General features: G+C 47.1%; 1 protein-coding gene across 1 annotated transcript; it reads left to right on the top strand.

Moving 5' to 3' along the window:
- Positions 1-17190: 17190 nt before the first annotated feature.
- EMP1 (epithelial membrane protein 1) lies at positions 17191-35255 on the top strand. Its single transcript, XM_037514311.2, has 5 exons — positions 17191-17499; positions 29914-30025; positions 31858-31954; positions 32099-32239; positions 33125-35255. The coding sequence occupies exons 2-5, from the start codon at positions 29948-29950 to the stop codon at positions 33286-33288; spliced, it is 480 nt and encodes a 159-aa protein (XP_037370208.1). The 5' UTR covers positions 17191-17499; positions 29914-29947; the 3' UTR covers positions 33289-35255.
- Positions 35256-71331: the final 36076 nt, after the last annotated feature.

Below are 71331 nucleotides of genomic sequence, written 5' to 3'. Positions count from 1 at the left end.
AAAGATTTATTTTTATTTAAATAAGAACTGGAATACAGGACAGAGGTGCAGGAGGGTGCGAGGATTCACCAGAGAAAGAGTGGGGAGTAGAACAGGCAGATGGACTGAAGACATTGCTGAGGGGAGCAGCGGGCGAGACAGGCGAGGTCTGCCGTGCCACGTGGGTATCTTCCTGGCCAGCTGGGAATCAAACCCCTGCTGCAGAGGCTGCAGACAGCTCCACAGCACTGCGCTCAACCCGCTGCGCCACTGGGGAGGCCCCTCACCATCATCTTTGCTATGGACTCTGAGTTCCTTTTGTTTTTACCTCATTGGAGTTGAATTCTTAAATTAGTCTTTGTTCCAATTTGAGTCAAAGCATATTTGATATCCATATTTGACATTTGATATTCAGTTTTATAAAACTGATCTGGTCCTGCCTCAAAAGGAGGTACATCTTTATATATTTTTTATAACTAAACCCACTTAGAGCTGTTTTCGGGATCAAGGAAAGAAATAAACGGCTCCATTCAGTATGTGGTGTGGGGAGAGTATGTCCTTCGTTATAGATTTTAATGACACCCCTGGTGTATTTTATGCCTCTGAATTGGATGGGTTTCTGCTTGGCACCTTAAGGAACAACTGCTCTCAGTCACCAGAGGACAAGCCAGGTGTAGAGAGTGGAAGCATGGTCCAATACAGACATAGCCTCGTCCTACCTCCTGTCATAGAGCAGCACAAACGGTAATGAGGCGACAGAGTGCCATTTTCCACAATGGTGACAATGGAGATAATTCTAGGATTCTCTTTTTGGACATTTTTGCTAATGATGGAAATATGAGTCAGCACTGTGGAATCCTTATCATTAGCTATGAATTGTCCTACTGGTTCACTCTCCAGATGATTGTATTCACCAAAATAAAATGATCCCTCAGCAGAGAGTCTTTCATCATAGGACTTCTTGGCCTACTCATCTCACCCTTAATTTGCAGAGTGGGAATAAAAACAGGGAGGTCACTGGTTGAAGAGCAAGTCATCAGCAGAAGAGTAGAGAACTCAACCTCTGTTAACCTGACCTGTGCCTCCAGGCACGGGCTCAGCCCAGCACCTGTCTGCACCCTCATTGCCTGGGGCACATGGATGTAGTGAGATGGAGCAAGTCCAGTGCTGTTGAATTAGTTGCTAATCGGAGGTCACTTAAGTTTCTTAAAGATTAAAACAACAGTCTTGAGCATTTATATGCCAAGTAGGGCACTGGACACCAAGGAGAGAAAGCAGAGTCTCTGACAGTTCAGCATTTAACTTGTACGTTTAAGAGAAACAACAGGCATCATTTTGTGCTTTTCCTTAGAGAGAGGGGTCAATAAATAAACATGAAGCCACTGAAGAATATGGAGCATGTTATGAATATGGCAGAGAAAGAGTATGAGGACTGGTGAGAATGCATGGCTGTCTCCTGGCTGTGTGGCCAGACTGAGGTTTGAAGGAAGTTGGAAAAGGCTGGTTCGGAGAGCTGGAGAAGCCATATGGAAATGTTCTGAAGGCAAGAGGGTAGGGATCTTGGAGGAGACCAGAGAGCAGACAAGAAAGGGGCAAGAATGGAGCCAGAGGGCCATGTGAGGCTGTCCAGGTGACAATGGAGCTTGGGGTGGCAGATGAAGAGCCATCTCCAGTCCTGAACTGGATATGAAATGGCATTTGAAGCTAGTTATTCTGAGCAGCTACATGTGGTATCTCTTAACATAAAAATAACCGAAGCCCAAGAAATCCCCAAGATGACAACTCTGATCAGCTAACATTGAGAAGCTTAAAAAAATGAACGAGTCCTGAATGACATCTTTGGAATGGAGAAAAAGACCCCACACAGGAAGGAGACAGAAGAACAAGTAGTAGGACTTAGAAAAAAAAAAAATGACCTGGGGACTGGAGGGGGTGATAATGAAGGTATTTTTGTTGAATCTTGAATTTTTGAGTTGGAAGGGCCCTCTGTTCACTGCATTTATCTGAGAAATGAGGAAACCAAGGCCCGGTCAGGCCAGTAAAGAAGTTGTACATATAGACATTCAGGAGGGCCAGTGTAGTTTGATTAGGCCCTATTTTATCCTAAAAATAACAAATATATGGTAAAGCTCAGATGCAGACACTTCAGAGGACACATGGTTTGGGGTGACAGCATCTGTGTTCTGATTCCAGAAAACTTGGCCCCTGATGCTCAAGGCCAGGTTCTCTGACATCTTGGGCTGTTAGAAAATTACTTTGTGCCAAGGTAAAAATTACTTTGTTCCAGCTATTACTGGAAAGGGGGCAGGCCGAGGCCAGGTGGGATCCTGCAGTTCCTGAGGGTCCTAAGACCTGGGGACAATCATTTAGCTCATATTGCTCTGGTCACCCAGACTTACGCTTGCTTGGCATACTTTGTGATCACCCGTGATGCTTTAGCCAGCACCATCTCCCCATACTATATTTTATCCAAAAGAAAAAAAAAAAGAGCTTTTCCCAGGAACAAGGCACGCATTTCATTTAACTTCATTTAAAAGACATTGTTAGAGCTGCGTTCGCAAATCTGCCAAGTACTATAAATATGGATGAAGTCTCAGTGGCCTCCTACACCCATGGAGAGGCCAGTTTTTGGATGGATCACAGGGAGAAATTTAAGTACATCCTGTTCCACTAAAGTTCCTTTTTTTTTTTTTTTTTTCATTCTGCTCTCCCTCCTTCTTTTGCTTCTTTCTCCTTCCCTTTCCCCCAAACTGAGAAAATAATTGCTATGAGGGCTGAGCCTGGGCAGAGCTGAAGATTTCTTCTTCCTTAAAGTGTTGCAAAACCTTAAATCTCTAAGGGAATGACAACCCCTGCCCCCCCAACACACACACATACACACAAGCACTCGAGTCTCCCCTGGCAAACAGGAAGCTATGTGGGCCTGTGGGGCTCCGCAGCCAGGAAACTGGTCTTTGCTGCTCTGCTACCTTCCCCTCAGAGTCTTCCTGGCCATTCAACATGTTATAAATAGTAACCCCCAAAACCAGCAGAAAAGATGATTGCATTGTCTAACCACTGCAACTGCAGCTGGTGCCCTGACTTGGGTGGTGGCAGAGGGAGCTAATCCTCTGACTCGGCACCTTGAGAATTCTCTGAGGGTCAAGGCCGGGTGTTCCCGCCAGATTTCAACATCCCAGTGCTCCCGGGAAGCCACCTTCTGGGGAGGGCAGTGAATCCAGCAGAGGTGGCTGGGCACACGTGCTTGTGCACACATGTGTGCATACACACAGACAGCAGGTGAGATGGCTGTGGAAAACCATCTTTCCCCCCTGGACTCAACTGGCACCAGGACTGGCTGATGAAGCAAGGCTGGCGCAGGCCCTCTCTGCATCCAAGCCGGCCATCACACCTACCAGTGCCTGGACTGTGCACTCACTCAGACCTAGCAAGCGTGAGAAAGTGGACAACACGCAGAATCCACTGTCAGTGTTGGCTAGCTACCGGAGTACTGAATGGACCCACGGGTCCCTTCCAAACCTAGGAGAAGTAGTTTGAGGAAGGACAAAGAGTTAATCTTGGGGCAATGGAGAAATCAGCTTTTACTACAAAGCCCCCCACTTCCATGTCTGCCACACAGATTAAATTCCTCCAAACAGGTAAAATCACACTGATGAAAAGAGATCATAGCCTTCGATTCAGTTTGTGGCTCTCACTTTTACTGAATTTGCTACTCAATATAGCAGGCAAATGAATTTTAAATAACTTCTTTGTGCCTGTGACATCCCAAAGTGTGGTGGGGATATAGACGATATTTAAGATCTGTTTACAGTCTTTGAGGACTTGGTAGTTATTTCAAGAGAAAGAACTAACTCACTTGAAATTAACAAGGAACAAAACTTGCCAAGCATGCTTGGGCTGGGGGATGCAGAGGTGAAAAGCAGTAATAGAAAAATGCTCGCCCTGGGGGGGACTTGGTCTTTGGAAAGCTTTCAAAGTTGAAAATGCCCTTTTCTGTGAGCAAAGGGACTGAGACCTCTGACATCACCCTGCGGAGAAACTGTGCCTTGCAATAAATGTGTTCTCTTATCTATGTCCGATATGTTACACATTTTAAAGAAAAGCAACCACATTGCCTAATTCTACCCTTTGGGTAGATAGATCAGCGTCTAGAAATTTACCTGTGATGATCCCTGGGAGTTCCCATCACTGCCTTGGGGCCTGGGAGGCAGCATGTGTGGGTGAGTCCCTCGCTCTAGCAATGTTTGCTGGGGAGGTGTGAGGGGTCGCAGGGCGGGTCTCTGTCCTTACCTGGAGGAACATGGGTTTGACTCATGCTTGGCACTTCCTAACCTGGGGACCCCGCCTTCTCTGAGTCTTCCTTCTGAGTCTCAGTCTCTTCATCCCATAGTATGTCTTTAAACACCCCCCCCCCAAAAAAAAACCCAAAAACCAGGGCTATTGTGAGCTACACATAAAGTGCTCAGCAAGTCACACCCATTATTACCATGATCATGGTTATCGTCTAACTATGTGGACTAAAATGCTGGGCACCCCATGGTTGTTGTGAAATCTTGTCATAAGTTCAAGGGATCCCAGCGGCAGTCAAACTCATATTTCACTCTAGGGCTGTCAGCCTGGAGTAAGTGACTAAACATGGGCCACACTTGGGTGTGGTCAACTGGCACACAGCCCTGGCAGAGAGCACTTGGAGGGCCCTGGGGCCCTGGGAAAGGGGAGTGGACAAGAGGCAGAGAGAGGTAGAAGTGAGCAAGGAGCAGGTTAAATCAGGTATTGGCCAAGGGGCCCAAGGCTCCTGAGACCTTTCCAACCTGAAGGTCCTGGCTCTGCAGCACCACAGGGTTGCCGACTGCCTGTCAGTCCTCTGGGATCCTGACAAAGGAGGGCCTGGGGGACGGCTGGCACTGGGGCTTTACCCTTCCCGTGCACCACCTCTGCCCCTCTGTTGCTGATGTTGCAAGCTCACCCATACGGGTGCTCAAAAGCCACGTAATAAAACCCCTGCTCTGCCACTATGAGAAGATTCAAGCATTAAAATTGGCCTGGGTAAAGCCTGAGGGAATCGATAGTAAATCAAGTAAGCCAGAAGGTACTTGACAGGTTGGGGAAAAAGGATGGGACCAGGAAAGAAGAGCATTTCAAAAAAACCGAAAAGTCGCTGGAATCTCACAGAAGCTCCAAGCTGGGTGGCAGGAGGACCAGGATCTGCTGCAAAAACTACATCCAGTTTCTTGAGTATTTAGGCTGCTTTGCCAACAGGCCTGCTCGCTACACAGCTCACGTGTCTCTTTCAGCATGGGGGCAAGCATGTCTGCAGCTGTCTGCCTGGTCCCTCCATGTGTCCTTTAGGTCCAGGGCACCACCTGGGATCCTTACTTTACGATGAGAATTAGAGGACAAAAATGAATTTCTTGAAGAACCCATATTGCTAACATACAGTTGTAAAGTGTGGGTGTGGGTGGGAAAGGGAAGGAGTAACCCTCCCAAATCAAACACCTGAACCATGATGGGACCTCACTGCGCATGCTGACCCAGCCTCTTTTTTGCCTCCCATGATGGGTCTGATAGGCACTCAAATACTTGGTGATTCACTGATCAGCCAGGCAGTTACTGAGACTTCTTAACTCTTCATTTATTTTTAATGTTTATTGAGCACCTATTACATGCTAGATTGTGTCTTACCTGTATCATCTTGTCTTATTCTCATAAAAACTTTATGAAGCATGTACTCTTATTATCTTTGTTTTGCAGAGAAGGAAATTGAGCCTTAGAGAAGTTGCATTATTATGCCGAGGCCTCACAGTTAGTGAGTAGTAGAGCCAAAATTTAGACTTGGCCTCTGTCTAACAAATGTTTATGTGCTTGAACACAGTGCTCTAGGGCCTCACCATCCATCGCCACTTAATTTTTAATTTCTTAATGTCTGTAAAAGTGAACTCCTGAAGATAGGAAATGAGTGATATTTTTTTAGAGGGGTCAGGGAGATTAACTTATTTGTTGCATATGAATATTGTAACCAATACATCTTCACAGTCTCTGCGTCCTTATATATTTCATTCAATTAAAATAATAGAGCACCACTTATTTTTAGGCATGGTTAGCAATGGGTGAGATTGCAGAGAGAGAGGATCATCCTTGCCTTCCAGGACTTGGAAAAGTTAAGAAATTTGCCCAGAGTCTTTCAAAATGACAGAGCCACTATTCCACCCAGCGCAGCATGCGCAGAGAAGTCCCATCGTGGAGTTTTGGTGTTTGATTTGGAAGGGTTAGTCCTTCCTTTCACCACCCACACCCACACTTTACAACTGTATGTTAGTAATATGGGTCCTTCAAGAAATTCATTTTTGTCCTCTAGTTTTCATAGTAAAGTAAGGGTCCCAGGTTGTGCAAGGCATTTGAATGAAGGTTTTGTGGTTTCCAGAATGTTCACCTATGTTATCCTTGCTACATCCCCAGATAGTCTAGTGAGGTGGGAAGGATGTTATTATCTCCATCTCCCAGATGAGGAAAAACAAGATGTAGAGAAGAAAAAGTCATACAATTAAGTAGTGTTAAGTGGTAAAGTTGCTCTTAATGCTCTGAATTGATTCTCTTCCTTCTTGCTGTCTTTTCTTGACTGCATTGATTGACATCACATTTCAATCATGACATTTAGAACTCTGGGGAAAAATCATTTGATTCTCTGACTGATTCTCTGTTTACATCTAACCCGACTCATTCAACAGACAATTGTGTAGCAATGGTGTCCAGGAACTGGGTGTTCAGACTGGTCTCTTAGGGTTCAAGGATGCACAGAGTGGAGGGCACAGTGCAGTTGAAGGTGAGACAGTACAGTCGATGCCATCCAGAGGGCTGCCACAGCCCTGGGGCTCAGGGGAGGGATTACCCATCCTGCTTGGGGTGGGGTGGAGGAACACGGAAGGCTTCACTAAGAAGGTGACATTTGAACTGGCTGTGGAGGTGGAACAGCATTTCTTCAGGGAGAGGACAGGAGAACAATAACAATGGCACTGCAATCACTTGTTAAGCCCTCTCTTTGCAACAGGCCCTGTGTGAAGAACTTTACAAATATTATTTATTTGCTCCTCCCAATAACCCCATGAGGTATTAACTAGAATTATCCCCATTTTCGAGATGAGGAAATGAAGACTTAAAAAAGATTTGCAGTCTGACTCTAGCACATTCTCTGGACCAGTACAGTGCAGGGCCAGGCACTCAAGCTAGAGAACAGAGCTTGAGCAAAGTCGCAGAGATGGCAGGAGGCCCAGCAGGCTCAGGGTGCAGGGTGAGGAGGTGAATGGGGCCAGTGTGTGATGGGCCTTTCACACCGTGATTGAATTTTGTTAGCAGTCAGATGGCGTCACATGGTCTGGTGTGATCAGATCTGAATTTCATAAAGATAACTCCGGTGTCAGCACAGAGACAGAGCCACACACAGAAATGCTTACAGAAATCCAGGCCCCAAAAGCCTAGGGAAGTAAGCCTAGTGGGGAGGAGGTGGATGTCCCAGCTGAAGGTGGCAGCTTCCACGACCTGCAGCTCTTCCCGGTGCATTGCAGCCACGTGGGAAACAATCCTGTTGTCATTGCCTCTGGTTTTAAAAGAAACTTTGGAAAACTGAAACATTTTATTTGCCATTTCCTGAGTTTTAATTGTTGGAGATCAATTCAGATGACTTCTTGAACATTTTTAAGGCCAAAAAATGATGTGCATGGACTGCTGATTTGCCACGTCTTTTCCAGAGGATGGCTTGGCATGAGGGCATCCAAAAGCAAGAACAATGTTTGGAAGCCATGGTTGTAGTCTAGACAAAAAGGAAGACCTGAGCTAGACCATGGCAGTGATCTAGAACTGAAATACCTTTTAAAGTAGATTCATTAGGACTCAGTGACTTTGGACATGGAAGAGGGAAGAGTCAAAGTTGACCGGGAGGATGGTGGCGGGATTCATTCATGTAAGTTTTGGGTCAATTTGAGTGTCTACCAAATGCAAGCTACTGTGTTAGGAGCTGAGGTGCAGGAAGGTATAAGACACTGTGCGTCACTGGCAAGAGCTCAGACTTTAGTGAGGAGGTCTGCTGGAGGGAAAGCACAGAGGGATTTGGGGGAGGGAAATCTGGGAAATGCACCTCTCCCTGTCCTGGGAAGTGAGGTGCCCAGGAAGGCAGATGTGGGAGAAGTGCATGTAGGAGAGAGAAGCTCATGGACCTGATCTGGGTTTTGTGAGCTGGACCGTATCTCCTGCCCGGCCAGTTCTGTGATCTGACACTCTCTGTGATGCTTTTTGGTGACAGTTAAAAGTCCAGACAGCTTGCTCACTCATATGACACATTCCTTTGTCCCCTATTAAAAGGGTCAGCATAAGTGAATACATAGCTGACCGTGTAGCAGATACTGGTGTTACCACCTTCGTCCACGTCTCCCCTGGTCCCTCCCCAATAGCTGTTCGTCTCGGGTGTTGCAACATCTGTGAAATGAATCTGGGCTTGTTATTTTGGTTTACTCATTGCTGTTGTGGTGAAGGATCTGCCTTCTTTCAGGTATTATTATCTTTATTGTATGGTGCATTAATTAAGGGGGAAGCACAAAGTGTTGTTAATCACTCTACTGGCTTCCTGATAGAACCCCACATTCTTTTTTCAAACATAGGTTAAGGTTTTGTTTCACTCATTCAACAAATATTTATTGGGTGCCTGCCATGCATGTGCCAGGAATTGTTCTAGGTACTTGGGATGCATGCCTGAATCAAGAAGGACCCTTGTACAACCTTGCTCTCCTGCAGCCTGAATGATTTAGTTTTTATTTATGTCAGTGTTGGTCTCTTGGGATATACATAGATGGAGACCCCCTCTCAATCAGGACAATGTCACCTCCAGCTCTGGTGCAAGTGGGGCTGTGCCCTCGACCCCCTTCTGCCCCTGGTATGGATCATCTCTGGCGTGGAAGCTCCTGACCCTGGCCTCCAGGCCACACCATCCCAAATAGGACCATCAGTGCTTTGCCCGAGTTCCACCTATCCCTGCCACTGCCTTCTTTCTGATCATAACTTCTTCTTAAATCCCAATTCTGCCACATACTCAGGAAACAATTTATGCTCTCTTTTGAGAAGATAGTTTAACCTGTGCCTTTAAATCCTTCCACGTCTTGTTCATCGGAGGGAAACCTTCTGTAGACTTTAATTCTTTGTCCTTTTTGAAGATTTTTTTTTTTTGAGGGGAAAGTCCCCACATGTTGCCAAGTATGCCTGGAACCCAAGCTTGAGCTGATGTATAGATGTGAGTGAGGTAGAGCAAGCTCCTCAGGCCAACTTCCCTGGGAGGCTGCTTCTCACAAGATCATCAGGCATGCAAGGCCACCCTGGGGTGAGGAGCCACTGTATAGACCACTGCAGGGGTCATTTGGTCATTTGACCCCAGAGGCCACTGCAGGGCTCATTTGGGTGCAAGTTTCCCATTCAAAGAAAGGGTGCAGGGGCCTCTTGGAGTCATAAACTGCGCGGTGAGAGTCTAGGAAGCTCTGATTTGGACAGCACCCACCTGGAGTCATTCAACCCTGTCAAATATCTGGAAGTCCTCCACTTTTCCTGGATCATCCTCGATCTGCAGCAGAAACTTCCTAGCTTCCTTGAGACCCCCTTCCAAAAGACACCACTCCCCCTTCAAGTTAAGCAATGTAGAGGAAGGAAAAGAGTTGCAGCAGAGAGAGAGTTTAAAAAAAAAAAACAACCAAAAACCTAAGAAATCTAAATGCTGTTTCTTCATAGTTCAGTGGTCTCAGAAAGGTAAATAGGCCTCACTGAGTCTTGTTTCTACTGTTCCAATCAGGTTTTTTTTTTTTTTTTAACGCTAAAATACAAAGAGTGTATTCTATAACGTACTATACAAACGTGAGCTTTTGCTGTTTTAGTTTTAGCAGGCCTCCCTCCTCAAGTCCGCACTCTCCTGCCCATGAGTTTTCAGAGCTGCTTCAAGGGCTCCCTCTTAATGGGCCCAGGGCAGCCCTACAGCCTGTCCTAGTGAGACACTCCTGCCCAACCACAGCCAGCCGTGGGCCAAGACATCTGTACAGCTCTGGCCCTACCACCAGCTGGTCCGGACCTCTCATTACCTTACATCTGAGCCAAGGCTGGAGATTCCTTAGCTGGGGTTCTACTCATCTGTGACAGGTGGATGCTCCCTACTGCTTCTCTGAGTTCTGTGTGTGCTCTAGTCTTTGGAACTCACTAGGGTCATGTCCTGAGCCATAGAAGTAATGCATAAAATTAGGGTGAAATGACATCATGAGCCTGAATTTTGGGAAGTGGAGGTACTTGAGCTGACAACACTCATGGAACAATCCTTACAGATTTAGCCAGAATTTTTTTTTAAAGATTTATTTATTATTTATACAAGCACTGGGTAGAGTCAGAAGCGCGGGAGGGTGAGAGAATTCACCAGAGCCAGAGCAGGGAGCAGAACAGGCAGACTGATGAAACACACTGCTGAGGGGAGCAGCGGGCGGCAGGGGAGGTCTGTGTGCCATGTGGGAACCTTACCTGGTGGCTGGGGATCGAACGGCGCTGCAGGGGCTGAGGGCAGCTTCGCAGCCCAGTGCTCAACTGCTGCGCCATGGGGGGAGGCCAGATTTAGCCAGATTTAAAGACTCTTTTAAATCTCAGATCCATGGCAATCACCCTGCCCTACGTCTTTAGAATCAGCAGTTCCATTGGGGCCCATGTTCTCAGGTGAGAGAGCAGGACAGCGATATACAATGTCAGTCATTGTTTATGAGCTAAAAGAGAGAGAAAAGGCCAGAGGGAGCTGCTATACGTGGGGTCTTAGAGCTGGGAAGGTGACCAAAACAGGTGAATCCTAGGAGGGCCCTCAGGATCATGAGAATAGGATCCAGGTGACTTACAGAGAGTTTTGAAGGTTGCCCATCATTGAGTGGTGAAACCAGTAGTATATGCCAGTCCAGTGAATGCGGAAGAGAATATTTAATAAGGTGATAAATATGTACAGATCTGTTATGTACAAGAAGTTTCACCACAGGATAGTTTATAGTGACAAAGTTCAAGGGAACATAAATATCCATTATCCTTTAATAGGGAATTGTTTAATTACTTTGTGGTAGGTGCACATAGTGGAATACTATACAGCTGTGGCAACTAATGATGTTGGTTTACATCAATTTAACTGGGAAGCTATGGGGCTTGGCTAGAGGGGCAGACTGAACTTCTTTGCATGCTGGTAGCAGATGTCCGTGCTGCATGTCCATTATCTTGGGTAAAATTTGTTATATGTACAGGTGTACCTATCTATGAAAGAATGTTTATAACTATTCTCTCAGAGGTGAGGTTTTGGATGATTTTAACTTCATTTATTTTTTTCTGGCATTGTTGGAATTTTGTGCAAAGATCATGCATAATTGTTTATAATCAGAAACCAAACCCCGAGAAGACATCCTCTTTTTTGTTATGGATACCTGTCTGTGGTTTCAGAGGATTGAAGGCTGGTGGGAGTTAGTCCCTTGCAGCCAGTGCTTTGTGTTGCTCCCCCAGAAATAGGCAAGTGCTGTCTAGCACACAGTCGAGAAGGAGGGGTGTTGTAGGAGACATTGTGCCTCGGAGCTTCAAATGGAAGTGGCTAGTATAGGAAGTGGGTTAAGACACCCCCAGAACATCAAGCTGAAGTCTCCATGTAAGAATAAAAATTTAGAAGAACAGGGAGGTTTTAGCCTCTGTGATTGTGACCACGCTAAAAATAGTCACTAGAGCATGAATAGTCACTAATAGCACCTCCAACTCTATTTAAGATGCTTGGGTGTAGTCACAAGCAAGTGTGACCATTGTGAAATTATAATAAGAAAGATGAAATGGAATCTATCACATTGATGACCCTGAATTTGCCTGTTAACCAAAGGGGCTGATCTTTCCAGGGTCTGGAAGAGGAGCTTGTGTGTCAATTACACAAACTCTGCCAGATACCTGGATCTTGAGATGCTTCCCGACACACCACCCACAAAGAGCATGTGTGTGTGTTTGAAATGGCAAATACCACCTTATGTGTGCACTTGTGTATGAGTCTTAGGGATTTGAAAGAGGTCACTTGAGTCCTGTAAGACTTGAAAAACAGGGGCCTCCCTGGTGGCGCAGGTGGTTGAGCGCCGTGCTGTGAAGCTGTTGGTCGCCTCTGCAGCGCGAGTTCGATCCCGGCCTGCCAGCAAGAATCCCACATGGAGCAGTAGACCTCTCCTGTCTTGCCCGCTGCTCCCCTCAGCAGTGTGCTTTGGTCCTTCTGCCTGTTCTGTTCCCGCTCTATCTCTGGTGAATCCTCTTACCCTCCCGTGCATCTGGCCTGTACCCTGGTTCTTGTATAATAAAATAAATCTTAAAAAAAAAAAGACTTAAAAAACATTCATGCAATTATCGTAAAATTTAATCAGGAGGAATGAGGCTGAATTATTGCGTCACTCTACTTGATGTCTGCTTGTTTTAGCCCAGAGACAATTTGCATCCCTGAAAGTGTAACTTGGTCTCCGAGATGACTTCTAGAGTTTTCCTGGAGCTGACCACACAGCTCCAGTGGGAAATATGTTTTAAGACCCCTGGGTGGAGCTGCCCAGCTGTGTATCTCCTTCGCTGATTTTTTTCTTCAGGGAAATTTAAGTAGAATGTGCTGTTTTTCTCACGGCTTCACTGACGGCTGAAGAGGAGAACATGAGATTCTTATATTTGGGGAATGGCTACTTCATTGATGAACTGCACTAGATCTTACCTGCTACGTCACCCCATTCACTGACTGGACCTACTGCCACTCTGCAAAGGACAGATAGCCCCTCTTTACTTACTAGTGAGTATTCAGTTCTTTACCTGAAGTGGCCCATGAAGCAATAGGAATGATGCGGGAAAGTGAAGGGTCAGGCGAAGAAAGCCATATTCCTTTAACATCTGCCTTCTAGAGTTGCAGTGAACATTAGTCAGAGAAAGACAGGACCTCTTCACTTTTTACTCAGGTCACAACCACTTATGTGTTTGCTTGTTATTTCCTGTCATGAGGCTGTAGCCAAGTGGACATAGCTCAGGACATCTGTTCTTTCATCCATGCACACATATCCCAGACGGCTGAGGTAGTAGATGACAGCAGTTAGTACCAAGCTGGTCATGGTGCAAGGTGGCAGGCTGGCTCTCCTCTGCCAAAGCCAGATGTCACTGCCAGCACAGCCGGTCCTCTCCTACAGCCACCAGCCACCGCTTGGCTGGGGAGACGGTTCACTGAGCCGGGAGTGTGGGGCCACGTGCCTTGTTCTTGGAACATCCTTGGAGTGTCCTCCCTGTCACCTTCCCAAAGCAGGGACCAGCTTGCTAGGAGACAAGCAGGGGGGTGCCTAAGGGGAACTTTGCAATTTTTCATTTTGCGAAATTATGCTAAAATTACTTCTCGTGGAGAGGAATTTCAGTACGGAAACAATAAAGGCTGGAAGAAAACAGCCTGAGGGAGAAGTAAAGACAAGAGCACAGTAGAAAGAAATGACAGGAAGGAAAGAGGGAGCAAGTTCTCTCATTTCAAACGGGAGTGGCAAGGAACAAATGTTCATTTGACTTCGGAAGATACTAGATAACTCTATCTACCTTCCAGGCAATGCTAGCCAGCATCAACACCGATGTCCTCTGCACCTGTCACAGCTTTGGGGCACATGTTTGAGATTCTCTTTGGCTGAGCTTGAGCAAAAGCAAGTTCCAGCTAATATTAGTTGTCTTTTCTGGGGGCTGTGGAGAGATTGGGAGAGCAGATCTACTCTCAGAGAGTTCTCTTTGTATCTCATCATTAAAAGCCCTTGATTCACACATTCATTAAAAGTGTTTATGCCAGTTCAAACCTGAAAATCTGCCCCCAGTGGCATGAGGCCAGAAGGTGATTCTCGTAGCTTTGGAAGGAGGGAAACTAGTCTGTGTCTGAGATTAACACTGATCCTGGGCGAGAGGGGGCATTCCTGCCCAAGAATAAGTGATTCCTTCGCTGAGGTCCAGTGAAACTCTGCCCAGTTCTTTACCCAAGTGGAAAATGAGTGTGTCTAATTTACCTGCCAAATGAGAAAAACGGGAGCTCAAAGCAGAAAGACAGATTACCCCAAATTGTTGGGAGAGATGGTAGCTGCCCCAGAGAGCTGAGTTCTGCAGCCCTGTGTGGTTTTAGTTTCCCGAACCAACTACAATTCTAAGTCCCAATGTGGTCCAGCTCCCTGCCAAGGAACGAATCAGGCTTAACATTTTAGTTCCACACAGAGGCACTTTGAGTGGAAACACCAGCCAGAACAGATCCCATTTCCTTCCAGACTTGATAACTTTGTTTTATAAATTGAACACAGGGACATCGCATGGGTTAATTACACACCTTTAGAAATCCTGGAGTGGCGTTTATCTTTTAAAAATATTTGCACAACTTAGCTTTCTGTGGCACCACTCTATGTGGGTGTGGGTGTTTTAATAGCTTACAGCATTTAACATTTTCTCTCCAAACTTTGAACATCTCCAAGAGTGCAGAGGGAGGTGAGATTTATTAGGCCCGGTGGGAAGGCTGAGGTGCAGGAGGCCAGGCATAGCAGGGCTCACCCCACACCAGGCCTTGGGAGGGGAAGACAAAAACGGCTGCCTCAGGGGCCTCCCTGGTGGTGCAGCGGGTTGAGCACCGTGTTGTGAAGCTGTCAGGAGTCTCTGCAGCGCGGGTTCGATTCCCGGCCGGCCAGGGCGATTCCCACAAGGCATGGCAGACCTCTCCTGTTGCTCCTGCTGCTCCCCTCAGCAGTGCTTTCATTATGTCTGCCTGTTCTGCTCCCCACTCTGTCTCTGGTGAATCCTCTTACCCTCACACCTTTGGCCTGTACCCCAGCTTCTGTATAAATAAAAAATAAATCTTAAAAACAAAACAGACGCCTCAGTCCACTGCCCCTCCCTGGCAGTCCAGCAGAAATTCGATGGGGACTACATCTGAGGGGGGGGTGGTGGTGGGAAGCAAACATATATATCAATAAAAAAGAAAATTAAAAAAAAAAAAAGACTGCTGGTCCTCACTTTACACTAGCTCCTTACAAGAAACTTTTTTTTAAAGATTTATTTATGCATACAAGAACTGGGGTGTAGGCCAGGGATGCAGGGGCTGAAAGGATTCACCAGAGACAGAGTGGGGAACAGAACAGGCAGATCTACTGAAATACACTGCTGAAGGGAGCAGCAGGTGAGAGAGGAGAGGTCTGCCTCGCCATGTGGGTTGCTCAGGGGATAGAACTTGAGCTGCAGTGGCTGCGGACAGCTTGATAGGGCTGTCTTTAACTCATGCACCACCAGGAAAAGCTTCTGCTGCTTTCCTTCGTTCACCCCTAGGGGGGCCATAGGGGAGAATGCTTCCCTTCCCTGCTCCAGATTTCTCTTTAAAAAATGTGGCCAGACTACATACTGCTTAGCATCCTGGGACTCCACCTCTGAGCACAGGTCTCCACTACTGGCCCCTGGGGGACGAGAGAACTCGGAGGTGGAAGAAGGGAGAGGAATGCCTGGGAGAGTGGAGATTGTGAAAAGGGTCGAGATGAGGGTGTGCTAAGCCTTTCTACCTCACAGCCTGGAGGGTTCTGGGCGAGGGTTCACTGCTTAGCTGTCAGGTTCTCTTAACCCATTGTGGGGAGTGGTTCCTGTCAAACAGACACTTTTATTATCAGATGAGTGATGGGAGGAAGGTGAAGAAAGATAGGAGAATCTGAGGCAATCTGCGGTCACATCATCAACATTTTAATAAAAAATGTCCTTAAAGGGACAGAATTCCATTCTCAGAGACTTGTGAAGGTGTAGCAGCCAGTCAGCTGTGTGTGTGTACACGTGTGTGCCCATGCAAGTGCATGTGTGTTCAGAAAATATTTTCCCAAACCGAAATAAGATAGGTTCATTGCAAAAGATTTGGAAAATATAGAAGTGTGAGCAGAAGAGGTTAAAATTCATTTATTTCACCACCTAATTTGATCAACCTTTTGGTGAATAGTGATCATTCTTTCTTTATTCTTTTTTGGACACTAAGTTCCAAGAACCCAGGAATCCACTCGCTTCTGGGACCCGGGGGGCCGGAGAGTGCCGAGTCCACGAGATACATAGACTGGTTGGTGGAATGAGGAGATAACTAGAAGGCAGAATTTGAATTGAAATAGCTTGTCGTGATGCGGCAGCAGATGGCGGTGAGAGAGCCTGTGTGGACGTGCTGACTTGGATCCTGGCTGTCTCTGCCGACGTACTGTTGTCTCTCCTTGAATCAGTCACTTCACCTCAGTTTCTTTTTCGGTGAAATATTCATCCTAGTTAACATTGCTGGAGGCTTCCTACCTGCCAGGCAGTGTTGTGAGCTCTCTAGGTGTATTTCTCACTATAGCTCTATGAGATTGGTTCCTCCTAGCCCCACTTTCTGCGCTAGGAAACTAAGCTACAGAGAGGTTGATTTGCGGAAAGTCGCGCAGTGTGTAAGTGGAGAGCTGCACCTGATCTCAGGCAGCTGTGCTCCATCTGTGGGACAGCCTTGGCAGGCTGGGGGCCTGGGGGGCTTCAGGGCCCTCTTGGAGGACTCCTGTGCAGTATGGTACAGAGGGACAGAGAAATGGGGCAGGGAGGTGACGGTGATGATTATGGCTTCAGCTCAGCACAAGAAACTGCATGTGGAGCAAGGTCCAAAGGAACGTGGCATAGGGAATCGGAGAGCAAAGTTCTGCCCTAGAGAATTTCCTTCGGGGCGTGTGGGGGCCACATGTGTATTAACTGAATGCAAAGAGCAGGGGCTATCTGATCCGCACCCCGTGGCTCAGAGGCAGGGTGCCAAAAGGTCCCTGTGTGTCCCCGTCCGCTTTCAGCACCTCATCTGATGTCCACCGCAGGGCCCGGCACCTGGGTCAGACAGGGAAGTGTGAGAAACAAATCTGATAATTCCTGACCGTGAGTAGCAGCTGATGCATTTTGTGGGGCAGGGGTAGAGGCCAGATATCTCCTTCGATGCGGGATTAGTTCGGTTTCCAATAGCAGGCATGCTCCCTTTTCCTCCTGGTCTCCCTCTGGAGATGAGAGTTGAGGCAGATAACTTGTATTTTGCCTCGTGTCCATGGCAACTACGGCTCCTTTTTGGTGAGGAGGAATGGACTTCGGTAAACAGATCTATTTGTGTGACTCTTATTACTCATTGGAAGCAGTGTCACTCCTTTTTCCACTGCGGTCTGAGTCAGAGGGAGCCTACAACAGGCTTCTTTGAATTGATGGCTCACTCCTGGCCCTTTTGACTGACTGCCAACCGAGCAGGGCGTAGCTTACCAACATTTTTTTTTTTTTTTAAAGCCAGACTGATTCATAGAAACTCCTTTAAAACACAGTGCAAAGAATCCGCCCATCCCACACCCCGGCACACCAGCTCAGGAAACTTATAACCTCGGGAGGCAGGTCCCTCCCTCACTGCGGTCACATACCTCCACCAGAGCGGACAGCAGCCGCCAGCTCCTGCCACTCGGTCTCCGGGCCCCTCAGGTAGGTCAGCTCAGACGGTGGAGCAGTTCAGCCAACTTTCTTGCCTGCCTACCGCTTCTCCTTCTTCTAACTTCACCTCAGTTTTGCTTTTGCTTTTTTTTCTGCATGGTTTTTCAAGAATGGAGTTCTTGAAACTTTGGGGAAAAGTAGAGACTGAGACAAGTTTTTCCAAAAGCTTCCGAAAAGCATATGTGGATGGGGCTGGAGTGGGCAGCCGGGGCATCAGCAGGTCTGGGCTGTAGTTATGTCTTGCAATAACTCCATTCTTGCTGTGAATATGTGGACTGTGCTGGACTTTGGAACCTATGGAGGAAACGCTACATACCTTTGAAATGACACACTGCTCTCACCAGATGTTTTCTATGCTCCGTTTTGATTCAGATGGCCGCGGGAAGGGCTTGTGTCTTTGCTTGTTGGCTGTTTTCTGGTCTTTGCGGGGAGGTGGTGATGGAGACATACCTGCTTTTCAGTCTATTTTTACCATCAGCTGTTACAGGCTCTGCATGTTCATTCACTTCTGTTTAAATCGAAGTGGTTTTTCTCCCCATGGGCTAGGAGGAGAGGGGGTTGGTTTGTTTAAAGAAAACCGTTAGAGAGACAGGGAGAGAGTGAGAGACAGAAGCGTGGGGGGCAGTGCTTCAGAGGAAACTTGGGAGGGGTTCATTTGCAAACTGCTCCTGCAGGAGGAGAGGTGGGTTTGGAGGAGAGGGTGGAAGAGGGGTATTTCATCTGCTCCTCCAGAAAGTGACTTTGAGCTTCCACCCCGGACACAGCTGAATTGTAGTGTTGAGTGAAAAGTTGGTATATCAGCGATGATACAGATGTTTTTTTATGTGGATGTGGAGGAAAGAGGGATTGTTTCTGCATGGAAAGTGGGGATCGTTCTGAAACAGGCATCTTCTGTTTTCTAAACTGTGGTTGAACAAATGCTGAGGACTTAGGACTTAGGGACAAATGACGAGGGGCATTTGGAGAAAGGAGGAAGAGTGATCTTGATTTGCTTTGTTTTCAGGTTAACATTTTGGCTGAGGTGTGGCCCATTTCAACATAGATAGTGTGTATTTTTCCCTTCACAAAACAAGATGAGGAAAATGACAGGATTCAACTTGTCTGGTGAAATTAGGCTTTTCCTTCAGAAATGCTGTTGGAAGAGATTTAAATGCAATCAGCGTGTGTGCTTTGTATGGGCAACGCTCCCAGTAAAACTGCCCTCAAGGGGATGATTAAGTAAATGCAAAGGCACCTTTTTAAGATGCAAGGAACTCCTACCTTTGCTTAAAATGTTTATTATTTCAAGATTACATGCATGTGGATTAGGGAAGCCATTATTAAGTCGATGGCGGTGGCATTCTATGAAGCTAGTACAAATCTTTTAGTTCTGTGCGAGTTAAAACTAATAAGCACAATTTAACCAGCCAGTAAATTGAAAATCCTCACACTTCTGGGGGCCCTCAGGATTTGTGTTGTTTGTGTAGCATTTCACGTTATGCTGTGGTTTTATATTGAGAAAATATACTGCCTGTTATCTGGTAGCTTTTGAGGGCAATTTGAAAATGCTGTTCTGATTTCTGCTTTTCATTCTTCCTCTAAGGAGTGGGAGAGTTCCTGAGCTGGAAGTTGCTCTGGATTTCAGAGGGTAATCTTTGACAAGACTGGGCTGGGAAGGTTATATTTTCCCTCTGTTGCCTCCCATCCTCATAAGCTGATGGTCTCCACCCTAGACTCTGAAGAATGGGGCGGGGGCGGAGAACTGTCTGAAGAGCTACAGGGCATTCAGTCTGGCGTCCTGCTCAGGAGGCCCCCCCAGATTTTGCATTCTTTGTGGCCACCAAGCTGTCCTGGGAGCTGGCAGCAGGCCATCGAGGACCAGCCCAGAGCAGATCACATCCTAGAACAGAGGCTGGCTTCCTCCCAGGAGTTAGGGGCAGATCTCTGAGGAAAGGAAAGACATCCCTTCTACACTGCTGAAAAGGCTTATTGCGGTTTTCCCAATTTGTCCTGTTTCCTTCCGGATACCAGTGCTGGCCCATCCCATTACCAGGGGGATGCCCAGACTCTAGTGTCTAGTGAGGGGGCTCCAGAGAGACCACCAGGGGGTGAAGACCCTCTTGGCTGGTCCGGGTGGCTCTGGGAGTTTCTGTTCATGATGGACCCGCTGGCACCAATGGAGAGGAAGCAGTCAGAGGCCTAGAAAAGTTCACAGATGCAGCAGAATGCTTTTTCATTAGACTGCGCAGAGCCTGAGGGGTACATAGCTGGAAAATGGCCTCCCCAAAGGACACAAGGAGAATTTAGTTATGTGCCATCCTGGAATTGGTTCATCGAGCTTTCAGCTTGAGAGGGATCTTAGAGAGCAATGTGTTCATTCTTCTTCTCTGTGCAAACATCTTATTTTTACCTCACCTCAGGCAGATGGATGGCCATTTTACATTTCCTTAACATGTCCAGTGAGGGGGCTCAGTACCTTAGAACATACCTCCCTGCTCACCCCCTTTTGCTAGACAGCAATACTTATTAGTATTGCTGGTAGATTTATTCTTAAGTTAGTATCACTAATAGATTTATTCTCAAATCCAGCCATTTTGGCTTCCCTATAACTTCTACCCTTTGTCCCTGGCTCTGTGGTCCTGAAACAACCTCAAAAAGATCAATTTCATTTTATTGCATTTGTTCTGCCCAATGCTCCTTATCCTCCAAACATTTAACCTCTGTTTGCTACGTAATTGATAGAACTTGGTGCAACTGCATCATATTATTATTTTTAAAAATAATTGTATCATCATTATTATTTTTTTGCCTAAGACTCAGAAAGAATAGGGGGCATTTTGGAAGCTTTGGGAGACGATGCACTCAACCATAACTTGCATGGTCTGATTCTGTAGTGTTTCATTTTCTAAACATTTGACTCTAGTTCCTTCTTTCATTGACCACATGCACATGCTCACCTGCCTGACATGAAAGCAAACAGACATTTGAGACCTAACACAAAAGACACACTCAGAGGGACACACCCATGGTGGCTACTCCCAGATCATGGTTAAATCAATTGATGCCAGAAACACAGATGTCCAGGCCCTGTGGGGCTGCCCCATATCTTGGTCCATAGTTCAAGAAGCCCGTGCCTTTATGTGTTTACCACCTGTCATGGCAACCACACAAGCAGGTTGTCAATCCAGTGCACCCTCCATCTAATTGCTGGTTGGCAAGCTGGCTATCAGTCCTTCATAATCCTTCGCCAGTGGTAGAACTGGAATTCTCTGACCATTTTCCAATACTTTCTGACTTAACTTTTCCAATTCACTCAGATCAGATAAGCTTGACTTTCTATTCAGTCATTCAGGGATCCCAAATATGGTTCCAGTTAGAAGTTTACTTGGGTTCCCAAAACCTCACCCCCCAAAAAAACACATACCCCAAGCCTAGTAAATTGAAAATCCTCACACTTTTGGGATTCCTGGGGCAGGTGGAAGATGGTGAGAAGGGACACTGAGGGATGGGGTCTTCACTTTGTGATCACAGGAAAGTTACTTGTAAAGGAGCTCAAATGGATGTTCCCTAAGATTCCTGTGGCTTTGACATTGTTGTTCTAAGTGCTACCATCTCCAGTGTGAGAAATCCCAAGGGCACAGGGAACAGCTAGTTTAACCCACAGTGAAATGAGGCTGGGTGCTACCGGAGCGGACATTTTGCGAAGACTCAGGGACTCAGGCGGCCTCCTCCGTTTTATCAACTCAGAGATCCCTTAGGGCTGGTATTTCAGAGCCTTCTCGTCAGAGAGCATTTACCCAGTTCCTAGAAGGAAAGGAAGAGGTTGGATTAATTCAATGAAAAGGATGTCAGCTCAGAGGGGCAGAGGCAGGCCTTCTAAGGTTGTTAAGACACTGACCACAGCCAGGGACTTACCAGGAACCAGCCCTGGCTCAGAGGGAAACTGAGCTGATCCTGGGAAAGAAACTCCACCCTGTACCCCAGGAGAGAGACAGACCTGGCAGCGTGAGGGTGTGGCTGAAAAGGCGTGGATGAACACACTGAAAGACTCCAAAGGGAAGGGGTGTGTGTCTGGATGTTTCCTGAGGCCTGTGTCTTGGGGGTCAGCCAAGGGGGCAATGGAAAGGTTTCGAAGAAGGAGGAATTATCTGGAAAGCAGAAGACAAGAAGATGGAAAAAGAGCAAGGGAGAAGTGTGAGGAGGTTGAGTCCTTAGAGTCAAACATCCTCTTCTTTGTCACTCCCCACCCCCCTCGCCCAAGAATCTTTTGTTGCTCTGGCAACAGACATCTGTCAGTCATGGGCCCTTGGTGTCATTTGAGTTTCCATGGAATGCTTGTGCCTACAGGGTGGTGATCTCCCCCAAGCCTCCCCCTTTCTAGAAGCATCTGCTCCAAGCCAAATGAAGTCCCAGATATTTCAACTTCTTGTTTCAAATAATCAAAAACCCCTCCCCAGGGGGAGCTGGGCTTACTGTCCTGAAACAGTGAGTTTGGCTGTTTCAGAGAAAGGTGCTGAAGCCCAGAGCAGGTGCTTCTTTCTTTTTTAGAGTGACAACCTGCTTCGCTGGAGAAGGAGCTGGTGCTGGGGTGGGGCCCAGGGGCCATGCAGGGGTTTGATTTGGGCCTGTGGTGGCTAAGTGAGGCAGCTGCTGCTGCTGGGTCTTCCTAGCAACATGGCCAGAAGAAGCAGTGGCCTTCAAAAGAGCCTTTCTTTGGTCAGTGTGCTGCTTTGAGGGACTGTGCTGACCCCCACTAACAAGCAGGTGATGGATGAATAGTCAAGGGGAGTTATGTTAGAAGTTCTAGAACTACTGGCAAATCCTAAGACAGATGTGGGATAGAAAATCATGCCGAGGAGGCAGAGACCTGGCCTGGAGAGGCCTGGGTTGGGGGTGGGCTTCTGTGCTGACTGCTCTTCTCTGGGTGCTCGTATCTCCTCCTTCCTGGGATTGGACTGGACGACCTCTAGAGAATCAATTGCCCTCCAAAGGAAAAGGGGAACCCATAGCCCTCCCAGTGCACTGGCACTGGGTGCCTCTGGCAGCGCCCAGGCGCTCCCAGCTTTCCACCCCAGCCTCAGCCCTGCTGGTTGAAGCCTGTTGCCGCCCTCTGCTGTCAGCCTGCCCAAGCGCCTCTGGGGCTGGCCACACCTTGATTTTCTTCCCAAACCCTAGTTATTATCTTGGCAACCTCCCTTGAAGACATTCTGGCGGCCAGAACACTCCTCTTTTGTCCGAAGCAGAAGACAAGAAGACAACAAAAGCTTCCATCCTCGCCCAGGGGACATCCATCGTTCAGAGGCCTGAGCAGCTGCGGTCTGGGGGTGTGGGCTAGGCCCAGCCTTTGCAGAGGGGCCAGATCCACCCCCTCCCGGACATGAAGGGGAAATGAGAGAGAGAGAGAGAGAGAGAAGTTATTTTCCTTGGGAGCCTTTGCAAAAACAAGATCCATGCTGCTTGTTTGCCTTGTGGGCTCACAGGCTCTGCCAGAGAAGCTCACAGCCCTTCACTGGCCTGAGTTGCTCATGTTTCAGAAGGGCACAGCGATAATAACCAACGCCCGTCAATATCCCTTTGCTCTGGGCCAGGCGTGAGCCCTTGAATGCTAACACGGCTCCCGCGAGCCTGCAGCTCACAGTAACAAGCCCCTGCATAGACTTCCCATATGTTATAGGCTTCGCTCCCCCTGGGGCGAGTCTGTCCTCTTTGCCCCAGCACCAGGGAAAAACAGTGGCTTCCCCCGGAGCAGGAAGGTCCTTGTTACTTTTGCTGCTCAGAGGCTGGTGTTTCTCCCGGTGGTGAAAGTATCAGTCCCTTGGATGATGTGCGTATGGTGAAGTTCTTCCTTCCACGCCAAACACCAGCTATGGAGAAGCGGGAGGAAATGGTCTTTTAGGAACCCTTTTCTCCACGATTTTCCCACGGGGAAATTAACACCGCCCTCTCCCATCCGGACGTAAAAACAATATTTAGAATGGAAAAGTGCACTTGACACCAGAACAATGGCCAGGAAAGCTCTTGGGGGGTCTCCTCCACTCAGCCTGCCTCGGCTCCAGGCTTTTCCTCCTGGGGACACATCCTCTGTGATGGCTCTGAAAGGGAGTGTTTCCGGAGCACATGCACGTTCCAATGCAGATGCGCCCCAGTGGGAAAGAAGCATATTAAAAGCAAACCCACAAATACAAAACTGCCTTGACGCATAGAGGCCTGCATGGGCCTCGGTGCCGCCTGCCTGCCCCGGCGTCCTGAGGGAGACAGGGTGCGTGGGTTGTCACCCAGCAAGAGACAGGGGCTGACTCAGCAAAGCATTTGAGCAGGGGTGACTTTGCCTTTAGTCGTTTCTTGTGCCAGGAAGGAGGCACCAAGTCTGTGGTCAGAGTTGGTGAGAGAACTTTCTTCAAAGTCTACAGTTACCTGGGAGCGATGGGGATGTCACTGTGGGTAAAATACTCATCAAGGAAGAGACAGAGTGTCTGGAGGTTGTGTCATCTCAGTGCTGAGTTAGGATTCCCTGGGGAGTCGGGGATCTAAGGTGATGACTGTGGCTGTTTCTCTGTAACCTGGTAGTTCCATGGCAAAGGTGACCAGTCTAGAAAAGGAGTGAAGAGCGAATGTCAGACTGAGGAGGAACGCAGATCAGGAGGCCTGGGGACTGTTGCCAAGGGCGACTCTAATGCATCTTCAGAAAATCCTTTCTATTGGAATGTGTTGGTAGATAGTGAGCTGTCCCTGGAGGGGCTTACGCATGAGTCAAGCTAGTTCTTGGTGTAGATTTGTAATGAGTTTCATGTGTGGGGGAGGAATTGTAAAATCCCCCATTTAGTCTAGAGATTAAAGAGAGGGATAGAAAACTAAATCTGGAAAAACAAATATTTAGAAATTTAAGATATTTTCTTTGCATTACTCATTTCTCTTGAGGAAGAGGCAACAAACATATATGTGCTTTTGTCTATTAAATTGTCAAAGGTACTCCGGAAATGTTTACATGTCAACATAGGTATTTATATAGAAATACGATCCCAGAATGTGCATCTAATAAGATGTTCAATACATAGATGTAACAATATAGAATTTCTAAAAATAATAAAGGACTAAATTTGATGCATATTAAAAAAAATTCCCTCTAGAATTCTGTTATTATGACATCTTTAGTGATTTTGACATTGATTATTTCTTCACCCAGAAGAAATGATTGCTTTTCTTAATCCATTTACTCACTGAACTTACTCATTTACTTATTCATATTTGGTATATGTCGTGGGCAATATTCTCTTTTTAGCAGCTTAGAATCTTAGGGATGGGAACCAAATCTTTCTATAAATAACTCTTTCATCAGGGAGGCAGTCACTAATAGTCCAATAAAGGATTGTATAAGGACTATAGCACAAGAGGTGGACAGTTGGGGGGCCTAGGGCAGAAGACTACTTCTGAGCACTGTATCTAGGAAGGCTTCCTAGAGGAGGTGGCACTTGAGTTTCTTGAAAAGATTTTGATAGGTTAGTTTCTGGAGGAAGGACATACAAGCAGGACTTTTTTCTGGGTAGTATAAAGCAAATTTCTAGGATTCCCAGAATCTCTTTCCTGTGATTGAATATGGGGCTTGTGGGTGTTTGGGGGATTTTGAGCAGATAACCAGTGGCAGAATGGAGGATGTATTGGGGGTGGGTAGTTCACAGAGAGAGATCCTCACGGGAGAGGCTGATGCCATGGTCCAGGCTAGGATGGAATTGGGAAATAAGGGATGTGTGAAGATAAGTAACGAAGGTAGAATTCATGACCTGCCCATGATGTTTGGACAATAGACCTGGCATGGGAAGAAGGAGAGAGGCTGGCTACAATTGCTCTTCTCCACAAGAAAGCCTCAGCTCTCTGAGGCCACCAGGGAAATGACTAAACTGTCTTTTAGCTAGTCAGCCAGATCCTCAAGAAAAGCTGCTCAGGAAGCTCTCTGAGGCCATCTGGTAGAGGGTGTCTCCTCTTGTCTGTGTCTGGGAGAACCTCACCCACTTGAGAATGAATCATGGACACATGAGCTCTGCGGGACTCCCCACTGCTCCCACAGTCTCCAATCCCTGTTTCTGATTAAATTGTAGTCCCAGCCTTGGGTTAGTTCTTGAGGGACTCAATCCAGGATCTTTATCATTTCCTTTGCTGGAGAAGTAGGGTTTGAATAGCTATTGTGTTGCTCCCAATTATTGTGCCATTGATCACCCCTAAACAACTGCACCCCCAGACTCTAGCTCAGCTCAATAAACACGTAGACCTCAGGCAGGGTAGGAAAAAGTGATCTGACCCCTTAGCTTAGCAACTAGGGAGCTACATTTCCAAACTTTATGTTTTCCTATTGTTCCTTTGGTTGTTAATTAAGTCTCTGCAGTATTAGTTACCCTTTAAAAAAAGAATGGTGTCCAGGGGACCTGATTATTTTCTTAAAGACCCTAAAAGGGTTAAGTTATTTGAATAAAGGCAGAGAGGCAGTGTAAGGCTGTCTCAGAGTTATGTCCCTTTGATTCTTTGATTCTGGGGGGAATATGTAAAACCGATAAAGATTTAAGTGGAGGGAGACAGCTAGCCAGGGAGTTAGCCCTTCATTTCCTCTCTCCCAGCTTAGTTCGTCACTGACATCGACCATAACCAGCAAGCACAGTCCTCAGAGATGGCCTCACTAACTGTAGTACATTTTCTATTAGCAAAATACTTAATCCAAAGCTAGAATGGCCCAGGGCTGAGAGGCTGGCCTTTGGGGACAGAGCTTAAAGAGACGACGGCTCTGATGTGGTCCTGGCAATGCAGGAAGAAAAGGGGAAGCATGTCAGAACCCCAGAAAGATGCCAGTGTTGGCAGGGGAACTGGCAGGACTTCTGTGGGTACAGAAAGAAGAACAGAAAAGGGCTAACAGAACCAAAGGTGGCTCCACGGCAGTAGCCTCCAGTTCTCGCCAGTTTCTTCTTCGGAGCGTTAGCACTCACTCATGCCTCCTCTACTTTTTTGTTTCCCACCGAGCCCTGCCAGCCCTGTTCCCAGCATGTGGGGGAGGTTTGGGGCAACGTGGGGGCCCTACTGTGTTTGCTGTGGTAGGTGGAGAACTGAATTCCTGACACTCCACAGCGACCAGTCAGTGGGTGTCCTCTCCTTCCAGAACAGCAAATGCGTCACCCTGAGGGCCTGGGTCTGAGCATCCCAGCACCCAGGGAAGGCTGTTCTTAGAGGGCTTCCCAACATCATTGGCTAAGGTCAGGTTGCCCCAGCACCCGGAGGCTCTGTGGGAGACTGGCAGCTGCTGTTCCGTTAGCCTCCACTTCCTGCTGTGAGCTGCCCAGCGATGACAAGCCGGTGACTTTCCACTGGGGAGTCTCACCCGTAAGGTCTTAGAGAGGTGTGAGGGAGAAGTCAATTATTGTTTTTGTGAAACATGCTGCTGAGAACAAAAGTAGCAGCCGATGCTCCCAGGGACAGAAATGCTCAGAAATGGTCTCTTTCCAGTGCTTTTGTAGGAAGCCGGGTATACACCAGGGCAGGATAGTAGTCTCCCCCAAAGTTGTCCTGCCAGTAACGGGTGGGAGGGGTCTTCTCTTGTTTATACCTCTCCGCTCTGCCCTTTGTAGATCCCCGTTGGGTGCTACTTGGGGATAGTTGTCAAGATCTCAGAGGTTGCCTCCCTCTACCCAGCAGTTGAGGATTTTTCTGTTGGGAGATTGGGGAACCAGGGATGAGCCAGGCTAGAATTTTAAGATGACAGGACATTCTGTTTCCAAATGGGTTGCTGAAAATAGAGGATGTTCCTCGCTGCTGGATGATACTATTGAAACCTGACAAATGAGGGGCAGTGCAAAGGCAGGGAAGTTGTGTGCATTCTCCAGCAAAACAACAGCAACCCAAACCTGAGAGTTTTGTGTGTTCTCCCCCTTAAGGACACTTAGTGATGCAAGACATTTTGCTCCTGTCCTTGATGAGTAGATGTGGCAGGATCACAGTAATCTGAGATAAAAGGGTCACTTCTTTGATGGAGTCCCCCACCCGCTCCTCCAAACTGCAATGGGCAGGGATAATGAGCAGAAGTGAGGTGCAGGGCCAGGACCTCGCCTGCCCACCCAGGGAGCAGATAAGCAGGGTGACTCTCTGCGTACACTGAGCAAATGGGATGTGAAATCCATCACGGTCAAGTCATGAAGATGGAGGGTGAGCAGGGGCAAAAGGAATCCCACTGGATTTTACAGGGTTCCATAGCTACCCCAGGAGACAGAAAATGCTGCCCAGTTCCCAGAAATGCCCCTAATTGGGGAAGAGGGGGTGGGAAGAGGGAGAACTTAGTATTTTCCTGGACTTCATTTAACAGACCTCACTTGGTGTATTATATTGCAGTCTGGGCCCCTCAACCGCTTCCCACTCTCAGGAGGAGGATGTTTACAAATTAGAAGCAAAAGGAATAAAAAGTCATTTATAGTGCCCGAGGAGGATTAAATATAAGACTTGTTGTGTAACACTTGCAGTTTCTGGCCGTCTGTCCGTTCCTTCCCCTTCCCCCAAGGGGTGAGACCAGGATGGAGTGAAGGTGTGGCTCCATCCTGGTCTCAGGAAGATACCAGGACAGGGCTCGGAAGAGTGTTTTTTCACCTGGCTGTTCCCAAGTGTGCATTTGCAAGGGTCTCCCATTCAAGGGGCAGGAGCTAGGCATGATGGCAGTTTCTAAGAGAACCAATGTGATTTTATACACTCTGCTTGTGGCCGGAGAGCAGATATTGTCTTACTTGCGCTCAGCATGGGGCATGCTGACTAAGTGACCCTGTTGTGTTGGCCACAGCTGCCCAGCTTCATGTAATAATAGTGGTAATGCTGGCAGGAACAGTAAAACACCCCAATTCAGATCATGAGCGGCCAGACACTGTGCTGAGCTCACGTTGCCCTAAACCCCTGGCCCTGCCACCCCCATTTCCTATGGGAAAGCGCAAATAACTTTTATGATTCAAACTCAACCTCTGTCTCATTCCAAAACCTCTTTTCGTTGTGCATTAAAGTCAAGCAGAAAATTGTGGGGTGTGCAAGAACCGGAGAGAGACGCAAGAAGGAATTTGAATTACACACGAAAGCTCTGAGTGCTCCCTGAGGTGGCGACATAGACTTCATCATTTTTCTGTAGTTCACAGTGCAGTGGGACACATTTCCATGAACTCGCTGGGGTGAGGGGGGGGGCAGTGCTGGGCTTAGGAGGGAGGGGTGGGGTGCTTGGAGCCAGTATCTGCCTCTCCTTCCCGTCCGGTAGAGAGGCGGGCGCCCCGGTGCACAGTGTACCTTAGCTCCTTCTAGATTTTGAGTGTCCGAGGAGGAAATTGAGAGGAGATAAAAGGCACCAGGAGTGTCAGGATGACAGAGTCTGTGTGAGCCGGTCGCAGCCCGTGCAGTCTGCAGTGACTCAGGCGCACTCCAAGCTTCAATTAAATTAGGTGGAGTGAGAGCGAGAAGTGGGGCGATCACAGGAGGCGCCCTGCCGTCACCATTGCCTCCTAGGTGGGGCCAGCACCCAGCCACCCTGCCTCTGGTCAGTGACCTCCAGCCCTTTGCTTTTTGAGGTCCCCGTAAGCCTGCCCATCCGCCTGCAGCGGACTTCGTCAGAACGGTCCCCCCGTGCGTTCTTCACCTTGCCTTGATTTCCTCCTTTTTATGATGCATGGCCTCCCTTTCCTATGCTGCAGAGACCCTGGCTGCACGCTTTTGTTTACCTACGCACTTTCTTAATCTAGTCGGTCTTAATCTAGTCGGTGCAGAGTCCGCACTATAAGACATACATGGCCCAGAGGCTCAGGCGTAGTAACGCAAGCCTGGGATATTCATTCAGTAGGTGATCAGACTATTAAACCATCATCAGGTTGTTATAATTATTGGATACCAAACAGCGCTATAATCATAGCAGTTGCGGCCCTCACATTTTATATCTCTTGGGATCAAATTAGTAGCCTATTCAGTTTGCAGGCATTGAGTAATAGCTGCTGTTCTTCAGAAGGCATCCACTTCTAGTAAAATTGCTGGGGGCGGGGGTGTTTGAGAGAGGTATGGAGTCTTCCCTAATGGAACATGGAAATATGTATAATGGTTGCACAGAGATCTGGAAATGACAGCTGCAAAAAGGGCCTATTCAAACTCGAAGTCCTGCTTTTAGCCTCTTAGACACAAAATGAAATATGAACAGTTATCCTAAAATATTATTTTTGGATTAGAGAGATGAACATACAAATATCTGAGAAGCAGAAGTAAGTTCACGGTGCATACATAACTAAGCTCACAGGGGTTTTCAGGAATAACAGCGCAATTATGGTGGGTTTTATGGCAACTTCTGCAACTAGCAGAGTCTCCATGGGTGAGAAAGCTGAATGGTCTTATTGATTCTGACAGTCACATTTTTTGTCCCTCTGTTTTTCCTTCTCTTTTCAGAACTCTCCTTGCTCCAAGTCATCGAAAAACCAAGATGTTGGTCTTACTGGCTTCAATCTTTGTGGTCCACATCGCCACGGCCATCATGCTGTTTGTCTCCACCATTGCCAACGTGAGTATTGGCCTGTAATCCACGCATTCACTCAGAACTTATTCCAGTATTTACATCAAATGCTGCAAAAGATGCTTCGGCCACCGCCCCTGCCCTTTGTGAACGAAAAGTTTCCTTGGCATGGGCAGAAAATAAGGACACACTTGCACTTCAAGCTATGAAAGTGCAAGAGGGTAAGAGTCAGTTCTCCTTGAGAGAGTCTGCCAGGACTGCAGGCATCTGGAGGTGGAGGACACAGGGAAGCCTCTCTGATGTCCAGGGCCTCTTCTGGGGAGACAGCTAGGAGGACAGCGGGCTGGGTGGGCTGTCTCTGGGGGAGAGAGGGCTGGTGGGAAGAGCATGGGCATGCATTTCCCCCTCGGTGGGAAGTACTTGCTCTGTTCAGGCTATACTGGGACACCCAGTGGGTAGGTAGTTTCCTTCTGGAACCTTGGTGGGAAAGGTCAGTGGAATAAGATGACAAGAAGCTTTGGTGGCCAGACTAACCCATTCAAGTTTTGAGCAGTGAGTAGCATGTGAAAATGGAATTTTGCAAGATCAACTTGGTTCCACTGAATGAACTCAAATAAAATGCCGGAGAACTAGCAGGAACTTTTTCTTTCTGAACCTTGGGCTACTGTGACCTCTAGTGGTAGCTCAGAGCACCCATTTTTTTTTTTTTTTTTTTTTTTTTTTTTGCTTTTCTCAAAAAAAGAAAGAAAAGAAAAGAGAAAAAGGAAAATACCAACAAATAGACAAAACAGCTCTGTGGACACAAAACCCAGACCACCAATCACTATACAGACAACTGATGGTTCTAGAATCTATTTAGGTCATTATTATAGTGACAGCATAAATGGGTTTTAAATTTCAGCTAGAAGAGTTTGTCAGCATTGATGGTAACAACTGTGATCAGACTCAGCACCAGCCCAGGTCGGGTTTAGCCTCTGATTCAACTATTCTGTCATCCACCCCTGAGTTGATCAGGACAATAGGTTGAGAAACAACTTCAAACCATATTAACCAAATTGCTGAACATCTGAATTAACGCCCCTTAAGTAGGGCAAGGCACACATTCATTTATTGAATCCAGAGCAAGAAGTTGCTCCTGCTGGACCCTGTCCTTCCAGGGATGCGCATTTTAACGGGCACACTGTGTGCACAAAGCTGGGTGTTTGTTCTGTCGACCATTCTAGAAGGTTAAGTGCTTTTCTTGGCCAGGTAGAAGGAACCCTTGCAGTGAGGTGAGCCTGGGGCATACAGCATGGTCCCATTTGGATTTTGAGCTGCCCCCACAGCAAAGCTTCTACCATACCGCCCAACTTTGCAGGGTGTGACAAAGTTGAACTTCCTGTTGAGAGGAAGATTGTTCATTGACACCCAGGGTCACAGCATTTTCTTAGTTGTCCTTGTGTTTCTTAGTATCTCCTTCTATTTTTTTTCCTTCTATTTTTCTCTTATGAGCTGAGCTCTTCCATGGGTCCATCTTGATCAGGGTTTGAATTATGCATACTGAAAATCAGTTTCCTCACCCACATTTCTGTTTCTTAAAAGCTTAACATTTTAAACGATGGGTTAGTTTATTTTCTTTTTAAGCTGATGAGAAATATGAAGCCCAGAGAGGCAAGGAAGTACTTCTCCCATCACCCAAGCTTCTCTTCTCCATTGGACCCCTTGTGACTTCTGTTTTAGTCAGATCTTATTTCAACCAAGAGATAGGTTGCTTGGCCACATTTATAGCTAACCATGGGGTCCTGTGTAAGATTTGGTCCTGACAAGAGCTGTTCTTTCTTTTTTATTTCACAGCAGAATGGTCGGTTTCTAACCAACATTTTGTTTCCTTCTGGCTGCAGGTCTGGGTGGTTTCTGATTTTGAAAAAGCATCAGCAGGCCTTTGGAAAATCTGTACGGGTAGCAGCTGCAATGCAACTCTGCCATATAGCAATCAAGGTATGTGGAGATGGTGTCCCCCTCTGTGCTGACGACTTAGGGAAAGTCCCACCTGGGGGGTGTGTGTGTGTGTGTGTGTGTGTGTGTGTGTGTGTGGTGCCTGGTGAACTACATGTTCTTTATTTCCCCGCCCTGTGTCCACAGATGCCCTCAAAGCAGTGCAGGCCTTCATGATCCTCGCCATCATCTTCTGTGTCATCTCCCTTGTGATCTTCGTGTTCCAGCTCTTCACCCTGGAGAAAGGAAACCGCTTCTTCTTCTCGGGAGCCACCATGCTGGTGTGCTGTGAGTATCTCAACTTTCCTACAGATCTGACCTTGATGCCTTCGGCATGTGGCTTGGTTAAATGCCTGATACAGTTTTCTCCCCTGGTGGTGGTTTTGTATTTGAGAGCCCCTGATAGCTGCCTGGTTCAAAGCCCTCATCTGTTCCTGGGCTGGGGTGTGGGCATCCCTATCATTTGTATATGACTCTTGAGTAGGGCAGGAAAGTGCGAGTCCTTGGAAAGATGAGCCCACTACTACAATGCACACAATTATTGCCATTCTTTTTTTCCCTCTTAAAGATTTATTTATTTATGCATATAAGAACTGGGGTACAGGCCAGAGGTGTTGGGGGGGGGGCGATAAGATTCACCAGAGACAGAGTGGGAACAGAACAGGCAGACTGACTGAAATACACTGCCGAGGGGAGCAGCAGGCGAGTCAGGAGAGGTCTGCTGCACCATGTGGGTAGCTCCCTGGCTGGGGATAGAACTCGCGCTGCAGAGGCTGTGCATAGCTTCACAGCGCTGTACTTAACCTCTTGTGCCACCAGGGAGGCCCCAATTATTGCCATTCTTACTCCTCCCAGTGCACACAGTTCAGTGGGAGGCTATCAGCTTGTGCCCCACTGGGCATCCTGACTGCAGATGGGAGGGCTGGGTGGTGGATGTGAGCTCATGTGATACAGCCACGTGGAACATTGCAGATGTGAGTCCAAACACCTGGAGCATACCAGTGCAACCCCCAAGCTTGGTTCTGGGCATATCAATGCAACTACTGGCTGGGACCAGACACCAAATTTCATTTTCCCATTGTCACTAGGATCATCTAAAAATTATACAAACTTTTTCTTGGCTTTAATGTTAAAACAAATCCGGAAAAACAAAGCATCTTTTTCCTCCTGCAGGGCTGTGCATTCTGGTCGGCGTGTCCATCTACACTCATCATTATGCCAATGGTAAAAGTACGTTCACGAAAAGTCACCATGGATACTGCTTCATCCTGACCTGGATCTGCTTCTGCTTCAGCCTCATTGTCGGCATCGTCCACCTGGTCCTGAGAAAGAAATGAGGCCAAATACATTTATGGGCATCTGGGGGGTGGGGATGAGGAAGCAGTTGAATGTGGGAGGGAAATGGAAGTTTCTATGCAAGAAAATCCAGGATAGGGAAGGGGGACAGGGGAGGGGAATCCAGGGTGGGAGAGGTTGAAACCCAAACTGTTACAGAAAAGTTCTCTACTCTTGAGCCAAGCCTTGGGAGAAAGTAGCTGGCTAGTACTTCCATGCTCCCTGGAAAGGGGTCAGAGAACTTCTTTCCAGCCTCCAGGCTGGGCCTTCAGCTGTTCTTGGTCACATGCACTGCCTAGGGCCCACCAGCCCCACACTGCTGGCTCCAGTTCTAAGGGCGGCTTCTGAGCCTTGCACTGAGGACCTCAGAGCTGTGATACCAAGTTAAAATAGCGGTACAGGGCCAGCACGAACAGATACTGTTTTGTGCTGAATTGACTCTGCCTGAAAGCCATCCCGCCCTTCTGACCTATAGCAAAAAGCATCACATTCTAGTCTGAAGAGCCCGTAGGATGCCTCGGCCCTGAGCCAGTGTCTGTCTTTAGAGCAGATACTTAGTTCTGGAATTCAGTGGTATTTGTGACAAAATGGGAGGAAGAGAGAGCATCCTCAGGCCATGGTGGTGAACTAGCTAGACCAAGAAAGAGAACTTTTCAGAATAGAAGGCTGGGGCATGGTCACAAGCTGGACCAGACCCCACACAGCCATCCCATGTGGAGGCCTCTTGCAGTGGAGTTAGCTGGCCCCTCACTTCCAGCCCTGGCATGTCTGGAGTTCCTATAAAGCCATTCTTAACCCATTCAGTTATTAACCAAAGCTCCACACAAATGAAAGGAAAAAGGAGCAGTCTTGTAACAGTGTGACGTCAGGGCTCCCCGGCTGGGTGGTAGCTCTAGTTTTGACAGTTACTGGAGCAGTTGGTCACCTTTCAGAGGACCTGATGATCCCACATCACAATCAAGGCAAGACAGTTTGGAAGCTGATTAAAACACTCATGAACTAAAACTAAAATGCTTGGGTGAAAGGTGCTATAGAATTGTAAAGTATTAAGCATGCTAGATTTTGGTGATAAGAATAGAGTGCCTGCACTCCCAGGAAAATAAAATTCCCATGAGATACATAAAAAGAGGTGATGGGCAAATAGATATTTTCTTTAAGCAAAAAAAAAAAAAAAAAAAAAAAAAGTAAAAGCTCCTGTGGTGCCCAGTTTGACGGCTGTCTGCTACCACTGAGGCATTTCTACAAAGGACTTAGAAGTAGTGTGTTAATCCTGGTTCAGCAGGCATTGCTCTGGCCTGGAGCAGCTATTTTAAGCCATCTCAGATTCTGCCTAAAGGGGTTTAAGAGAGAAAAGGAATTTTCTTTATTTCCTTGAGAAGATCTATCCCAGGGAGAATCTGAGGTATCTTGCCTATTTTCTTTCTCCCAGCTCTCTCCTCATCCCATTCCTTATATACTTTTCCTTTGGGGGAGTTGCCATGCCATGATTGCTGGTATTTATGTAAAAGGACTATTACTAAGTATATTTCTCTGTGTTCATTCTGTCGAAGGAAATGTTGAGAGGAGACTATCAAATGATCGAGGTGAGGCATTGAGAGATTAGCAAGCAAAAACATTGGAGCGATGAACTTTTAATTATGATTGAGTTATCATGGGATTATAGAAGGCTGTCTTGTGTGCAGAAACATACTTAAATATCAGATATATCCAAAGAGATACTTGCGATATGTTAAGAAATCAGACTTGACTAGAGTGAACCATATATTTCCTTGTCTTTTACTTTGTTTCTGTGACATTTATGTTTCATGTAATTTGCATTACATTGGTTGGTTGTTCTAGTACTGTATCTGGCTTCTTTAATAGACTGATATTTCATATACTATAATTGTAAATATTTTGATACAAATGTTTATAACTTTGGGGAAAATAAAACAGATTCTGGTTCCCTTCACTGTGTAAATGTTTCCTTTTTAAAAATGCAGGAAAAGTACAGATATAATAGTGACATTTATTCCTGATTAAGTTGTTAGTCAGTTTGATTTGGACAAGTTGGCATTTTTGGAGACATTATTTTCTGGCAATACGTTAGGCATTTGTACAATAAGTCTTTTAGGCAATGTAATGCGATTTAACATAGTTTTACCTGCTTTACTTCAATCTGAAGCAAAAAAATAAAAAGGAACTTCATAAGCTAATACATGAGAGGTTGAGATCTTGAATCAGAAAGGCTTATGATAATAAGAACTGAGATGCTTGTAAAGTTCTTTGAAATAGCCAGCTCCTCTAATGTGTATTAAAAAAAAAAAACAACAAAATGACAAAAAACCCAAATATAAAGCAGCTCACAAATGTATGTATCACACGCTTTTGCAGGAACCCACTCATTGCATAAATTGGGGTATATCTATATGGTTTCTAAGAAAGAAGGAAAGCTTTTCTGTTTTCTGTGCACAGAAAACAGGCCAGAATCAATGGTGGAAGTGGAGGGCTGGTACTATGTACCCCAGTATCATATCAACACCAATGTGATAAGAATGGTTTGAAGGTACAACCATAAGAATGGTTTGAAGGTATAACAGGCAATCGTTCAGTACTGTGAGCTTGAATGAAATAACTTCACAGAATAAAGCATACATAAAAAGAAAATGGAAGCTGAAAAAAAAAATTTCAGCATATTTTAAACTCAATCAAATTGCATTGAGGATTGATATTCTCTCAGGGACTTATGATTTCTTATATTGCTTTCAATACTGAAAAGAAATATATTTCAATACATTTCAATATGATTTCTTATATTATCTTTTTTATATTTCTTATATTGTAAGAAGCTACTTCTCTTCCTTGGCTCTCTCCAAATTTCTTTCTGCCATGTCATTCACCCTGCCATGAATCTGGCCTCCGATTCCTTCTTCCCTTCTAGCTATAGTCAGAAGGTTCAACAAACTCCCATCCTACCCAAGGTATCCTCTTCTGCCAAGATGGAATCTTGGAATCTTCCACTTCAAAGACCTGGGTAGTGAGTGGGGATACTGAGTTAGGAACTGGCTTATATGATTACAGAGGCCGGCAATTACCAAATCTACAGGGAAGGCTGATAGGCTGGAGATCCAGGGAAGAGCTGGTGCTGCAGTTCAAATGCAAAGACTGTGCTGGCAGAATTCTCCCTTGTTTGGAGGGGTCACTCTTTTGTGTTACTCAGGCCTTCAGCTGATTAGATGAGGCCCACCCACAGGATAGAGAGCAATCTACTCTATTCAAAGTCCACAGAATTAAATCTCATCAGTACAGCCTCAAAAAACATCCAGAATAATATTTGACCATATATCTGGGCACCATGGACAAGCAAATTAACACACAAAGTTAACCATCCTAGCAAGAAATAGCCTTATAAAGGATAAGGCAATGGTTTACTAAACATTTTCAGAAAAGTTAAAAGAAACATAAATAGTAGAAATATTTCTGTTTACAGTTGACTCCTAGCTCTTTTAAGTAGTCAAATAGGAAGACATGGGGATTAACTTGCAAAGTGATCTTGGATATCTTGTGAAAGACAAAGTTATCACTTACAGGGGTGCTGAATATATGTTTGAATTAAATCTCTTAGGTAGAGTCACATTGAATTAAGATAGTTAAGTAAATACTCTTTGGAGAAACTGGTCCAAATGATGAGTTTAGGGAAGAGGAGCTACAGAATTTCCCAGTACCACTTGAGAATGGAACCTGTGGCAAATGACAACCATACCCCTCCATCCAGGTGATAAACTCGAGGTCTGGATGCTTACTAAGCAGGCATGCCACTCTGCCTCGGGCGCTGCCATTGCAGCTCTCCTGCAATCCTCCACAGACTTTCAGGCACATAGACATGTTTCAGAAAGACCTTGAAGGAAAACTAAGAGGATATTGTGCAAAACTCCACACTTAAACAAAAGTTGTCTCTCTCTGTTTCCTGAGGAATAGCCAAATCAGTCCAAAACACAGATAAAATGCAAAACAGTGAAAAAGTGTGTAAGGTAAGGTTAAAAGAAAACTAGGTTTTAGAGAAATGAGAATATGGTAGGATGCTGGGAGGCAGTAAGAAAAGAGGAAAACTTGCTAGAAATTTGGGGTAGATTCTGAGTGGTGACCCATTTTTATTTTATATATATATATATATATATATATATTATGTTAACATTGGCCTACATCATTATTTGTGCTTCAGAAGTATAAGTCTCCCACTCCAGGTGTCACTACACCACTTCTTTCAAATACGTGCAGGCTTCTCCCAGTAGCTGAAGGAAGAGCAATATTGTAAGAGTTTTCCTAAGAGAAAATGGTGCAATGCAAAGGAAAATTGCCATTAATTTATATGGAAAATTTGTGAGCATTTGCAGACCTCCCACCAATAACCTATCAAATCATGTCCAAAAGCACACGTGTAAAAGCAGGGCTGAGATGATACATACAGTCTGTGAGAAATACCCCCGGGGAGGGAGCTCTCGTGGCCATGCTCTGCTGTCTGCGCAGTGTGCTGCTGCCTCTGTAACAGATGTCCCCAAATCAACTCTAAAGGTTATGTTTGCTTGTAGACTTGTGTCACAAAGGAAAAAATCCTCTTGGGATTTCTTTCTGTCAGTGAAAACAGGGATAATGTGGGTCTTTTGTAAAAGCCAAGTGGTTAACACTGAACTTGCAAAAACGGGATACTTGTATTTGCAGCCCAGAGGAGCACCAAGCGCCCCAGCACACAGCAGGTGGGAAAAAGTGCACTCGAAGTCCTAACAGTATTGACGGGATCTTAGGGTCTTGGAAACTGACTAAGCAAAAGGAAATATGAGAAAAGCAATCAGCATAGGCTAATGGCTATAAAGAGGAGTTAAGTTCCTAGGGCCTATTCCTGGCCACAAAAACATCAGCAAATTTCTTAAAAAAAAAGAAAAAGAAAAAGAAAAAGAGACCAAAGCATTCCCAATATTAACAGATCATTTGTATTCATTCACGCACTCATGAATTGCCCACCCCCTTATTCCAGTCCAGCCTCCTGGAGCTGCTCTTGTATCCCAGGGTGCCAGGTGGGACACACAGGCGCATGCGCACACACTCCACGTGCACACACTCCACGTGCACACGCTCCACGTGCACACGCTCCACCCAATGGAGACTCAGCAAACCCCACGTGCACGCCGGTGGGTGTGGGAGGGACCCCGCAGTGGAAAGTCACGCACTCGGGCTTTGGAAGACCGCACACTGCACCTCGACAGTGGAGCCAACCAGGGACCCGCTTTTTTCTTATCGCCGTTCACTGGCATGCTGTTTGAGCACCTGCTGTATGCCAAGCACAGGCGGGTTCTGGGCTCCCACCTGGACAGGTTTCTGTAAGGGAGGCATATGGGGCCTGCTCCTGGGGGAAGGGGCTGGCTGTTAAAACAGGCGTTGATAGACTGTGGGGCGCCAGGTGCTGTCCCCACAGGCTCTCAGGGGTACGAGAGACCAAGCAGACCTGTCCTCTGTCTTCGAGCAGCCTCTTGTCTACTTTGTCTGAGACCAAGAACAAAGGGAAGGAGCTTTTGGGAACAGACAAGATGGGACCTCTGCCGCCTGGGGGATCCTGGAAGGATTTTCAGGTCTGGAGCCTTCCTCAAGACCCACCTCACAAGCGATTAACAACGCCTGAGGGTTTCCCCACTGCTGCTGTGCAACCCCCTCCCACAAGCCCATGCTTTGTCCAGCCCTCCTGGTCTTCCCACTGCCTCCGTGCCTTCATCTGTCGTCTCTCCAGCCTACCCTTTCCGGGATCATGGATGCTTCTAGCACGGCCAGGGAGCCAGTCCGGGCTGGGAGGACAAAAAGGCCAGCACGAGATGCCAGCGGGTATCATCTCACGGTAGGTTCACACTCAATCTTCCGGTTCACTGCTGATCTCCGAGGCCAGAGTGAGCCCTAAGCAAGCACCATCGTCTTCACAGGGCAAGTGAGGGCTTCCATTAAGAGCAACTGAACAAAGGGGGGGGCGGCGGCTGGGGCCTGGAAGCCAGAGCAGGCTGTGGACCCCTCCAGCCACCCCAGAGTAGCAGCAGGTCGGTTAGCAAAAGGTATTTGCGACAATTGCTTGGTTGGAAGGCAGGGCGTGTATTTCCCTCGAGGCAATTACTTACGACATGAGCTGAAAAGACATTTGCAATCTAGCTTGAAAAATAAGCTTAACGATGATTAGCTTGTTTTTATTTTTAACGGGAAATGAGTTCACTAACATTTTGGAACCTGGAATGCTCTGTAGCCTCCCAGCCTTTCGTGTCACTGAAATGTACTTGAGGGTGCAATGCAGAGTGACCTGGGGGTCCAGATTCAGCAGGCAAGCTCCCTGAGGCCAGGAAGCTGGTGTTTGGCTGACTGGCTATCAATGGAGGCATAAAATTGGGCGTTCTTCAGCTAGGATTGCTTGTGCCATTCTCCATCTGATGTGTCAAAATCAGTCCTAATTTTTCACTTTTATCAGCCTATCAATTGCTTAAATCCATTTTACCTGGCAACTTTAGATTGATTCTGACTCTCAGGATAGCATTTGATAGTCTTTTGGACATTATGAAATCTTACTATTTTCGTTTGATTTCACAACTTGTCCCTCATAAAAAAGCGGACATGGCGCACATTTATTTATAATTTTTCAGGTGAGTCAAAAGTAAACCTGCTTGAAATATTTGGATACAATTGTGCAATAGCTCTTGAAGTAACTAGGCCACCGGAGAATTAAAGCGCTGGATTTATGAGTGAAATAGATGACAGGCTCTCACCTGACATTTAGTCAGGTGAGTGTTTAAGAAAGCTAAAGTCGTTCTGGCAGTTACGCTTGAATCCAGATCACCTCTCCCCAAACCATGTTGCCAAACTCACTCCCATATGGTGTGCTTGAGCAGCCTCTGCTACTCTTTTTCCAGAGTGATTCAGATTTTTGCCTCTCATGGTGTTTCATACTTTTTGAGCCTCCTAGAAGGACACGCAAAAAATACAGACAGCTCTGAATTGCTGAATTTAAATTCATTTTGGGCCACTGTAGTGCCAGCAAGCACAGGGACAGGGCAGGTTCAGCATGGATTCAGGTAGATGGATAAAGGAGTCCCAGAGCCCTCAGTGGATTTTTCAGGCTTTCATGCTCCCAGGGAACCAGGTAGACCGGCATACCTGGCAGGGAGACTGGCATGCAAGGAGGCAGGCAGTGGGGCAGGAGGGCTGAGAGGCTGGAAGGCAGGCAACTGAGCTTCCCAGCCCCCCACAAATCTTTACTCTTTTGCTGGGCTCTTTCTGGCATTCTCTAGTGGTCTGGCCTCTTCTGCAGTCACTCGACCTCTCCTAGCTGCCCACCCTTCTCTGAGTGACACCACCCTTATAGCCCTGGCCTCTAGGCGCAGGTGTGCCCACTTATGCACGCCCACGCCATACTCCAGGTGTCTACCATCAGGCACATGTGCCCCGCGCCCACTCGCCTTCTGTATTAACACAATCAAGGCCACAGGTGATAGCCACAGAGGCCAACGGAGGCCGCCCATTCTATGAGCTTGCCTTGGAGTTTCCTATCCCCTGGAATTATGCTTCCTCATTTGGGAGGGAAGCACCCCTGTTTCTGTGCCTACTCCCCACCACCCCTATTTTTGGAATTCCTGTTTTCTAGTTTCTCAGGGACTCTTTACAGTGATCTTCCTTTTCCCTCTATCTCCACACCCTCTCTCTGGACTAGAAATTTTCTCCTGAGGCCAAAATGTGTTTTTATTTATACACATCTTAAGCAAAATAAAACCAAATGCTTCTTTCTAACCCAGGACTTTCCCTCTTGCAGTCTCTTCACAGGCAAGCTTATCCAAAGTGTGGCTTAAAAAAAATTCTTTGTCTCCAATAGGCCTGACTTCACTCTGTGGGCTCCGGGCAAGAGCACCAGCAGGGCTTGCAACAGACGTCATGTCTGAATATTTTGAAGTGATAGATCAAGTTAAACTGCGAAAGTGTGTTCTGTTGTTCACCTTGATAACTGCGCCTGGGAGGCAGGACCACAGGCAGAATACTGAGAGAGGGGTAGTTGTGGAGAAGAAGGGGCCCCCAGCTATCTTTTGGGCTGAGCACGCATACACTGTGGCCCAGATCTCTGCATGCACTGGCTAGGGAGAAGCCCCTGAGGATGGAAGCCTAGAAGTGAGCATGAGGACTTCTGTGTGGGGAGTGGGGGGTCCTGGATAATCAGAATATAATCTGAAGGGTTAGTGTGGGGTTGCTCCTTTGGTGCCATGGCCTTCTTGTCTGGGGGGCCAGGTGGCTGGGGTCAGAGCAGAGGGCTCGTGAAGGCCTCTTCCCTGGTCAAAGTGTTACAGGGCAGGGAAAGGGGTACCTCCAAACCCCCAAACCTGCCTGCTCTAAATAGGTTCTGCCATCTGTTGCATCAAGACAAAACATATAAGACCTTTAATGGAAAGAAACTTTAATACAATTAGTGTGTAATACAGAAAAGACAAAGAATATGGTTTCCAAATCAAGCACCCAAAGTTACAGGTCGCCTTGGGGATAACAGTTGAGCCAAATAGGATTGGCCCAAAGCAAGGCCTAAAAGCCTGCCACAAGTCTAAAGCACCTTCTGGCGGGGACCCATAGAAAAGGGTCAAAAACAGCCAGACAAGTCTGGGGAAAAATGAGCAAAATCAAAATCAAGATAAAGCTGTCACTGTTAACCTCCCCACGGGTCTCTCCCCACATCTGTTCCAACCAGTCTAGGACCAGGAAGCAAGTGCAGCTTCCTCACATGTCTCTCTGCTCCATGTGCCTCCTCCAGGTCTCCTTCTTGCTCCCCATCCTGCTTCCTTCCTACCTGAGCCTCCTCTCCAGCTGCTTCTCTTCTCTACTCAGCCCCACCCTCCTTTGGGTGGGGCAGGGAACCTGGCTGCTCCCCTTTTCGTGGGGACCACCCACCCTGTTACAAAAGGAAACTGATGTTATGGTCTCACCTTTCTTTCACTCTTCATGGCCTCACTTACGGTGATCTGCGTCTGCCCTCACTGCTCCAAAGTGGCCGCTCCTATGGGTCTATAATAACTGTAGGTTTCTTGGTCTAGTGAATACTCAGTCTGTATTATCATCACCATCACCATCACCATCTTTATAGTTCTTCCTTCTTTCTCTTCTCCCTCCTCCCCCAGGCTTATTTTATCTCCGTATTCTGCTTGGGTGGCTTAATTAAAATTCATATAATTCATCACCACCTATCTTGTGATGATTCCAAAATCTGCATCTTGGCTCAGACCAGTGTTCTGGATCCAGGCCCTTGTGAACGACAAATTCAGCTGAAGCCACTGGTTCCTCCTCCTTTTCTTTTGCGTTCCCAGCCCCAGGAAATCACCACCTATCACTTAGATGCACAGGCCAGAAACCCAAATGTCATCCAGGAGTCCACCTCCTCCTGTTATAGGACAGGGAGAGGGGCAGCCCAAACCCCGCAAACCTGCCTAGTCTACATGGGTTCTGCCATCCGCCGCATCAACACAAAACATAGGAGACTTTAATGGGAAGGAACTTTAATAAAACTAGGAAACAATACAGGTGAGGCCAAGAGTCTAGTTTCTAAATGAAGCATCCAGAGTTACCCGTCCCCTCGTGGGTAAAAGTCCATCCATATGGGATCGGCCCAGAGCAAGGCCCCAAAGCCTGCAACAAGTCTAAAGCATCTTCCAGTGGGGACCCACAGAAAAGGGTCACAAACAACCGGACAAGCCCCGAAGGAAAAGAGCAAAATCAACATCAAGATAAAAGCTGCCATGTCACCTCCCCACGGGTCTCACCCACATCTGTGTCACCCAGTCCACAACCAAAAGACAAGCGCAGTTTCTTCACGTGTCTCTAGGCTCCATGTGCCTCCTCCAGGTCTCCTGGCTCCATCCTGCTTCCTTCCTCAGTCTCTTCTGCAGCTTCTCCTCTTCCTGCTCAGCTCCACCCTCCCTTGGGTGGGGCAGGGAACCTCCCCCTTTCCTGGGGACCACCCTGTTACACTCCCTCCTTCTTTACCTCTATTTAGTGACTGTAGCTTGTGGACGCTCACTCCTAAATATTTCTAGATTCTTTCCCCTTTTTCCATCCCTTTGGCTATATTAGCTTAGGCCTTTAATTGCATTATTTAAAGTAGCTGAATAGTCTCTTAAGAATTCACTGCTATAACTCATTTTCCACTTGGTTGCAAAAATGATCGTCCTAAAATGGAAATACAATTGTGCCCTTCCCCTCCGGCTCTTAATCCCTCGTTGGCCCCTTCATGTTGTTCACGATAAAATTCAGAGTCTTGAATCAGTCTGTTGCAGCCCCTTCTCCACGTGCGCACTCTGTCCTTGAGCTAACACTACGAGTGCACCCTGCTTTCAGGAGCATTTCCCCACTTACTATTCCTTTTTCCTAAAGATCCTTCCTCTGCTGTCTGACCACTCCCCTTCCCCAGACTCAGCACATTCCATATTTTAGGCCCTGTGAGGTCTTCATCTGTGTACAATGTCAGGGGCTTTTTCTCTTTTCCTGAGAGAAAGCATGGGACAGACTCAGGTGTGAATCTTATACTCCCATCTTTATATTCCCTTGCCTTGTCTCCCACCACCCTTATCTTCACAGCCTTTACAGTGTTCATTGATATTTTGTATTGTTTTTATAGAAGCATCTGCTATATCAATGTGCAGTATTTGTTTTTGTCATTCTGGCTTGCTTTACAACATGTAATTCTCCCCAGCTCCCTCCATTTTGTTGCAAATGGCTGCAACTTCTTTTATTTTTTTAAGATTTATTTACTTCATGCATACAAGAACTGGGGTACAGGCCAGATGTGTGTGTAGGGGGTGAGAGGATTCCCAAGAAACAGAGTAGGGAACAAAACAGGCAGATTGACTGAAGTACACTGCTGAGGGGAGCAGCAGGAGAGTCAGGAGAGGTCTGCTGTACATGTGGGTTGCTCCCTGGCCGGGGATCAAACTCGTGCTTCAGTAGCTGTGGATAGCTTCATAGGTTGTGTCTTAACCCCTTGCACCACCAGGGAGGCCCCTGCAACCTCTTTCTTTATGGCTGAATAGTATTCCATGGTGTGGCTGGAGCACAGCTTCATGAGCCTGCTGTTTGCTGAGAGCCATGCAGGCTGCTTCCGTGTCCTGGCAGCTCTCAGAACACTGCTGTGAGCACTGCAGGGCATGTACGTGTTTGTGTTGATGGTTCATCTTCTGTGGACAGATGCTCAAGAGTGGGATTGGTGGCGCCTATGGTTCTTCCATTTTTAGTTTGAAAGATAAATCCCCATTTCTTTTCTAGAATGGTTGTACGTCACTGTCAGAGTGGGTGACAGAGCTAGCGCCCCACTTGCTCTCTGTCTGGAGGGGAGCTAGATGAGTGGCTCCGATGCAGGCGCTGTGGTGTGACACTGAGGGGCAGCGAGGGACGATGATACCTACAGGGGAGAGTCTCCACATCTTCTCAGGGTCATTCAATTCCATAAGAGCCATCTCTGCAAAAATGTACACATATATTTCCCTAACATTTGGAACATTCACAAAACCCCCTGGGGGGGTCACCCATGGATTTCCCAAGCAGCCTAAACCCCTCCTACCTGGGCTGGAGGGACCTCTGCCTTAGACCAAACTTCTCTGATCCTCAGCCTGCTCTGGCGCAGGGTGCGTGCGTCTGAAGAGCACAGAAGATGAGCTGAAGGGTGTTCATAATTTTGGAAGCAGTACCTATGGGAGGTGGATGCTGTGCAGAGAGGTGTGCCAAGAAAAACACAGAGATGGAAAAGTTCATAGAGCCACCGCCCAGTTTGGAAATGTTGACCGAGTTCTTTGTTACAAACTTTTAGAGGCAGGGACTTTAACCTGATTTGGTGGGCTCACGGGAAGTCATTAAAGTTGTTGAGGACTGGATGATGTAACTGGAGTGGGCTTGGGGAGCAATAATTTGGCAGAGGATAGAGTTGGTTCTGGGGGAGGGAAGGAAGGTGGAGACAGGGTTGGAGAGCTGTGATGGGAGTTGAGGCAAGAAGTCAAAATGAAGAAACTGGACAAGGCATGTAGGAAGGGGCCAGAACAGATAAATGCCAAAGACATAACTTAGATGCCACGTGATTTAGCAAGAACTCAAGGAGGAGCCAGTGACTGTTATTCTCATGTTATGATCCTGGACCTTGGGACCTGGCAATGCTGTCAGTGGAACAGAAGCTGGAGGAAGAGTCGATTTGAGGGGAAAGATGATAAGCTCAGATCTGGATGTGCTAAATGTGAGGAGCCAGCTGGACATTGAGGTGACCTTCCTTTTCAAGTCTACTGAGGTTCTAGAATAATCTCCAAGGGTCCTGTATGTCCCCACATGTCCCTTGATGTTACCCCAAAATGTAACACCCCAGGAGGCTGTGCAGTTTGCCTATTTAAGCTGTAGATAGTTAAGCTGCTTAGGGTACATCTACCATCCGGGGTCAGTTCGCTTGGGCTGACCATTCTCATCTCTGCTTTAATTCAGCTTAATTTTAATTTTACATTTAAGTTTTAAATTGATTTTGTGCCAATTTAAATTCTCTCAAATTAGCATCAGGTTTTCTCTTTCTGTAAGTCCCAATTTAGATCCAGAAGCTGCATGGGGGTGGGCTGGACACGGAGGTGTGACCGGAGGACAGGGCATGGATCTTGGTCCCTTTTGGAGTTTTCTTTTGGGATTCCATGGAACTTCTTGTTAAAATCTGATTTGCTGGACTGGTCCAACCACTATGGAGAGCTGTGTGGAGATTTCTGGACCTACTAAACATAGAGCTTCCATATGATCCAGCAATTCCACTCCTAGGTATTTACCCAAAGGACACAGAAACATCAACTCCAAAGAGCACCTGCACCCCTATGTTTATAGCAGCACTATTTACAATAGCTAAGCTTTGGAAACAACCCAAATGCCCAAAAATAGATGACTGGATCAAGAAGATGTGGTGCATATATACCATGGAATATTACTCAGCATTCAAAAAAGATAAACACATGCAGTTTGCAGCAACATGGATGGCGCTGGAAGGGATCATGTTCAGCGAAATAAGCCAGAAAGAAAAAGAAAAATACCGGATGGTCTCACTCATAGCAGGAATCTAGAAAACTTAAATAAGGGACCAGGAAAATGATTAACTATAAGAAAGTGAAAATCAAAATCAACAAACAACTATGAACCAGAGACACTTTTTGGGGGGTGGGGGGCGGGAGGGGAGGGATTGGGGTCAGAATGGGGGGGTTGCAATTGTATGGGGAATATGAAAATAAAATTTATTATTTAAAAAAATAATAAAATCTGATTTGCTGGTGCTCCCCTGGTGGCGCAGCGGTTAACGCTGGGCTGCGAGGCTGCCCGCAGCCTCTGCAGTGCCTGTTTGTTCCCCGGCTGCCAGCGAGGGTCCCACACACACAAACGCACACACATTTGCTTTTCATAACTGTAGCTTTTTACTCCTTTTCTCCTTTGAACATTTAAACATCTGCTTTTGTTCTAAACGTGGTTGCCTTTTAAAAAAGACATCTTTCACTTTTGCCCACACTTTCGTGCCCCCAAAATGGAGACTTCTGTTTGCCAGCTGCTATGATGCTTAACCTCTGCACATTCACCTCCCCGGGAGAGTGCGGAATGATGTGTGTGAACAGCGGGAGCAGGGACCCGGCAGGATCGTTAGTCAGATGTCATTATGAAAAAGCCCAAGTGATATTTGGATGGATGAAGAAATATGAAGAGGAGAGGCGGCCATTTCTCTATATGCGGAATTAGTCACAGGATAGTCTGAATTAGAGGACTGTGTTCGGTGTTGGTCACCATTTCAAAGGGATGTGAAGCAATTGGAGCTACTGTAGAAACAAGCAACAGAGTTGATTAAAGGGTTGGGAAATAGATCCCAGGATGAAAGATGAAAAGGTTTTTTTTTTTGATGTCCCTGGAAAGGAAGACTAAGGGGGGGCCTGATTCTGAAAGGTTTTGATAAGGGAATGATGGTTTGTAGAGAGAGTGAACCCTGGGATGTGTGATGGAGGAAGATGTTGAGCTGACCTGAGCCTAGGAAAAATGCTCAACCTTGGATAATTTAGCCAGAGGCGACCTTTCACCCCTTCCTACACCCTTGGTAAATGTTACTAATTACAACACTTTTCTGTAGAACTTGGAACAATTCTTTTTTTTTTTTTTTTTTTAAGATTTATTTATTTATTTATTCAAGAACCAGGGTACAGGCCAGAATGCATGGGAAGGTGAGAAGGTTCACCAGAGACAGAGAGGGGAGCAGAACAGGCAGACTGACGAAATGCACTGCTGAAGGGAGTAGTGGGCGTGACAGGAGAGGTCTGCTCGCCATGTGGGACCCTTGCTGGTAGCCGGGATTGAACCTGGTGCTGCAAAGGCTGCAGACAGCTTCCCAGTGCGGTGCTCAACTGCTTGCACCACCAGGGGAGGCCTGGAACAATTCTTAAAAGTCAGCCATTTGGATTTCCAGGCAGCCTCTGCCAGTCTTTTGACCTTTTTTTTTTTTTTTACTTTAAAAGAAAAGCCATTTGCTATTCTAGCTGAAGACATTTCTTTGTTCAAGGCTTGAGGTTTTACCAGGTGCTTTCTCAACGATCTCTCCAGAATCACAATTCCACTAAATTGTTTGCTAAATGAGTTTCGTGAGGAATAGAAGTCATTTATAGACCGTGATAGATCTTGACCTTTGCTGCAAAATGGGACTTCCTCAAAATGCTTTTAGTGAAAGATTTGGGGATTTTGCTACCATTTCAACCTATAAAGTTTAGTTGTTCCCTCAAACCAACCCTCCACAGGCAGCCTAGGAAGTCAAATAATATTGAAAGGCTTGAGTGAAAAGAAAAAGTGAACTGGAGCTAGTTATCAGGGAAGAGTTTCCACCAGCACTTCTCTTTGCAAGGGGTTCTTTGGCCCAGGAGGAGAAAAGTAGGGTCCAGGTGGACCCTGAATGCTGATGGACAGAGAAGGCATAGCGAGGAAGGTGATTACAACCTCGGCTTTTTCTTTTCTTTTTTTTTTTTTAAAGATTTATTTATTTATGCATACAAGAGCTGGGATACAAGCCAGAAGTGTGTATGTGGGAGGGTGAGAGGATTCACCAGAGACAGAATGGGGAACAGAACAGGTGAATTCACTGAAATACACTGCTGAGGGGAGCAGTGGGCAAGTTTGGAGAGGTCTGTGGGTATCTCACTGTCTGGGGATCGAACTCGTGCTGCAGTGGCTGCTGATAGCCTCATAGTGCTGCATCTTAAACCCTTGCACCACCAGGAAGGCCCAATCTTGGCTTTTTCTGTAGCTCTGTGTGGTTAGGAGAACCTGCCTCGTGGCGCTTCTCAGTGACTCTAGGAGGTCGCCTTGATGAATGGCTGAGCAGGGAACTGAAGGGCAGAAATCAATAGCTGCTGCTCCTCCAGAGTAAATTATGAGGCGCTTTGGACAAGAGGGACAGACGCTGTTTTTCAAATCACACTGTTCAAACTTTAGTTGTTTATAAATTCCTTCTCTCCCTGGGGGCCCAAGTGTCTGTCTTTGCCACGGACACTCTAAGAGGATGTGGATACCCAGGTGTGTATCAGGCCAGTTGAAATAATAGGCAGCAGGTCATCTAACCTGCTAAATGTCTGGATTTTCTTCTCCAGCATCTCGTTTCTTTAAATTTCCCAACAATGACTGGCACAGTTTGTTTTGTTGATGTTTCCATCCAAAGCTTTTGGATAATAAAATGGCATAAAATAAAAGGAACTAATTGTGCTATAAAAATTTAGAATTTCCTAATGCTCCATTTCAAGGGCAGCATCTTTCTCTGCCATTTGGTTCCCAAACATTCTGGAGTCACGAAATTGGAAAGTCAAGGATAAGAGGGGGAAAAAGCCATTTCTTCCAGTCAGTTCAGCCACAACTGTCACCATTTTTTAGGTAAACCCACCATGTGAGACAAACCCTCCATGTTCTGCCAGGTTAGAGATTTTCCTGTACTAACTTGAAATTTCACTTGGAAATATAATGAAGAAAAAAATTAGTCCTCAAAGATTTTCTTGGCTGTTTGGGGGGTAGTTGCATTTACTAATTGTCCTATCTTTGCCTTATTGACCACCACCCCCTAACTTCTAAAAATAAGAATAATAACTTGGAATTTGAGCTAATAAGACTGCTGTTAGGAAACTCATGGTTTTGTAGTTGCCAGTTAGGTACAGGAAGAAACATCTCACAACCGTCAGGAGAGTATATGGTGCTCCCATTGCTGCCTACCTGAGGGTAGTCTCCAGGAACCTTCTAGAACAAGCTCAGATGGGATCTCTAGAGCCAAGACTGCAGAGATAACATACCCCTCCCCCCAAAGCCCCTTCCATCGAGGGCATTGCAGGCACAGGGGGAGGGGCTGGTTCTTCTTGTCCCCCATCTCACCTGCCTCCATGTTGCAGGCCCACATTACCTACGTATAGACTAGAGCTCAGAAGAAGGAGCCCAGGGCCTGACTTGATAATGATTATTGGGAGAGAATAAGAGAGAGAGAGAGAGAGACAGGGAGAGAGAGAGAGAGAAAGCGAAAGCTAGTAACCTGGAGAGCTTTACCCTCTGTGAGACTAGACCAGACCATAAAGGCACTGGGGTGGATCTAATTAGCATCAAGGGTGCCTTTCTCAAGCACCTTGAGGGCTTGTTCTATAACTTTCTGCCTTTGTTTCCCCCAGTGCCTGCTGCAGAACCTGGCTCTTAGTATACATAAAGTAAACATTTGTCAAACAAATTAGGCAAGAGAAGAGATAAGAGAATCTTAAATGGAAAGAAACAGCCTTACACAAAGCACTAGAGATATAGGATATCTGCAGGGGAATTTTTTGGTTGGGTCATGACTAAAATCTGTCAGGGTTTATTGAGGAAGTGTTGGAGATGTACGATCACAGTAGGAGTTCAGTTATGGAAAGAGCTTGGTGGGCTGCCTGGAGGAGGCCAGGCCTTTTGGCACATGGGCTCTCATTCTTGCCTCCATGCTGATAGTTATATTTTTCTGGAAGTTTCATCCCTCCCTGCCACTGTTTCCATGGATGGTTCAACAGTCCTCACAGTCACTGCAGTATAGGAACTGCATATCCTGAGGCATTTTTGACAATGTGGTACCAGCCAAGTCTTTTTCAGAGCAAAAATAATTTCTCAAACGCATAAATGGCACCACCTCCCGAGGGTCTGGAAGGACCAACATGTGAGAGGGTCAGCAGCCCCTCTGCTAAGATCTATACTGTGTCACTCTGTCGGGGTGCTGGCTAGCAAGTGTTAAGAAACAAGTCGGAAGCAATTCCCATGCCTCCCCCTTTCTTTTGCGTTGGTATCTATTGACCCACATTGTACATTTGGTGTAATTCCACATGCCAGCGAGATCAAGAGTAAAATGGTCGTGTCGAGGCACAGAGTAGGTTGCAGATGACCCAGAGCAAAAAGCCAGTTTATCAACATACAAGGAACACTTTCTGATGATTTTTCAACCAGGAGCTAAATAAACCCAGAGGATGCTGCATTCCTCTTGGATCAGTTAGGCCTATTTTGCTGTAAGAAAAAGAAAGCATTTCTACCTTCTGGGTATGTCATTGCTCCTGCTGTCTTGGGGCCCCCTGACAGGAGGTGACATTGGTGGTAGCTGCTTCTGGAGGGACCCACTTCAGAGCTGTGACACCAAAGCCAACCCGGAAGGAGGAGCTTGGCCTAACCACAGTTAAAGTTGGTGAGCATCCTTGGCCTCAGAGGCAGGTCGCTGGCCTGTTATATCACAAGACGACACTAGGTGTCACTAGACGTCAGGGGAAGAGTTCCTGTGGGCCAGGTCACACCCCTTCAGCAGAGAGGCAGGCTGCTGGTGGACAGAGTCAGGGGTTGAAAATGGTGACACAAGGGGTTAAGCACAGCACTATGAAGCAATCCGCGGCCTCTGCAGCTGAGTTCGATCCCCGGCCAGCCAGTGAGCAACCCACATGGCACAGCAGACCTCTCCTGCCTCACCTGCTGCTCCCCTCAGCAGTGTATTTCAGTAGATCTGCCTGTTCTGCTTCCTACTTTGTCTCTGGTGAATCCTCTTACCTCCCACATCTCTAGCTTGTGCCCCAGCTCTTGTATGCATAAATAAATCTTAAAAAAAAAAAAAAAAAGAAAACTGGCACATTTCCCAGTGTGAGCCCCGGGTTATACCGGGGTTCTGATGCCAAAGCTTCACTACCCTGCTCATGCCCCAGTAGACATATTCTTGATGCTGTTAAACCCCATTTACAGAATTGGGTTAGAGTTCACGTCATAGAAATGGATTTTGGAGGAGGGAGGGGTTGACTGGGAATCACCAGAGTATCCTTTCAATTTTATTACGAAAGATACTCAGTTTCAGTAAGGGGGACAAAAGATAGCAGGTATAGCACGGCCATGTTCTTATAATCCTTATTAGTGAATTAGGAAAGAGCCAAACCAATTAAAAATTACACGAAAGTGAAAGTCTCATAAATCCTTCCAGTAGTCTGTGGCAGTTCCTTTTGTTTTGCAAAACTGGCATTTTGCTGTAAAGGATATAAAGTAAAAATGTGACTTTACTGCAGAAGAAGTAAACCTTGACCCGCGTTGGTTGTACGGCCAGAGTCAGGTCTTCTGATGGAGCAAAGACCCACACGCTGCTTTCATTACTGTGGACTGAGCATTGGGTTTCTCTCTCTCTTTCTTTCTTTCACCTAAAAGAAGGCCATTAGAACAAACTGGAATGGGTGGAGGAGAACAGTGGTTAAGGACAAAGCCAGGAAAGGCTCCAAGATTTTCCTCGCCAGGCTCATTTTCTTCCCGATTCCAAAGTGTCACGGCCATCGAATTCTCAAGCATCTTTCGGAAATAACTCGTCATCTACCCACCCAAGGTCAAAAATAGCAACTCCCACATCGGGAGGAGGATCCACCCAACGTGGCGTGGCCGCCCCGCCCTGGAAGGGACCTCCAGGAGGCCTCTGGGTGAGTCTGGAAGCCATGATGTCACCCGCAAAAATAGCGCTATTAATATCACATGGGTGTGCCCTTCACTTATTTGTGAGTGGGGTGTTGTGCAAGGCACAGGGAACACAGAAAGGGAAGGAGCGCGCTACTGTGAGGCTCATGCTGGAGATGGGGACCCCCCGCTCAGGACGGCTGGTCATCCCGGGGCCGTCCTCACACCCCGTGCTCCTGGAATGTCCCCATAAAAATGGACGTGGACAAGCAACAGCCGCTTCCTGGGGTCATTCACATTAGACGGGGGTTACTCGGGCAGGAATGAAAATGCAGAGGGCTGTGAGTATGATCGGTTGATTGATATCTGGACTGATTATTGATTTGCTTATAAAAAGCACTCCAAGGCACACCCTGTGTGCCGGCGTCGTTCTAAGGATTTGCGACTCTCCATTCATTTCACCCGGAAAGCAACCCTGCTGAGTCAGTACCAGGCTCAGTCCTGGGTCACAGATGAATAAATAGAGTGATTAAGTCAGGCCCAAGTGCAGTGGTAGAACCCAGGTTTTGCTTTCCATGATTCCAGTCACCTGCATCCGTCATGGAGCAAAATATTACAATTTTATAAATAGAAGTTTAAGGAGAAAATAGAAATACACAGGCGAGAGCAGGGGTGTACACATGTCCACATAGCTGGAATCCAGTATATTCCATTTTATTATTGGTTCTTGTTTTCAGTCTCTCACTGTGCCTGATTGATAATGGAAACATCATAGGCATGTATAGGTAAAAGCATAGTATATATTGGATTTAGTACTATCCATGGCTTGTCATCTATTGGGGGTCTTGGAATATACCCCTTGCAGTTAAAGGGGGACTCCTGGATAGCCAGCTAGGGCTAGAATCCTGGGGGACCATTTGACACTTTTTCTTCTACCCAACCTGAACACCTCCCTGACAGCCTGTGTTCTCTCTCTTCCACCCAGAAAGAGAATATTACATAATTTGACAGCTTGTTTTATGTCTCAAGAGAATGTCAGGTTAGTCCCTCTTGGGGCTTTGGCAGTGCAGTTCTCCCAGCCTGGAATCCTCTTTTCCTGGAAGGTCTTTACTTGATTGGTTCCATCTTGTCTTTTAACTCACTGGCACCTGCCCACGGACACCTTCATTTTTCATTCAGTGCAAAGGAATCCTCCCTGCCCAGCTTCCCCATTGCAGCTGCCACAGCTCCATACTGTGACCATTGCTACCTGAACAGCCTCATTCATTTTTCTGTTTGCCTGTTTTTTGATCCATCCCATCCTACCCCACCCCACCCACCCCCACCGATGCTTCCCGAGAGCAGGAGTTGTCTTGTTCACTCACTGAATCCCATGTGGTTGGCATATAGTACATACTCAATAAATGTCTCAAGGAATGAGCTTTCAGGCTTGGTTTTGTTGGTTATAAAATAAGACTACCTAGTCATGTGGTAGAAATCATCGATAGATTAGAACAGCACAGCCCCAGCACCCGTTGCCAGTATAGGTCAGGAGCTCAATAAGTGGGATTTATTCCCCCCTCCTCTCTTGCCCATATTGCACATTCTCCTGTTTCCTATAGTGATATAAGAATTCCAAGCCTGTAGGCCCAGTTTTCCCCTGGACTGCCCTATGTGCTCTCACCCCTTCCCGCTGTAATGGCAGGAAGGGACGGAGCAGGATTTCTATGCCCCGGCCAGAAGGGGAAAAGAAGGAGTGTCCTGGAGCCCTCGGTGGCCTTTCAGGCTTTTATTGGGATTTACCAGGTACATGGCAGGCAGTGGTACTAGGCGGCCGGGAGGCTGGCAGGCCTGCCAGCTCCCAGCAAGTCTTCACTCTTTCTGGGCTCTCCGGCCTTCTCTCACGTTCTCTCTGCTTCTCTGCTCTACTTGTGGTTCTGCTTCTCTGCTGGCATCCCCCGGACACCGTCCTTATAAGCACAGTCTTAGCCCAGGTGAATCCCATCTACATATGCCCACACCCTACTCCAGGTGCCCGCCATCAGGCATGCATTCAGGACCACAGGGTTCCCTCATCTATCCTAATGGCGGGAGGGCAGAAAAGCCTGCTACTTTTTACCTTACCCTACACCACTCACTGACTGAATTGCTCTAATTCCTGGCCTCTAAGCCCAAACAGGCTGGCTTCTTTCCTGGTCTCTTCCACAGTTGTCAGGGTAAGTGTGCCCCCTGGCGGTCAACTCGGAACTCAACCTCTAATTGATTTCTCTCCATACATTCTCCCTAAGAAGCCATTTTCCTGAAGTTCAGATTTTCTCAGGTTACTACTCTGCTCAAAGCATTCAGTGGCTCCCTACTTATATGCATAACAAAGTCCCATCTCCTCAGCCTGGCGTCCCAGGCACTTCTGGGCTGAACCTGCCTTTCTAGTTTTGGTGTCTGCTTCCCCTGCCCTCACGCGGTGCTGTGTTGGGCCTCTGTGGCCATTCCTCAGAAATAGGCCTCTGCTTCATCAAAGCAGGGTCGACGTCTATGCTGTCCTCTTACCTGAACTAATTGCCCCTCACTTTTACCTGCCAGCTTAACCCCCTTCTTGAGGGGTGAAGCTCTGTTTCCATGACCTGCCTGCTCCCCCACCCTCCTCTGAAACCCACTTGGCCCCGTCGGAGCCCGCAGTCCACGCTGCCACATGATAATTCCAGCAAGTCTCATCATCAGTTTGACTTTTCAGAGGCTGTTTTTGCCAGGTTTGTAAGTTCCTCCAGGGCAGGGGTGATGTTTGATTTGTGTTAACGCCAGGTCTCATGCGGTTATACTTGCTGAGTGGCTAAATGAATGTCGGTGCTGAGGCTGAGTCTGTGTTTTCTGGAGTCCAGTCAGGCTGGTCTGGGAAGTGAGAGGCCACAGATGGGGACACTGGGCCAGGATCTTGAAAACTGGAGCTGCCCGGCCTAGTGTGTGTTGCTGCGTTACTCTACGCTGGATGCGGCGGCGTCTCCACGGCGACCCCCAGAGGCCTCGCATGCATCCCGAGGAGACTGGGGCACCTTCTGTACGTTGACAGGGTAAAGGGGAGGATCTCGGGACCATGTCTTTTGCCCTCAGACATGCCAAAATGAAGGCGAAGTGTGAAAGTTGGTATTGTTAGAATATCAATCACATGTGTATGAGACATTATGTTCCCGCAACACTCTATCTTTCCCGGCATTTAATTAGGTTTTCTGTTTCTTTGGTTCGCCTCCCAAGGTAGCTGTACGTTACAAGTAATTGGGATGAACCAGACTGATGCGGTGAAATAATCTCAGTTGGTTTTGAGCCGAAGGTCACAGTGATATGTAGTGGACCCCGCACAGCCCTAAGATTCGGTGGCCAGATGTGCACCTTGCACCCTTTTCCCGAGTCCCTTGGGTTTGCCTCTTAATCTTTTGTTTCCTTTTTCTCATCAAGTATGTGGAAATACCTGATCTCAACAAGTAAGGGGTTCAGTGAACCCTAATAGAGTTGCACCCATCAGACGAACTTTTCCCAGAAATAGGCCAAATGTCTTTGAAAAAGTGAAATTTGAAGTTACACATATGAGACTTATCTTTCTAGCGCACAGGCCCCCCAAGACCAGCAGTGCGGGGCACCTCATCTTCTGTGCCCTTGCCCCTTGGGGAGGATATTTGCTGGGCTCTGCGCGCAGCTTTCCTGTGCTGTCGGGTTGGTTGGGCCCTGATTTTCACACACTAGATCTCTGTGCGCGCAGCAGGGCCTGCACCGAGGCAGCATCAGGCCAGCTCTCGACAGCCCAGGCTCAGCGGGGGAGCCATGAGGGGTCCTGGGGCCTCCATCTCTATTTCTAGAAGCAGGAACACGTCTTCTCACAGTCTTGTCCTCCCCAAGACAGCCCCTGGCACCACGTGGTTGAAAAGGGCGTCAAGCCTCAGGACTTGGGTCCAGGCTCCCCTGCAGGTGGTTAAACGAAATCCCTGCGGAGGATCAGTGTCTGCTGGGTTCAGGGCTGGTTTCCACATTCCTGGGGTTTTTGAATAATCCTGGGTCATCTTGGCTCTCAAGCCCTTTGAAGACCCGTTAAGTGGGGTTCTCCTTGGAGCCCAGCACCAGGTGGGCTGTCCCAGGCCTTGAGAGTCCCCCTGGGCCAAGGTGCTGTTGGCGTCCTCAGGGCCCCCCAGGGAAGACAGTGCCCCCTCCCCGAGACCCAGACTGGGCCAGATGGTCACACTCACACAGATGTGTGCAAGAGTGTTCCCAGCGGTCCCAGCCGCCTGCCAGAAGACAGCATGCCGTCAGGGCTGTGTGCCGGCAAACCTGAGCTCCTCCGTGTGGCTCTGTGGGTGAGACGACCACCCTGGGGAACACGGCCGGCGCCCCATCGGCAGCGCCAGCCACCTTCCCTGGCAAAGCTCAGCTCTCGCTACCTTCTGCTCACAGCCAGGTGGGGTCTGTGTGACGAACAGCCGGGGGCATGGCACATGATTGCTGGTTTCATGCGACAGTCTCTTTAAACACATCACCCACCAGAAGTACTATTGCTTCTGGAGAAAAGGGAGACCCACGCAGAGGCTATAGTTGAGTCAAGCTCAGTAGCTTTTAGGAGGTCCCCAATGGGAATGTTGCCCATTGGGGTGCCTGCTGGCCTGAGCTGAGCGGCTGTGCTGGAGACCTGCCTACTGAGGAGGCTGTGGGCGAGGGATCCGGTCCTCCGTGTCCCCGTCACCTCGGTGCGGCCTTGGCCACATGCATATTCAGCAGCTGGTTCCTTCAGCCCCATCTAAGGAGGTAACAGACAACACAGTTCAGCAGGTGGGAGGGTCACGGCAACATCTGTGGTTCAGGGCCACAGGCTGTGAGGTGCGTCCCCCCCGACGCAGCCCCAAGTCCCCGAGCATAGGCCACATGCTCAGAATTTGTAAGCAGCAAAGAGGTTTTTGTTGTGGATTCATTTTTTTAAAAAAAGATTTATTTATTTATTTATACAAGCACTGGGTACAGTCAGAAGCGCGGGAGGGTGAGAGAATTCACCAGAGCCAGAGCGGGGAGCAGAGCAGGCAGAAGGACCGAAGTACACTGCTGAGGGGAGCAGCGGGCGGCAGGAGAGGTCTGCGCGCCATGTGGGACCCTCGCCGGTGGCCGGGGAGCAGCCGGGGAGCAGCTGGGAATTGAACCGGCGCTGCAGAGGCTGCGGGCAGCTTCGCAACCCAGCGCTCAACCGCTGCGCCACCAGGGAGGCCTTGTGGATTCATTTTTCATGAGATTGAGTGTGGGTGCTGAGTGACTGGGAGGTGGGGGCAGGGAGAGCGGGAGGGGAAAGTGGGAGACAGAGAGAGAGAATGATGGTGGCCAGATGAAGACAAGCAATGCGACCTGGAGAAGGGGGAGCAGTGGAGCAGCAACTTCTGATGGTCGTGGAGATCTGTCACAGGTGTAATTGTGGCCAAGAAGGGCCTCGGAGCGCGATGGGGAAGCCGAGTGTGGATGTGGGAGGAAGAGGGAGGGAGTTGGGGGTGAAAGAGGAAAAGAAAAAGGGCAGCACTGGAGGAGTAAGTGGGAAACAAGTGAGGCACTGGGTATTTAAATGAATTATTTTGTCTCCAGTGGGTTTTTTTTTTTTTTTTAATACTCTGACTTTTGTTTATTTTTTTTCAAAGTAAAGGGCATATTTTCATTTCTATTGCATTTTATTTATACCTCACTATTTTTTTTCCATTTTTTTCTTTTATATTTTTTACATCATTTTTCGTTTTTGCACATCAACAAGCAACTATAAACCAGAGACACGCTGGGGGTGGGGAGAAGGGAGTAGGATCAAAACAAAGGGGGGTGGGAATTTGCATGGGGACTATAACTGAGATGAAAACGCATACATTGTGTCTCCAGTGTTTTTAACTTACAATGTATTCTGCCCATGACAGTCTAATTCCCAATTAAGATATTCTAATGAGGCTGACCACAGACCAGAGACATTCCATGCCCGATAAGCAGCTTATTTTCTTTCTGGGGTGGGGTGACACAGTTATCTTGTCTTTCCACACCTATGTTTCTCATTGACATTCCTTCTCCAAAGGCCCAAAAAAGGCCACATAGTGGTCTAACTAATACTTGTTGGAGTCTAATACGCTGTCCTCGCTCCTGAATTGACCACCAGCTGCTTGAATACACTTCCTTGTCCCTCTCTGTTGTCACCCACCTTGGTCAGAAATAATATATATCCACACAAACCTTTTTGATTAATGGGGAAAATTGATTTCATTCTGGTCTATTTATCTGTGCAGAAATGAAATTATTTCCCAGTATGTCACGTTTCTCAGGAGGTGGCAGCCATGTCTGAGGAGTAATGTGGACAGAAAAGGGGGAGCTTGTACCACAGAGTCAGTTTGCTGACTTGCAAGTTGTGGATGATGAATGAGCTGAATCGTGGTCATTGAGTAAAAATCTGGATTGTCCTTCAAGGGATTCTAGAAACAGTATCACGAAATGTCAGGAAGACTTCGCCTACACAGCAGCCAACCAAGCATCGTGAAAAGTGCCACATGGCCAAGGGTAGAATCCACACTTTCTGTGTGCAGGTTTCTCCAGAGAGAGCCCTTGTCCTGGTCCTACTGGATCCCCAGGGACCTTCCTTAGGACTTCTGGGTTTCCAGGAATTGTTTACATTCCTTTTAATCCTATTTTCCAGTTCTTTCTTAAAGAGTCTCCCAGATTTCTTCCACTGGGCTCACTTTTACCTCTCCATGGGGCACCAAGATTTCTGGTCCATTCTGTCCCCAAAGCCACTGCACGCCCTCCTTTTCCTTCCTAAGCCAACACAAACCAAGATTTATTGAGAAGTGGTAAGATGGTGAGCTCTGCAGTTAGACTTCATGGGTTCTAATCCAGGCTCCTCGCTGGTTGCAGGACCTCAAACAAGTGATTTAACCTGTCTATACCTCAGTTTCTCTCTCTGTGAAATGGGGGTGATGAGAATAATTCCTCATAGAGTTGCTGTGAGTAGGGCTGCTGCCATGTTGTAAGCCTGTAATGAATGTGTGTGTGTGTGTGTGTGTTTTAAAGATTTATTTATTCATGCATACAAGAACTGGGGTAGAGACTAGAGATGCGGGAGGTGAGAGGATTCACCAGAGACAGAGTAGGGAACAGAATAGGCAGATTGACTGAAGTATACTGCTGAGGGGAGCAGCGGGCGAGACAGGAGAGGTCTGCCGTGCCATGTGGGTAGCTCCCTGGTCGTCTGGGGATCAAACTTGTGCTGCAGTGGCTGCGGAGAGCTTCATAGGTTGCGTCTTAACCTCTTGTGCCACTAGGGAGGCCCTGAATGTGTTATTATTGTCCAGGGAGCTAACCCGCTTGGCGCAGCAGACCTCTCCTGTCTTGTCTGCTACTCCCCTCATCAGTGTATCTCAGTAGATCCACCTGTTCTGCTCCTGACTCTGTCTCTGGTGAATCCTTTCACCCCTAGCACTTCTGGCCCACACCCCAGTCCTTCTATGGGAACATAAATTTAAAAAAACTGGAAAAAAAAAAAGATATTCAGTTGGAACCTTAGCTCAAACTCTAAGTTTTCGTCTTCCAAATCATTGATATTTGTTAATGTCTTTTTAACAGTACCACAGTCTTATATTGATGCAGATTTCAAACCTCTAAGTTAATGTTTAAAACTTTTGTTTTACCATCATCTACTGCAAGAAATACATTTTACATCATGGCAGCTATATACACACGTGGACATGTGCACATGTGTAGCTGAAATGAAATTTCCCAAGATGACACATGCCCTCATTGGATGAGGCACTCCTATCCAGTATCATAATCTATTCCATTCTATTAAAAAAAAATCTGGTCATGACCCATTCATTGATTTCTTGACCCACCGGGGAAATAAATTGTAGGTTTAAAAATACTGCTTTTAAATAATCTTTGATTCATCTTTCTCTTTTAACTCCCAAATCTAATTAGTCATTATGTAATGGGGTTATTTTCAAAATGTCTTGCATATACCATTTCTCTTGTCATTCTTCTCTTTAAATCTTTCAGTGTCACCTTCATCAGGAAGCCTTTCCAGGTTTCCTTGTTTTTTATTTTTAACCACCGTGGGGCTTCCTCCCACCATCACGGCGAAAGGGGCAGGCTTTACTGATTGACTTAAGATCTCAGTTTACTGCTGAGCTCTGATTCATTCACTTTGCCTGGGTGAGAATCTGAACGGGGTGGAGGAGTTGGGATGGATGTTGACAGGCACCCATAAAGCCCACTGGGAGGTTTTAGGGGAGGTCCATCAGAAAGGGTTACCTCCAAAACCAACCTGGCACTTCACCTTGCACTTGGAAAGTTGTTTGTTGTACAAAGTCAACGACAGGATGCACACTTCCTCAGACCTGCCCCTACCTCCTCCTTCCAGATAAGTCCTTTGGTCTAAAATATACCACATAATGCAGTAAAAGGAGACTGTCACATGTTGCCTTGGATGGAATGAAGAAAAAAATGTATGAAGGAATCAATGATTAAAGTTTGTAGAGACTTTATGCACTGGTCGAAGTGGGGTCACACCATTCTCTCCCATCTTCACAGATGCCTTGGGGGTCAGAGATGGAGGGGCGCTCAGAGGCATCCAAAGCTCTGCTGGGGGATTCATCCACAGGTCATTTTCTGTGACTTGGAGGCGTTCTCCACAGGCAGGGACCAATTCCTATAGGAGGTTCCTGAGCGGAAAGGGATTGTAGATTCACATCCCCCAAGATGTCAAAATGCTGACTCTTCAGTACCCACAGGGTCTTCCTGCACAGGCCAGAGACATCACCCTCATTGCTTTTCTCACTCCCTGAAGCCTCTCGTGGAAAGATGAGGCCACTGACTGTGGTGTGTGGCAGCTCCGGAGGGGATAAGCCATTGCATCCTGACACGCAGGTCCTAACGGCTCTTTTGTGGCATCTGTGACCGTTGGCAAAACCTGCCTGGGAAGGTCAAGAGAAGTGGTGCCCAGCCTTTGCGGGGGCATGGACTTGAGGACATGGACCCTGAGTGGGGCAATGAGAGGTAGCCCCTTCATCCGTGTAACAGAAGACCCTCCTCCAGTTCATCTCCGTCAGGGTGACTCTGATATTGAATGTCCCTTCCCAACCTCCCTTTTAGTTGCGCCTCTGGTAGGCATTTTAATCAGACGTAACTTGGATAAAAGTGCCTGCAGGCTCTGGAGATAATGGAGTAGTCCAGGGTGGGGCGCACCCATGATATAATCTGTGGAAGTAGGACACATCTGTCCCCAAATATGGCCTTCCATCTGAGAGTGTAAAAATCCAAGCTTAAGTACTCCTCTGGATCAGAGTTCAAAGATGATGACAAAAATCTGGGCTGATTAACACCTCAACACAGGGTCTCTTATCATCCGCTAGTCCATTAGCAGGGCGTAGTTTAATCAGACTGCTTATCTGTCGCTTCTGATATGAGAGCAGGATGAAGCTTTACTTAGAGTACTTGGTTGGATTGTCTAAGCAACCTCATATGGCAGATCTTATATTGCAGATAAGAAAATGGAGGTTTAAGGAGAAAATAACTGCCCAATCATTTACCTTTCTGTCCATTTAGCCAGTACATTTATTAAATGCCTGCAATAAAACAGATATTGTGCTAGAAACCAGGATACAAAGATGACAGATGATAAGGTCTCTGACTGTGAGGAATTCCCAATCAAATGGGACTGAAAGAGAATGAATTCACACGGGTCATTGTCGTGCACTTGTGCGTCTAGCTAGTGAATGGATGAACTCGGATCTTGGCTCAGTTCTCAGAATTCCCAACCTAATTTTTTCATTGCATCACACTGTCTCGCTTATTGTCGAACTGATTTCCTGGTGTGTGAATGTGCTAATGCATGAGATGTGGCATAGCTAATAAAAATGATTGCACTTCACCTCTTGTGAAAGACTGTTTTGAACAACCTTAATGAATCATATGAGATAAAAATAATAATCAGAACACTTTTCAAGGAGCCTGTAATATTGCCACTGGTCTTCTAATCAGCTCACCGATAGCTCCCCCAGAACTGCAGGTGTCCATGACCATAGAATGGTGGTGCCAGGTCTGTGGTTCATAATTCTCAATTATATTAAAAGTCTTCCTTTTGCAGAGTGGCATGTCTTTCCCTGCCAAACTAATTTGCATGGCTTTTTGCTAATCTGCATGGCTGTCTAGCTCCATTAGAGGGGCAGGTAGAAAGAAGGCTGAAGATGTTACCCGCCCCGTCCATTGAAGTGAAGCCTGAAGCATTGCCACCAACAGGCAGACGACAGCAATCCAGAGTCATTGACAACAACACCTGTGGGTCAGACAGGACCTTAGAGATCATGAATCTGACTCTCAGGATGTATGAGATTCGGGGCAGCAGAGTAAGATGTCAGAGTCACACAGCAGGCGAGTGTCAGCATCCAGGCCAGGCTGGGTCCACACCTGCTAATGCTCAGTCTTTGATCCTGATGTTTTCTTAGCAGCAAGAAAGAAACTGCTCCTTTAGCCAAAATATGTAAGAAGAGATACAATCCAACAAAGATAAATAAAGTTGTAGGAAGTCAGAGTCCGTTTTCATAGTTATTGTTTCCAGAGAGTCATTGAAGTCTCTCTGTTAAGTTCCCTGGTCATCGAGTTGTAGCTCTGACCTCTACCTGTCCTTTCGCACCCAAATGACCTCTCACCCATTCAAGCATATGTTCTTCATTTTTGGGCGGTTTATTTTTCTTTTTGGATGGGGTGAGTTGTAGGATTTCTTCAAGAATGTGGTGAAAGCTATAGACCTTCCCCCAAGCTATTTGTACATACATTCATAATTTTACAAATCTTTTCAGAAATTTCATGAACTCTTTGAATTTCATTCATGGCACAAGCCTAGCATTCCTATAGCTTTAAAGAAACTCTGGCTCAAAGGAATTGACAAGACAGGATCATGACTCATCTCAGCTGTCTCCAGGAGTCTCTTCTTGGTGAGCAAGAAGGAAATTTGTCTTTGGCCTCAAGTTCTCACATCCTATTGGTTTTACTTTTCTAGAGAATCTATTTTTTTTTTTAATTGAGGTAACATTGGTTCTCCACACTGTATGTGATTCACAGGCAGAGACTCACTTTTCTTCAGACGCATGTCTCCACACCACACGCACCATCAAGGCACCCAGTGTCCTGCACCACAGTCCATTGGGCCCCTTCTTGCTCTGTCTCCCCACTCGCCTTCTTGTAGCCTCAGTTTTTCTTGGAGAGTCTTGATGGCTGTACATCTTCCCAAAAGGTACAGGGGTTAACCTTGTGGCAGAAAAGAATGTGATGTCCCCAGCACATCTTGTTCTCTGATAGTAATTGTGCAAGATGGCGGATCTAACGCAAGCTTGTTCCAATAGCTAAATCTTGTAACTGTTTCTGGAGAGTCAACTATTTTAGGGAAATATAAGCAATTTATGTACTTTCAAAAGCACTGGGGTGGTAAAACAGACTAGAAAGCTCATGTGCCTTGACTTTAATTGATAGGAGCAGAGCACAGAGTAGGACCAGGTGAGTCAATAGACTAGGCTCCACCACAGGAGTGAATGAACCAGTGAAGCTTTGTGCAATTGCCCAAGTTGCTTCATGGCTTTTCCCTCTGTGCCTTTGCATTCTTCTCGCCATGAATACCCCACTCCCTTTGTAGATTTGTTATGGTTCTCAAGAGATACACACACAAGCAGTATACAGGTATAAAGAGATATATTGCAGGGAATTGGTTCAATGATAATGTAGACAGGCAAGTTTGAAATCTTCAGAGTGAAGAACTGACACTCCAGTTCAAATCCAAAGGCTATTTTCTGGTTGAATTCCCTCTTTGGGGAAGATCAATCTTTTGTTCCATTCAGACCTTCTGGTTATTAGATGAAGCCCACCCACATGGTGGAGAGCTTTACTCAAAATCCCCTGATTTCCATGCTAATATCATCCAGAATGCCCTCACAGAAACATCCAGAATAATGCTTGACCGCACATCTGAGCCAGGCAAGGTAACACATAAAATAAACCATCACACCTTGATTGTCTGGGAATCTCTCCTCACTGTGAGGTCCGGTGTATACATCTTGGCCCAATGCAGTGCTTTCTCTGGTTCCCCACTGGATTCAGCACATTTTTACATCCTGACCCTCACTCAGCACTGTGGTGGCTTGGCCACATACCTGTGATCTCTGCTTGATATGAGCCTTCCGAAGGCAGGGCTGGGTTCTGTTAGAGAAGGTATCACTTCTCCCTAGCAATGCCCAGCATGAACAGTTGCTCAGAGTAACTTATGGAGTAAGGTGATGAAATGGTGGGAGGATCCAGAAGCCAGAAGTAATAGCTGCACTCAATTACTTAATCTCCAAGTAATGAACTTTTTCCCTCCTGAATAATTGTTGCTTGAGAGATTCAGAGAGCTTGGCCACCTTGTCCGAGAAAATGCAGACACACCTATGTTCATTTGAACAAATCCTGGAAAGTGTAGACACATGCACAATCACTGGCCACTTCTGCCTTTCTCAAGGCAGAAGGCAGCAGAGTTGGGTATCCAAGGTTGAAGCTTTCAATAGATTTGCCTTTGACACTTGAGCAGCCCTTTGCTCATTGTGTGAATTGACAAGGGGCCTGGTTCTTAGACTCTTAGCACCTACTGTTGTTTTTTATCAGTGATACAAGGAAGACAGTCATACGTATCACACAGTGCTGTTAGGAAAAAGTAAGTGCCTCACATGTGGCCGGACCTTAGTTTAGTTGATCCTGTTTCTTCCCTGCCTGTCTTTTGAATTAATCTCTACTACCTAATAATGCCTTCCTGTTGAAAGTCACTGACAACATATTGGTGCATCCCAAAGATACTCTCAAGGTCTCTCGATGTGCTAGGGGTCCTTTTTGTCTTCTTTCAATTTTTTTTTAAAGATTATTTATGCATACAAGAGCTGGGGTTCAGGCCAGAGATGCAGGGGGTGAGAGGATTCACCAGAGACAGAGCGGGGAACAGAACAGGCAAACTGATGAAATACACTGCTGAGGGGAGCAGCGGGCGAGACAGGAGAGGTCTGCTGCGCCATGTGGTAGCTCCTTGGCCGCCTGGGGATTGAACTCGTGCTGCAGTGGCTTCGGATTGCTTCACAGTGCCATGCTTAACCCCTTGCGCCACCAGGGGGGCCCTCTTCTTTTAATTTTGATACACACGGAGAATGCAGATTGTATAGGAGATGACCCCGTACCAACGGAGGTGACTGGCACGTGTGCCATGTTGTTCTCCACAGCAGTTGGTGATTCCTAACCTTTAGAGGCTCTTCAGAAAGCTAAGGGCTCTTTACCCAAAAAGGCGCATTCATTTGATGCTTTGCACACAGCCTCAGGGAGTTCATGGATCCTGTAGATTCCAGGTTAAGAACCCTGTCAGAATGTCACTTGCTGACTTCTGTCCCCTGCCTCACATGCCCCCCGCTATCTCTACCGTTATCTATGTTATCTCCGTTTCTCTTCTTAACTCTATTTTTGTGTACTTAATGTAGTTAGGATTCGGATCAGGATCGTGGCTGGATAAATGGATGAATGGATAGGGAAGTAGAGGGCAAGAAAAAACCATGGAGTTGCTATGTTTCCTGCATATTTTTTCCTGCAAAGTTCCCTGGTATGTCATTTGGAGATGCTGCCCCAGAATATGTGGATGGTTAGACAGCCTTTGGCGTGAGACTGTTGGGTTTGAATCCTGGTGCCGTGTGACTTTAGAGAATCAGTTCTCCCTAACTCTCAGTTTCCCTGTCTTTGAAATGGGGACAAGAAGAGCACTCCCATACTGAATTGTTAGAAGCAGTAAGTGAATTAGAAGTACATGGATTTTAGAGTAATGTATGTTAGTAAGTGCTCAGTAACTCTTAGCCACTCCTGTTTTGAATTTTGATGATTTGGGGTCAACAATAATGTAATCACTTATTTATACAGCCTGGCATATATTACAAATGAGAAATTCAACAGCACCAGGAGGAAATCTGAAACTGGAACCCCTCCTTTCAGAAAAGAAAAACTTTCCTTCCCTTGAGGTGACATACTCTGCGATAGGAATTGTAGGTGAACAGGGTCACTGAGAGACCACCCTGGCTTCTTTCCTGAGATCTGGTGTGAGGTGGACTCCACAGCAGAAGGACCCACCTCTAGTTCTAGGCACCACTGAGGGTTTATGTCTTCTGTCTTTTTTCCTTAGGAAGGTTCTAGACTGGTCATTGTTTTTTATATCAAGGCAAAAAAGGTACATCATTGGATCAAATTCTAAAACTGATACTGCCTATGAGAGGTTGATTAAATTTTTTTTTAAATGAAAAGGAAATGTCAGTGTGCTGTTATCACTATTAACTCTTCACGTTTTGAGGGCAAATGTCTGTATAAAATCAAACTTATTTTGCCTATTTTATGGCTTTTCTCTCCACTTGGGCCTTGGGTTGCAGTTTGTTTCTTGCTCTTTGAAAAGAAAATATTCACTGTCACAGAAGTGCAGGAGTGCCCAGCTAATGCCTTGTTATCAAGGGGCAAGAAATCACTTCCTGGGCTAGCTGTGGGCACCCCACGTAGCCTGGAAGGGGACAGTGCAGCTAAGTCTTTGTCCAGGAGGTGGCGCTGCCTGCAAAACCCTGAAGGAGCACTTGGGAGCAGAGGGAGCAGAGCGGGAGGAGGCTGGGAGGAGAGGTCTGGAGGCCGGATTGGGCAGTGGCAGTGGTTCTTGTTCTAATAATCCCAGAGATATGAATTGTCAGTTTGGAAGCGTAATTTAATTCTAATTGTAATTTAGGTGGAGGAGATACTGGTTTAGTCAAAGTACGTTTGGAGAAGCCTGGTACTGTCTAGAAATCTGATGAACTGGGTCTCCTGGTAGCCCGTTTGCATAAGAATTGAGGCCCCTCCAGGGACAAACTCACCCTAAAGGCAGAAGAACAGGCACTGCTTGATCAGAAACAGCTGGGTCCTGGATCATGAAGTGCTGGTTGTGCCAGCGTCCTGGGGACAGGAGGTTGGTTCCGGAGTGAGCAACTGTCTTGTTCATGCACCTTGTATGCCTAATTTTGCATATGGCAGGGAGATAGGGGACGCCTTGTAAACACTGCCAGAAAAGTCGTGCGAAAAATCCTAGAAAGCACCGAGCTACCAGGCCTACAGCTTTGGGACAGAGCAGAGCAGGTCCCCGGTGGTGGAGACTGGGCGTCCTGCGGTGATCGGGGTGCTGAGGACACAGAAGCCAACAATGGGCATAACGTGCCCACCCCCAAAACTGACATTCTGCTTCACCCCATGCCACACGCTTCTCATTTAGGTTCCCAAATAAATCTAGATGGTAGATTCTGTTTCCAGTCTCATTTGTCAGAAGAGGAAACCAAGGCTGGCGTCCCTGCAGGCGGAGCTGAGACCTGGCAGGGGCTGGTTTGGAGCCAGGAACATGGCCGCTGTGACGCTGGATGCCTGGGTCAACTCTGGAGGGCCCGGACTTGCCCACAGCCCATGCCCAGAGGACAAGGTGGCCTGATGGGGCAGGGGTCAGGCCGTGCTGACTTTATCCTGAAGTCTTCCTGGTGTTCTGAACTTGAGCCAGGCCTGGAAGACTGGGTTTGGGGAAGGAGCCGAGTATTTCAGGCGAAGGCCTAGAAGGGAGGAAAGGATGGAAGCAGGAGGGGCTGAGCATGGCCAAGGGCAATGAGAGGCAGGTGGACCGGGAGGGCGGGGTGACCAGAGATGGCAGGCTGGAACGCCTGAGCTTGGTGCTGGCTCAGGCGGCCACATAGGGAGCTGGGGGAGGGAGGTGAGGTGGTTTCTCCTCTTCTGGACCCCAGAGACTTTTGGGTGGTTTTCTGTCTGGTCTGTGGCTGCCTTGCCAAGGTTTGTGTTCTTGGTGCTGACCTGGAGGCACGAATGTTTATGGGTCCTGGTCAGCCCGACGTGAAGTTGGCAGCAGAAATGAAATTTTTTTTTTTTTTTTCTGGAGAAGGTTGCCGAGAACATCACTTTCTTGTCAATTCCCCATTATCTTGAGGAAATAAGGTTAATTGAAATCTACAGATTTCAGTAGCTAATAGCTCGGCCTTCTCTTTCAGCCCATCTTTCACCACTGCTTCCAGAAAATAGCAGCGTTGACTGATCAGATTTTTACATTTGCTCCTTCATGTCCTTCATCTGAAGTGCTAATAAGCAGTGAAATGGCCCAAATGTGGACAGCAGGAGGGAGCGGATGGGGCCTGGAGGGCTGGCTGACTCCCCATTTAGATGCTAGGTTTCTTGAAATCCAGCCTGAGTGTGGTCACTGGGTGGGACCAGGAAGGTGGAATGTTGGGGGGGTGTGGAGGCATGAATCTGGGGCGCAAAAGCTGCAAATTTCATGCAAGTTCAGAGTTCAAGAGTACCCCACATGGTCTCCATGTCTCAGAAATTTGACCAAGTACCCCTTTGGGGAGGCCTACGCAGGAAACATAGCTACAGAATTGGGGTGAGCGGAACTGAGTACCGGATGTGGGTGAAGGGGTTCAGCGAACCACTCCATCCTCCTCAGCATGGCTTTCCTTTTCTGTTCTCCTTGATAGTGGCTTTTGTGTGATAAATATTTATGTGATATCTGAATTATTGGTGATGTCATACACGCCCTGGATCTTAGAACACACTGTGATTTAGAATTGACATTCTTTATTGTGCCCCTTTCTGCTAAGTAGGTTCCATTCTGGATGTGAGGATGCGGGGCCTTGGGGAAGAGCGTGTGTATCTGAGGGCAAAGGGCCTGGTGTGTGATCTCAAGGGCGCCCCTCCTTTCTCTCATAAGCAGGGGAAATGGGTTTCAGCTAAATAAGGGGGTTTGTAAGTGAGGGTGATGGTGCAGAGTGCTGGAGGGAGGGGGAGGGTGAGTGTTCCCCGCCTTTCTTGACTGTAGGAGCTAGAAAGCTGATCACAGAGTTGACCACAGGGCGGGAGGGTTGTCTGGGTGTGGAGAGCGAGAGGGCCAGGCTGTCTGAGAGGAAGAAAAGAGGCAGGGAAGGGAGGGCTGTGTGGCTGCAGCCCACGTTCAGCCCCTTGTCTGCTGTGCGGACGGACTTGCACGGCAGGACGGAGGCGCTGAGCAAGCTCCTATTTCTCTTGAGGTGCACTGTGACTTCTCGCCCCGACAGCTGCCACTTGGCTTCTTGCAGCCGCAGAGCCGGGAGCACTGCCTAACATGCTGGGCGAGCCCGGGAGCCCCATCTTCAGGGGGATTCAGATCCTGATGGGTTTTCTGGGGGCAGACACCTGGTCCTACACATCATGGTGCCTGAAAGCCTGTGGGGTGGGGGTGTCCACCCTAGAGAGAGGACCCCTGAGGACAAACACCCACTGAGGCTCTTCCCCACCCTTGGCAACACCCTTCTTCTCACTGTGGGGTCTGGGCGACTGATGGTGGCGGATGGAGAACTGGAGTTGATGTTGTCCTCATATGGAGTGGGGATCCCTCTCTTGATTTTAGGAAAGTTTATTCCGAGCTCTCCCAAGTTAGTGTGTTGCTTACTTTCCCTGCGAAGTTCATAACCCCCTGGGGTTCTCTAGGCAGATGTTGCTTCTGAACAAGGTCCCGGGTGACACCAGGGAGACTTGACTCTGAAGTTGGGTGGAAAGTCCCAGTTTGGGAGCCATGTTCCTGGAAACGTTGAGCTGGATTATTTACTGGCTTGTCAGGAGCCTTCTGCTTTATCTCCCGCTCTCTAAGGGCCGGGTGTGTTCTTTGACTACCTAGGACACAGTCTTGGAGAAGCCATATCACCCTCCTGACTTCAGTTTATTCATGGGAAAATGAGGGGTTGCACAGATAATGTTAATGGCTGTTATTTTGCCTCTGTTAGGCTTTTATTCCAAGTCTCTGGACAAAGGACTTACATCTCTGTTTCCTGGGATAATAATACCCACCTTACCTTCTAATCTATGCAAAAGCACTCAGAGCTCTGGGGAGGAAAAGCATTAGTTAAATCCCCAGTAAAATTATGATTATATTCTAGTTCTCCCCTAGCCATTCATCATGGATCTGCTCACACAATTATGCCCCGGGGTGAGTTATGTGAGCAAACAATCACACCCAGCAAGTTTCTTGGGTGGTGGAGCTTCTGATTGGGCTGCTGGCGAAGACGTGCAACTCTTTCATTCAGTTATTTTAGCGTGGAGCTTGCTGTCTTGTTAGTATGCAAGCCCAGATTGGAATATGCCACAGCCTCGAGAATGTGCCATTGGTGGTTATTTGGTTTCATTACTCTTAGATTTCTGTGGGGGCCGTTTGGACCAATTCTGACATAGGAAAGTATAGCACAGGTCCTCTTTGGCTTCCAGGGACACCCTGATAATGTTCTAAATTTGGATGCTGCCTGGGATTCAGAGCATAAGCAGGGCCCCTATGCCTGTAACATCTGCACAGGCGAAAGAGCGTAAAGACACACCTCTCCTAGCTCACCAAACACACCCTGGCTGATGATGGCTTTTGTGTTTTTCCATCATAGCCACCAGAGGTCTCCCAGATTGTGGCCCATTTTAATATCAGTGGAAATCTACTGGGGATTTACCAAAGAATCCTCTGGAAATTGGAGAGCATGCCTACAAAAGTTCAAAGTTGGCTACCTTGTTCATCCAACAACGCTATTCATGCAAAATGTCATACAAATCAGTCCTTATTTACTGAGTACTTTGCTTCACTAACCAAAGAAATGCTGTGGGGAAAAAAATTGCTTGTGTTTAACCATCATCCATTTTTTTCAAAAATAGGACAGCAATTAAAGTAGTACCACGTGATGGGCCTGATGATATCAGTGTGGGAAAGAATGCCATCCTGGTGGCGGTGCTCAGGGCTGAGTGTCTGTCCTCATCGGGCTGGGCAGTGTGTCTCCAGGAGAAAAGCCCTGGGCTTCAGGGGCCTGGCAAGGTAGATCCCATGCAGGACACAGATGATAGTGTCCTCTGTGCTGGACGATCAGGGCAACTGTGCCCTCTACCAGGGGAATGCAGAGACCCTTGGGGAACATGATTTCACCTCTGGGGTCCTCTGTTTCTCCTTCCATGCAAATGACAGGTTTGGGTTATGTGATTTCTAAGTTCTTAAGATTCTGTGACTACTTTCT

The sequence above is a fragment of the Talpa occidentalis genome, unplaced genomic scaffold (assembly GCF_014898055.3).
Source record: "Talpa occidentalis isolate TD23 unplaced genomic scaffold, MPIMG_talOcc4v2.1 talOcc4.16, whole genome shotgun sequence".
Classification (NCBI taxonomy): domain Eukaryota; kingdom Metazoa; phylum Chordata; class Mammalia; order Eulipotyphla; family Talpidae; genus Talpa; species Talpa occidentalis.
Note: the sequence above shows the minus strand (reverse complement) of the source record. Positions and strands in the feature narration are given on the sequence as shown.

Coding starts and splice junctions, on each gene's coding strand:
- EMP1 (XM_037514311.2), top strand. CDS start 29,948: ATGTTGGTCTTACTGGCTTCAATCTTTGTGGTCCACATCGCCACGGCC. Junction 30,026..31,857: donor TTGTCTCCACCATTGCCAAC/GTGAGTATTGGC, acceptor TTCTGGCTGCAG/GTCTGGGTGGTTTCTGATTT. Junction 31,955..32,098: donor TCTGCCATATAGCAATCAAG/GTATGTGGAGAT, acceptor CTGTGTCCACAG/ATGCCCTCAAAGCAGTGCAG.